This window comes from Platalea leucorodia (genome assembly GCF_965183815.1).
Source record: "Platalea leucorodia genome assembly, chromosome: W".
NCBI classification, from domain to species: domain Eukaryota; kingdom Metazoa; phylum Chordata; class Aves; order Pelecaniformes; family Threskiornithidae; genus Platalea; species Platalea leucorodia.
Window position 1 is genome coordinate 29,643,745 of NC_138859.1, and position 72,089 is coordinate 29,715,833.

Genomic DNA, 72,089 nt, shown 5'->3' on the forward strand with positions numbered 1-72,089 from the left:
TTTATATTTCATGAACCTCAGAAAAGCAGAAAAGCAACTAATTTATAATTTTGTGGCAATGTATCCCTTATAAAAACAAAGGTTATCTTTCCTATTTCTATTCTGTTGTTTTCCATAAGCCACTACAGGCATAATGCTATTTCATCTTTCTTTCTTTAAAAAAAGAAAAGATAACATTTCTCAGTATTGATATGTCTCAGGGTTTTCCCCCATCTTGAAGAGTCAAATGCCTGTGAAGAACTTATGTGCATTTCTACTTCCTCTGTTTAGATTTCTTGTATGTATGTTCATATTGCAGTAAAATCCAAAGTACGTTTCTTGCCAGACCATATCAGGTCTGTCATATAGCAGCAACTTCTTTCTGCCATTTCAAAGATCCCAGTCTGAATTTTTTTGCTTCCTTTCTGTGTTTGTACGTGTGAATACAGAAGTGGTGAGACACTGAGCACGATATCATGTAACTGGGATGATCTGGAGTCTATACTGGAACAAAACACCAATACTTCTCATTGAACAGGCTGATCTCAGTGTCATGTGTTTTATTAGTATTTTTTCTTTCACAAAAAGATTACATGACAACCATATCCTAATAAAACCATTTTACTGAGGGGAAAGCAATCAAGCAACAAAATTCAGACTCACATCCAACCTTGGGCCCATTGCCGAATTTGCATATATGCTTAAGAGAGAGAGTGTGTGTGTGTATGTGCGCATGTGTCTGTAGGAAATAAAGATCTAGTCTTGCATGATTCCAGTCAAAGTTTCAATCCTGGCAAGTGCAGAGGAAGTTGTGGAAGGTACTTGCATCCTCTTCCCTGTATCTGCCAGGTCTAAATTCTGTAACCAGGTTGTTAAATTCTGATGCCAGCAACGGAGAGTCCTATTTCCAAAGATTTCTGATGGTGCAGAACTCCTCTTTGTTTGGGGTGACAGTTTCTTAGCAACAGCTATTAGTGAGAAGCTGCAGACCCAATCAAATGGCGAACTTGGACAATCTCTTTTGTACACGTCTTGAAGAAAAATCCCTTGCTCGACAATACAAAACATATTGACAATTATACACTAGCCCCGAATATAACTTTTCCCTGCAGTTCTACAGGCGGGTTAGTAGTCAGCCTGCACGTGTGGAAAAATCAGTTTCATAAGAGATATATCTTCATGTGTCATGATCTGGTGTATGTCCTTTCAGGACAAGAGGAAGCGGCCTCAAGCTGCACCAGGGGAAGTTTAGGTTGGATATTAGGAAAAACTTCTTCACCGAAAGGGTAGTCAGGCACTGGTACAGGCTGCCCAGGGAAGTGGTTGAGTCTCCATCCCTGGAGGTATTTAGAAGACGGGTAGACGTGGTGCTCGAGGACATGGTTTAGTGGTGGACTTGGCAGTGTTAGGTTAACGGTTGGACTCGATGATCTTAAGGGTCTTCTCCAACCTTAACGATTCTATGATTCTATAATTCTATAGTGGCCTTTTATGTCTTTTTAGCTTACAGCAAATTTAAAGCTATAACTTTTAATTCCTGCTGATATTAGCAGTAAAATAACTAAACAATTAAACAAATTTCTCTCTCTCTCTCTTTCTTCGTTGACTGACTATAATAATCTTCCAGGAATGACCTTGAGAGATTGGACATTCTTCTTGGTTTAAGAGCCATTAGCAATACTTTTTTCAGAAAGCAAGCCACTTAGGTAGTTGGCAAAAAAAGTGCTGATAAAAATCTACTCTTGCTAATCTGCTTGCCATCTGAGGGTGAAGAACATCGTATATTAAAAGATTTTCATTGTGTAATAATGTGAACACCAGCAGCAGTAATTATAAAATCAATAATTCATAATAAATATGTCCTCCTTACATAATTACTAAATGATTGCAAAACCAATATTATGCACTAGTTAGAATGGAAAAGGTTGCTGCTAAAGACTTTCTATATTATACATTATTGTTCAACTCTTAAACACCCTTGGTCAAATGAAGCATAGCTGCAGCCTCATCAGAATTAAGCTAAATGCTATTTCAGTTTGATCTCCTTAAAAAGTATTTGATTCATGGAAAAACTAATTACCAGATTAAAATGCAACAAAAAGTGACTTATATACACGGTGTTAAATACCATTTATTGTGAGCTGGGAAACAAAAGGAAAATAGATTCTATCTTGTAAGATGGTAAGGGTTTAGATTTTTTTTATTATTATTTCTTTTCTTTCTTTTCTTTCTTTACTTTCTGGCTGAGTGTTTTGATTCTCCAGGAACCCAAATAAACCTCAAGATCTCATCATTTGTATCTGTCTTCACATTTTTCACAGGCTTTTCTTTTTGCCTCAAATGGCAATTTCTGCAGCTGAGATAACAAGGAAGCTGGGCTTTTTGTGGGTTTCCCATTTTTCAGGGTACTGAAATTCAGCAAGAGAGCCAAATGTTTTATTATTTTAGTTGTATAAATTGCTCCTAGGGCTATCATCAGAAGAGTCTAAAATTAGCATAAACATAAATGCAAAGGAAACAAGCCCAAATGTGAATTCCAAGGCACTTTTGCATGATATAGCTGCCCTACTCATCATAATCCCACCCTAAAGAAATAGCTTCTATGTATACAAAGGCATGGAAGTTCAAAGAACACCACTTGTTATGACAGACATTAGATATGTACATATGCATATACACAATCTCAGAGGATATACACAGGTCACTAGACTACAAATACTGCCTTCCTTCCATTCTCTGAAAAACCACACCTATTTTTCTCCTCTTATTTCTTCATTTTTATGTTCATACTTTTCTGATCCCTGGAGAAAGTTTCATCTGACTAGCTATGGAACTCTACAGTGTCTGTGTCTGAGCTAATCGCTCCAGTTCCCACATAGTAGTAATAATTCAGAAAATGCATTAAGTAAGAAAAATAGGTCCCTTTAGTGCAAAGTCTTATCCTGAATATAATATCTAGGAGATGCCAGATGAAATGAATCCTAAAACTGTGTATTCCTCCTCATAGAGGAGTTTAGGGTGACTAATTTAGATATAGATGTGTGCATTGTAAATGAAACCCACCCCTTGCATCTATTTGGAGGAAGTGTTTTCCACAATGCAGTCATAACTACTTGTATAACATACTTTATTTTCTTTGCCCAGTGCCTCCCAATATGGGTAAGCATTGAATTTGCCAGTGGCTTTTTCATGAACTGTTCCCTTCCGACTCCTCCAAATGGTATTCACCTATCTTCTGCAAAGATCTTTGGTTGCCTTCATTTGGAAACTCATGATAGAAATACCCTTTTGGCAAGCCAGCTCCATCTGCAAATATAAAAAGCTCTCATTGTTTCTGAGCCTAGAATAGATAATTACATACAATGGAGGGCATTAAAAGTGAGTAAAAATAGGACAGTATCCAATAATAAAAAAAAAAAAAATCCTGCTTGAAAACAAGCTACAAAAATACCAGGGAGAAGTCATGCTGCGAGGCTCCTCTCCTCTCCTCTCCTCTCCTCTCCTCTCCTCTCCTCTCCTCTCCTCTCCTCTCCTCTCCTCTCCTCTCCTCTCCTCTCCTCTCCTCTCCTCTCCTTGTCTCTAGCTAGGTTGGGAATGTCTCATGCCAAGAAAATAACAAGGAGATAAGATTAAATAACTAATTTTTACTGGGAAAACAAGAAACTATTTTGACCAGACTGTTTTCACAATAGGACTCTGGTTGACTATTTCAGAGGTTTGGAAAGTCCTAATGATTATCGTAGTTGTCAACCACTCAGCAAGTTTAATATATTTGGGTTTGTACTAGGCTTGTCAGTTAGGGAAGATGTTATCATTCCACTTTGCATTTGGGGCATGGAGATTTGAAAAGATTAAGAAATGTATTCATGCTTGCTAGTACAGATGCCTAAGTTAGTCACTGCGACATAACCGTAGTCCAAGTTCAAGCCAACTCTGTGATTCAGAGTATCTATTATCTGTGTATGTCAGACCCTGGCTCTCTGCATTATCAATCAAGTCAAGTAGTCACAACCAAGTTAACCATCTGAACTGTGCCCAATGTAACTTACATGAGGCCTAATAAGGCATTTGTAGCAAACACAACAATAAATCCAGCTCTCTGGTTTTGCCAGCTTCCATTCTTCAAGGGAATCAAGGTAAAATAAGGGTTAGGATATGTGCTGTGGTTAATTCATGTCTTGTGAGTAATTCTTGTGGGGCTTCAGGTATTAACTGATCACTTATTTCTCTCATGAATTCTTGAAACTTTAAATAATGTAGAGAGTAATGTTTCTTTTAAGAGTTGATCTGACGTGAATCCAATGTTCCAGGGGGAAATTGGGTGCAAGGGATTTAAAATTGAACTTCCCTGGAATCCACAGAAATTATTAATGCCTAAGTCTCAAGGCCATCTGTAACATCAATATAAAAATATGTAGTTCTCGTCTGTTAAGATTGTTACATTACTTCTGTCTCTGGGGTAGTTAGACGATTTCCATACTAAAGATACCTATGATGACTTCTTGTGAATACAATTCAACATTTGTTTATAATAACACTTTTTCTAAGTACTTCACAATATGAACACCTTGGTGTGGTGGGGCAATACTGTAATTTCCTTTTGTCAGAATGGAAAATGTATGTGGGTATGTCTAAGTGTATAGATGAAGAAAAAGCAAGATGGTGTAAGAAGACATAGCTTTTACTGAGTCAAAAGAAGGATCTTCCTTGTCCTGAATCATGTCTGCTCACGGTCAGTGGTAAATTTTTAGGTAGGATTCTGTCTGGGAATTACATTTCCTAGACTGTTAAGCTACATCTGGAGTCATAAATGTTTAAGGTCCTTATCATCAGTTAAGGCTAATTCAACAGCTTCATTCAAGACTTGGGTGGAAGATTTTTTTCAGTCACATTTCTGCATCAAGTTGCACAAAATCTTGTGGAAAGAACATTCAGTGGAATTAGCCAAGAAAAGCCATATTAGATCCCACAGCCAACCATGGGGGGGGGCAGGCTAAAGGCCCCTACAACTTTTCTGGCACAGGTTACATTGTAAAACTGCAATATGAAGGTGAAAGAGTTATATCTGAGTGAAAGCACAGATTGACTAGGTCGGCTTAAGGGAATTTACCTCCTTATTCCATTAGCTCCACTCACTGCAGTGTAGTTTGTCAAGGATTTATGAACATACAGAAGCCTCATCAGAGAAGACTTATGATCTCTGTGCCACATCCATGCGCCACTAAGTCAATGTGCGCATGTGCAGTATGTCTGATATATTCAGAATGTGCCTGATTTATTGTATGTTCTTTCATATTTTTTTCTGGAATTTCTCCATCATTCAGGTCAAGCCTCTATTTGTCCTTACTTATGTGCACTTGAGTATTTTAGAACAATTAGAAGGTATAAGCTCTAAGCAGAAAAGGCTGGGTGAAATTCTGTCCTGTGTGTCACCCAGGAATTAAGATAATGTAATCAAACCTGTCCCTCTGGACAAAAATTATAATATTCTATGTGGAAAAAATATAATTTCTTCCTTTCTTTCTTTTTTCCTTGTATTGATTACATTTAAACAGGAAAGAAATGGCACTTCAACAGCAACTGTGTATTGATATTTGCATCAAAGAGAGTAGACACAAAGAAACCATGCAGTTCATGCTGCAGGATTATAAAATTCAGGGCCATATAATACAGGGGAAAAATATATAGAGAATTGCATTTGATAAGGAATGTCTATAGAAATATGAACACATAAAAACACATACTGTAGTAATATCAACTCCAGAAAGGGAAGATCTATCAAATCTAAAATATTTCCACTTCTCTTAAGTTTATAGGTTTTAAGGCTAGAAAAGTACCTCTATGATCTCTTCATAATGAAGAGTAGAGCAGTGTAACCTCTGCATATCATCAGGTATAGATTTCATGCAGTGATATCTGTCAGCAATCACTCTTCATCTAAGGTGGGTTACACACTAGGTTTACCAGCAAAGCTAGATTTTCTGTTGCCAGCTAGACCAAAGCAATATGCAGCTGGATTTGGATCATAGAATCATAGAATATCCTAAATTGGAAGGGACCCACAAGGATCATTGAGTCCAACTCCTGTCCCTGCATAGGACAACCCCAAAATTCACACCATATGTCTGAGGGCATTGTCCAAATGCTTCTTGAATGGTGTCAGGCTTGGCGCCATGACTACCTCCCTGGGGAGCTTGTTCCAATGCTCCACCACCCTCTGAGTGAAGAACCTTTTCCCAATGTCCAACCTAAACCTCCCCTGGCATATCTTCCTGCCGTTCCCTCGGGTCCTATCATTGGTCATCAGGGAGAAGAGATCAGTGCCTCCCCCTCCTCCTTCCCTCGTGAGGAAGCTGTAGACCATGATGAGGTCTCCCCTCAGTCTCCTCTTCTCCAGGCTGAACAGACCAAGTGACTTCAGCCACTCCTCGTACGGCTACCCCTCTAAACCCTTCACCATCTTCGTGGCTCTCCTCTGGACACTCTAGTAGCTTCATATCCTTTTTGTACTGTGGCGCCCAAAACTGCACACAGTACTCAAGATGAGGCCGCACCAGTGCAGAGTAGAGAGGGACAATCACCTCCCTCAACCGGCTAGCAATACAGTGCTTGATGCACCCCAGGACATGGTTGGCTCATGTTCAACTTGCCGTCGACCAGAACCCCCAGATCCCTCTCCGCGAAGCTGCTCTCCAGCCTCTCGTTCCCCAGTCTGTATGTACATCCAGGGCTGCCATGTCCCAAGTGCAAATCTGGCACTTGCCCTTGTTAAACTTCATACGGTTGGTGATTGCCCAGCTCTCTGATTTGTCCAGATCTCTCTGCAGGGCCTCTCTGCCCTCGAGAGTGTCAATGGCTCCTCCCAATTTTGTGTCATTGGCAAACTTTGATAACAAACCTTCGAGTCCTGCATCCAAGTCATTTATGAAGATATTGAAGAGCACTGGCCCCAAGATGGATCCCTGCGGAACCCCACTAGTGACTGGTCGCCAGTCTGATGTAACCCCATTTACTATAACCCTTTGAGCCCAACCCATCAGCCAATTGCTCACCCATTGCATTATGTGTTTATCCAGCTGTATGCTGGACATTTTGTCCAGGAGGATACTGTGAGAGACAATATCGAAGGCTTTACTGAAGTCCAAAAGGATTACATCGACTGGCTTCCCTTGGTCAACTAGGTGGGTGAAGGGAATGAGACACGGACTCCGCATATGAGTTCAGGTGAAGACAAGCGAAGACCCTTTATTTTTACAATCTATCCCTTTTATAATATGATCTAGTGTTCACGAGCAAGCAAAACCCATTTCATTGGCTACTGTCTTTTGTCCACGCGTCTCTTCAGCGTTACTTATTGGTTCTTCAAGCTGGTGCACGCGAATTCCTCCTTCAGGGATGTATCCAATCTCATCCTTATTTTTCTGCCTCTGAGTTTCACAAACTTGTTTGTAACAAGCCTCAAGGCCACAGCTGCATTCCTGTGAACCTGTTTGTAACAAGCCTCAAGGGCACAGCTGCATCTCGTCAAACACTATCTCACTTATTCCTACAAATCCCCCTTTTTGTTTTTCTATCACAAAAGCTTGTTTAATCATATTCTATAGCATTTTCTATACCCAAGACACTAGACAAGAAACTATCATTATTATAGTGCAAAATATTAGTAACAAGAAAAAACCTATTTTGATTAGAGACATTATCCACCCGCCAATTCCCCAGCTTGTTAGTAAGTGATTCAGCCAACCAAATCCATCACTGACTTGTAATTTGCTAACTTCAAACCTTTGATTGCTTTATGGATTAATTCGGAGTTATCTGATAAGTCATTCCCCATCAGTCTTCTCAGAGTTCAGTGTCTTCTGCTGTTCGTTCTTGTTATCCGATGCAAGAGCCGGTCTTATGCACCTTGCAGGTACCCACTTAGGTCCTACATCTGTTGAGACACAAGCATACCCTCGACCCCAAGTTAGTAGCCAATATGGCCCTTCCCAACACCCAGTATTTAAATTTTTCATCATTACCATCGCCTTCTCCTGTGATATATGTGCCATTCCTGACTCCATAGCTTTAAAATGTTTGACTATGGGTGCGACATCTTCATGTTGAAAAGGCAGCGATAAATGGTTTAGTACATATATAGCTTTTCCTAATCTGTTTTGGGGAGACTCCTGAGCTTCCCCCTCTTTTTGTTTTTGCAATAGAGTTTTTAAGGTTCTATGTGCATGTTCTATAATAGCTTGCCCTGTGGGGGAATGGGGTATCCCTGTCTTATGAGTGATACCCCATGTGTGGAAAAATTTTTGTGTCGCATGGCTGACATATGCAGGGCCGTTATCTGTTTTTATTTCTTTTGGAATACCAAGCGCTGCAAAGGCAGCTCGGAAATGGCTTTGTACATGCCGGCTAGTTTCACCTGTCATTGCAGTGGCCCAGATTGCATGGGAGTAGGTGTCTATGGAAACGTGAACATATCTCTGCTGACCAAAGTCGGGTACATGAGTCACGTCAGTTTGCCAGAGCTGAAGGGAGGAGAGTCCCCTAGGGTTTGTTGCAAACAATGGGCGGGATGGTTGTTGTTGACAGTCTGGACATGTTTGCACAACGAGTTTTGCATCCCCCATAGAGATTGCAAATTGTTTCACAAGAGCTTTGGCAGATTGGTGGAAAAATTGATGCGATAATTGAGCTTGAGAAAGTGTGTTGGGTACTGGGGTATGTAATGCAATGTTCGTTAGGTAGTCGGCTCGTGCATTTCCTGCTGTAAAGAACCCGGGTAAGTTTGTATGGCTTCTAATGTGGATTACACAATGGGGATGTTTTCGTTGTTCTATTAAGAATAATAGCTCCTTAAACTTCAAAAACAAGGCTTCTTTCAGTATATATTTTAGTTGTGCCCTTTCAATGCGTTGCACAATTCCTACAGCATATAGTGAGTCTGATACAATATTTAGTGGAGTTAGAGACCATTCTCTAAAAGCCATGGTAATGGCGTGCAACTCGACTAATTGAGGTGAACCCTCAATTTGTTCTATTTTGTGTTGCCATTGACCTTCTTTTTGCCATGTGATGACTGCTTTTCCTGTTTTCCCTGAGCCATCGGTGAACACCGTTTGACCCTTAACCGGTTGCCACTGGTATAGTGGCGCCTCTTCAATTTTCACATTGTTGTAAAAGGTGAACATTTTATGGGGGGAGGGTGATGAGTATCAATTCTTCCACTAAACCCTGCCAAGGCCCTTTGAAGTTCTAGACTATTTTGTAAGCACCAATCTAAAGTGCACCAATCTAAAGTGTACAGGAAAGACGATGAGATGAGGCTCTTCTCCAGCCATTTCTACAATCCGTTCTCTGCCCTTTTTTATCAAGGCGGCAAACATTTCGATACGAGTATGTCGAGGACTAACCAGAATTGTCTCAACATTGCCGTTCTACCACCATCTTCTGGGTCCGACATCCAGCCCCCGACGAAACCACCACAGCCCATGCAGAGACCAGGACATGAAAGGCGGGACCATGGACTGCACGCACACCTGCGCAGACACCAGGGCGCGAAAGGCAGAGGCCAGAACGAAAGGCGGGGCCATGGACTGCACGCACGCCTGCGCAGAGACCAGGGCGCGAAAAGCAGAAGCGCAAACTGCATGTACGCAGACCTGCTCTGCGCATGTGCATGGCCCTATAAAAGGACCGCGTGCGCCTTTTGAGGTCCTCTTTTTCTCTTCTCGTCCTTCACCATGCACCTCCTTGGAAGCTGCTCCTGCGGACACAGAGGCTGGACCGACTGGACCTTTGATCGACGGGACAACGCCGGACTCGGAGTGGCAGTAGCTAGTTCCCCTACGTGGCTCTTTTCTCACCCACCTGAGCACGCTCTTTCTATTTTTCTCTCTTTTCCTCTCTCTCTTTTTTTCCCTTTTTTTTCCCCCCATCTCCCTACCCGGTCCTCACCCCTTCGTTCGCCAAAATAAAGTCAAAAGGTTGTACGGCATTTGACCTCGTTTGCGTCTTAATCTCGTCCTTGGGATCGTATCGAAACCTCTCCCGACATTGGATCGGGACATTTTAATTGGCGTCACGGACAGGATACCTTGAGACGAGAGTGTCATACAACCTTATGGTGTGCTGAGCGAGTGTGTGTGAACGAGACGTACAAATAAGTACAAAGCGAGTGCGGAGTTCCGATCCGCGGTTCTGCTCTCCCGCGAGGGAAGCAGCCGGAGACGAACGAAGCGCAAGGAAGGAGTGGGTGTTGAGACCTTTGCACTGAAACACGCGTAGTAGTTTGTGATTTGAGCTCCTGAGGGCGTATAGGGGAGACTTGAATTTTATGGTGTGACCCCCTCAGGATGATATCCCCTTTGTAGGCTCTGCTCTGTTTCACACTAGTTTATGGTCTGGCCTCCTGCGGGAGTATAGGGGAAGTTTGGATTGTACGGTGTGACCCCCTCAGGACGATATCCCCTTTGTAGGCTCGTCTCTGTCTTGTAGTAGTGTGCGGACTGGCCTCCTGGGAGCGTATAGGGGAAACTTGGTTTTTCTAAGGTTTGACCCTCCCGGGACGAACTCCCCTTTGTAGGATATGGCCGCCCAAAAGGCAGGCGATTTTTGTGAAGAGACAGAGAAATTATATGAGTTTTTAGAAACGTACTGCTCTCGCCCCTCACCCCCGGGACGAGATTGGGCACGGGACCACTGGTTCCAACTGCAAAGTGTTATGGACCGAATAGCGGTTTTGCATAAAGAAGCTAGAGTGAAGAAGGGGAAAGGGAAGGCTATTGTTTGTGCTGTGTTAGGAGCATGTCTGGCAGCGGCAGTGGAGGACAAGAAACAAGCGCCCTGCCAATCGGAGGCTGTGGCCGCTGCGTTGCAAGCGGCGATAGCACCGCTGCAAGAGCAACTAGTAGAGACCAAACGGGCGCTAGAGGAGGAGAAGCGCCAAAATATGATTTTGAAGGAGGAGCTGAGGGTTCAGCTCCTGAGAGAGGCAGACACCCTCGCTGAGGCGGAGGTAATGTTGGAGGAGAAAGGGGTACGCCAAATCTACCCCCAGAAAGACTTAAAGCAATTAAGGGAGACTGTGGATAACCCCCCCCATATGTGCCCGCTGGTAAAAACAGAATATATATATGAGGACGATAGCGACAACCGTCCCCAAGTTGTAACCAAAGAAATCCCTTTTACCGCCACCGAACTGGCTAAACTCCGAAAGGATTTTGCTAGGACGGCAAGGGAGTCCGAAACCGAATATGTGTGGAGGATATCCCTGTCGGGGGGGGACGGGATCATGCTATCGGAAAAAGAAGCAGAGGGGTATTGGGGCCCCGGCGTCTTCCTCACAACGGGCGATCGCCGGGCCCCATGGTCTCTGACCCAGAGGGCAGCATATTGGGCGGGGGGGCTGAACCCATTAGAGAGGGGGGACCCCCTAGCTATAACTGGTTCGGTTGAGCAACTACTAGAAAACGTACAAAAGGCAGCATGCCTGCAAATGATGTATGACCGGGAACTTAAACCAAATTTAAGCTCTCCGATGTTGTTACCGGTAGACCCCGAGCGGCTGACACCGCTAATAAGAGGACTCCCCGATTCGTTAAAACCTATCGGGATCCAATTACAGGGGAGAATCCAAAATGTGCCTCGCGAAGAGCGAATTGCAGCTGCCCTGGAGGGAACAGTAACACCGGAACAGCGGGGGAGGAAGGTGTGGACCTGGGGGGAGATAGCTCAGGAACTAATAAACTACGGGAGGAAATACGGGCCAGTAGGCAGAACTTACCACAAGGTGGAAACTAGGGCCGTGCGGGCAGCGGAGCCGGCAAATAAACCGCTGGCTTTTTCGGGGACAAGCCCCGACCCAACAAAAAGGGAAAAAACCCTGCTCCGACAAGAATTGTGGCAGAAGGGACTGCAAAAGGGTGTGCCCCGAGACCTAATGGATGGGCTCCCCACCAAAAAATTAGAGCTCCTGGTGCGGAGGTGGTCCGGGCAAGGACCCTCTCCCAAACCAAACGCGCCCTCCGTGCCGGCACTGGATAAGGAGGAGGGGTTCAAGGGGGATGAAAGGGTGGCGGAAAACTAAGACCTCCGCCCCCTCAGGGTGAGGGGGGAGGCGGGGGGTGGATGTTTATTAGACAACTCACCTGCAACAATAAAGGGGACCTCCTCATTACCGTCGCAGTAGGGCCGAGGAAGAGGCCCATGACCTTTTTAATTGATACGGGGGCCCAAATTACAGCAATAAAACAAAGCGAGGCAGAACGGTGCGGCATCTCAACTCCTTCTAAGCGCCTGATAGTATTAAACGCCCTAGGGAAAACCCAATCTGTGCCCATGACCCCGGTAACCTTATGGCTACCAGGAGATGAGAGTCCGGTGAACACCATGGCGGCCACAGGACCCTTTCAAATGAACCTCTTGGGCATAGACGTTTTAAAGGGCAGACAGTGGCGCGACGCCCAGGGAAATTCGTGGTCTTTCGGCGTCCCGCAGATCAGGCGGTTGGCCGAAGCCCCCGGCGTGGGGGTGCGCCTGTTGCAAGCGGCGCCTGCCCTCCCCCCTTCCAAACTGACAAACGTGAAACCCTACCCGCTACCGATAGGAGCAAGAGATGGAATCGTGCCAGTGCTGGAGGACTTAAAGGGGAGGGGGATTATAGTTCCCACCCACTCCCCCTTTAACTCCCCGGTATGGCCTGTCCGAAAACCAAACGGCAAGTGGAGGTTGACAGTAGATTACCGGAGGCTGAATGCCAACACAGGCCCATTAACAGCTGCCGTACCGAACATTGCCGAGCTTATAGCCGCCATTCAAGAGCAATCACACCCTATTATGGCGACTATTGACGTTAAAGACATGTTCTTTATGGTCCCCCTGCAGCCGCAGGACCAGGACCGCTTTGCTTTTACCTGGGCGGGGCAACAGTACACCTTTACACGGCTCCCTCAGGGATACAAGCACTCCCCCACCTTAGCCCACCACGCTCTAGCACAGGAGCTGGAAACAATTCCCATAAGGGCGGGGGTGAAAGTTTACCAATATATAGATGATGTACTCATAGGGGGGAATCAGGCGGAAGAGGTTGGGGAAGTCCAGAAGGACATCATCACCCATCTAGAGAGCATAGGATTGACAATCCCACCTGAGAAAATACAAACCCCTTCAAGTGAGGTGAAATTTTTAGGAATTTGGTGGAAGGGAGGGATGACATGTATCCCACCAGACACCCTTTCCTCCCTCGACCAAATTAAGATACCAGAATCGAAAAAAGACTTACAGCATGCATTAGGGCTGCTTGTGTTCTGGAGAAAGCATATCCCTGATTTCTCAATTATCGCGAGACCCCTATATGATTTACTAAGGAAAAGGGCGCAATGGGAGTGGACCCCGGTCCACGATGAGGCGCTACGGCTGTTGGTGTTCGAGGCAAATGCATACCAAGCCCTGGGGCCTATCCACCCGACAGACCCGGTGCAGATCGAGTGGGGGTTTGCCGCAACCGGGCTATCGATTCATTTGTGGCAACGGGGGCCGGCAGGGCCCATCCGGCCCATTGGCTTTTATTCTCGGAGTTTCAAGGATGCAGAAAAACGGTACACCACGTGGGAAAAGGGGCTGTTTGTAGTCAGCCTGGCTTTACGAGAAGCAGAGCGCACCATTCGCCAGCAACCAATAGTGCTCAGAGGTCCTTTCAAAGTGATTAAACCAGTTTTAACCGGGACACCTCCCCCTGACGGGGTGGCACAAAGAGCTTCGGTGTGGAAATGGTACGTGCAAATAGAACATTATTGTGGTATTTCTGAAGTTTCTGAGGGCGCTGCCAAAAATTTAGTTATCCAAGAGGGAGTGGCCCCAGACCGGGAAGGTGACGTGCCTCCTTCTGCTGTGCAGGTAGCCCCCCCATTTTCAGAACAATTACAGAACGCTTGGTTCACTGATGCCTCTGCTAAACGAGAGGGCAGAACTTGGAAATACCGTGCTGTCGCCCTACAGATAAGGACCGACCAAAAAATAATTACCGAAGGAGAAGGCAGCGCTCAAGTAGGGGAATTAGTGGCCGTGTGGAGCGTCTTTCAACATGAAGCCCAATCTGCCTCTCCAATCTATATCTACACTGACTCCTTTGCTGTCTTTAAGGGGTGTACAGAGTGGCTCCCCTTTTGGGAACAAAGTGGGTGGGAGGTTAACAGAATACCTGTATGGCAAAAGGAAAAGTGGCAAGATATTTTAACCATTGCCAGACAGGGGAACTTTGCGGTAGGATGGGTAGCCTCCCATCAGACGGGAGAAGATCCATCTGGTCATTGGAATAATAGGGTTGATGAGCTGGCCCGCCTCGCCCCCTTGCAAAGTGATCCAGTAGCGGAGGATTGGGAGCGACTCCTGGAATGGTTGCACCTTAAGAGAGGGCACACTGGAGCCCAAGACCTCTACCGAGAGGCTCAGGCCAGAGGCTGGCCGGTTACCCAAGAAAATTGCAAAACTTGCATTTCGGCCTGTGAGCAATGTCGTATCCGCTTAGACAGGCACCCCCTGGAAGACAGTCCCCTACATTTGAGAGAGGGAAAAGGTTTGTGGGAGGCCTGGCAGGTTGATTACATCAGTCCATTCCGTAAATCAGAAGGGAAGTGCTATGTATTAGTGGGTGTCGAAATAGTATCTGGCCTAGCGCAGGCTAAAGCCTGCACTAAAGGCAACAGAGGAGAATACGGTGAAGGCCCTGAAAGAATGGTTTGGGACCTTCCCTAAACCGCAGTTGATTCAATCTGACAATGGTACACACTTCACAGCCAAGACGGTCCAGGAATGGGCGGCTGGGGAGGGGATTTCATGGGTATTCCACACTCCATACTACCCTCAAGCAAATAGGATTGTGGAGAGAACCAACGGCTTGCTGAAGCGCTTCCTGAAACCACACAAACCGGGGTGGGCTGAGCGGGTAGGAGATGCAGTGACTAGCGTCAATAGCCGTTAGGGAACAAACAGATGCCCAAAAATTACGGCATTTTGCCCACTAGCGCCGACAATCACGCCCACCTCACCTGGCCCTGACCACTCCGTTAACCCATCCTGTTTCCCCGGACAACCCGTCTTAGTTGAACTCCCCACCGTGGGAGCAGTACCACTAACATTAGACACCCCGGTGAATAAATACATGTGGAAGGCAAAAGACGTTTGTGGAAAGATCCACAAAATTCATGCTAAATGGATTGTCCCTTCCTTCTGACCCGAGAAGCGAGTTTGCTTCTATTTTTGTTTTCCAGGAGGAAGCAGCTGACCTGGACACGCACCACCCGACGGAGACTAGACAGACGCCGATTGCTGCTTAATCAGGATGCGCGCGTTATTGGTTGCTGTACTAGTTTGGAAATGTACCTATAGCAGTGGCGGAGAGCTAATTCCTTCACCCTCCCCTGACCCGTTTGATCCCTTCAAGGACAATGAATTTGTATTATTAGCCAAAGCTATAAGCCGAGCTTTTAATTTAAGTCATTGCTGGGTTTGTGGGGGACCTCTGGTGCTGTCGAGTTGGCCGTGGACGTCCACACCCCTCACCCCAGCCCAAATTGTGAGTAATTATAGTGAAACCACGAATGACACTTGGGGTGATAGTGGAACATGGCCAGTTCAATTTCCTGCTGTGGGGCAATATTGTTTAAATCGTACTCAAAAGGGAGGGGTCTATGTGGGAGAAAGCAAGTGCCAATGGACACTTACAAACAAGTTGGTAAATGCAGATAGGGGTATCTCCATATGGGCATGGCTTGATAGTGCCGGACGCAGTCGAGGGTTCAAAGGGTACTGGGCAAATAAAAATGAAACGTTAATTTTCCAACAATCTAGGGACCACGCTTACAAGCAAACCTGTGAATGGAAAAGCCTCAAAAAACAAACAAACAAACAAAAAAACAAAAAAAAACCCAACACCAAAACAAAACCAAAAAAATGCATATTCCTACCCATGTCACACTCACTAGTTGTTCTATACTTCTTATAATGGTGAACTACCTCGCGTAAGGGATTTCTCAGGGTTGTTCTATAAAGTTGAACATTGTTAAACTTAGAAAGATTAAGGAAAAAGAGTGTTTACGTTGGACAATGTTCCTGTTTGTTTGCAATTGAACACTCTTGCCATGTCCCATGTCACCTTTTTCCTCTACAGCTCCCCTTTTTCTCTGCTTCTGTCTCCACCTCTGCTCTGTTCTCTCTCTCTCTCTCTCTCTCTCCCCCTTCCCACCTCTCCTATCACTGTGAAGACTGCAATGTCGAGCCACGGGGTGGTGTCGAGGACTAACCAGAATTGTCTCGACATTGCCGTTCTACCACCATCTTCTGGGTCTGACATCCAGCCCCCGACGAAACCACCACAGCCCATGCAGAGACCAGGACATGAAAGGCGGGACCATGGACTGCACGCACACCTGCGCAGACACCAGGGCGCGAAAGGCAGAGGCCAGGACGCGGAAGGCGGGGCCATGGACTGCACGCACGCCTGCGCAGAGACCAGGGCGCGAAAAGCAGAAGCGCAAACTGCATGTACGCAGACCTGCTCTGCGCATGTGCATGGCCCTATAAAAGGACTGCGTGCGCCTTTTGAGGTCCTCTTTTTCTCTTCTCGTCCTTCACCATGCACCTCCTTGGAAGCTGCTCCTGCGGACACAGAGGCTGGACCGACTGGACCTTTGATCGACGGGACAACGCCGGACTCGGAGTGGCAGTAGCTAGTTCCCCTACGTGGCTCTTTTCTCACCCACCTGAGCACGCTCTTTCTATTTTTCTCTCTTTTCCTCTCTCTCTTTTTTTTTCCTTTTTTTTCCCCCATCTCCCTACCCGGTCCTCACCCCTTCGTTCGCCAAAATAAAGTCAAAAGGTTGTACGGCATTTGACCTCGTTTGCGTCTTAATCTCGTCCTTGGGATCGTATCGAAACCTCTCCCGACACTGGATCGGGACAGAGTAGCCAGGGTTTTCGCAGGTTGATGTGGCAAAAACACCCATTCCAACATTATGAGAAGGTCTATTCCTTTGTTCTCCCATTGTCCGATGATTGCTAGAGGCTGTTGTTTTTGGTTGCAGATATATAATGGTATGGGTAAATTTTCAAGTCGTCGGTGACATTGTTGCAGTGAGAGTTTTTCATTTATGCTTCTCAGTGCGTTTTTTGCTTCGGTCGTCCATTGGCGTGGTGTGTTAATATCGGTATCTCCTTTAAGTAGCTCAAATAAGGGTGTTAATGTGTAGTTATCAATACCACACTGCACTCTAATCCAATTTATGTTTCCCAATAGTTTTTGTACATCATTCAAGGTTTTTATGTCTGCTGAAATGATCACATTTTGAGGTTGGATACTTTGTTGTAAGATTTTCCACCCAAGATATTTCCATGGTGCTTCCATTTGAATTTTTTCTGGTGCGATTTGCAGTCCTTTGCTTTGCAATGCATATTTTAAAACAGGTAGTGCTTCACGCACCATGGTGTTCGTGGGGCCTGCTAGTAAAATGTCGTCCATATAGTGATAGATATACATTTCCGGGAATTTTAGTCGTACAGGACGTATGGCTTTAGCCACATATGTTTGACAGATCGTTGGAGAATTCTTCATTCCTTGAGGCAGGACAGTCCAGAGGTATCTATCCATTGGCTCGCCTCGGTTAATTTTTGGTACTGAAAACGCAAAACGCGGTGCATCCGTAGGATGTAGGGGGATAGTAAAGAAGCAGTCTTTTAAGTCTACTATGATTATGTCCCAATTTCGGGGCATCATTGTTGGCGAGGGCAAGCCAGGTTGGAGCGCTCCCATTTCTTCCATAGCTTCGTTTATTTGTCTCAAGTCATGTAGCAGTTGCCATTTTCCACTCTTCTTTTTTATAACAAATACAGGAGAATTCCAGGGGCTAGTTGTAGGAGTGATATGTCCTTGCTGAAGTTGTTCTTTGACCAGTTCTTGAAGGGCAGCGACCTTTTCTTTGGGGAGCGGCCATTGATCTATCCAAATGGGTGTTTCTTTTTTCCAAATAAGTTTCATTGTCGGTTGCTCATCAATGGCTGCTACTGAAAATTTTCAGGGCAATTTAAGGTGAAGCCGCATTGGGACATTACGTCTCGCTCCAACAGGCTCATGGGCAAATTTGTCACATATGGCCGTACAGTAAATGTAGACCCTTCTTGGGTATTGATATTGAGCAGGTGGGTACTTTGAAAGGTTTGAGAAAGGCCGCCGACTCCAATCAAGCCCTCTGTGGGGGTGGCTATTAAATCTTTTGATTGAAGAGACAGAAAATGAGAGATAATAACAGGAATATTATTTTCAGACATATTCAGGTAGTTTAACACATACACGGCTTTACTTTGTCTGTCTGCTGGAGTGGCTCCTGGCATTCCCCCTTTTTGTTTTTGCAGGTTCGATTGTTTGTTGCAAGATTTTCCAGCCCAGATATTTCCAAGGCTCAGTTTTTTGCACTTTTTCAGGGGCTATTTCAAGTCCATATCTGCTTAGAGCTCGTCGTATCTCTTTTTCTTAGTTGTGGGCAATCTCAGGTGGGTAACCTTGTCATAGAAGGAAATCAAGTTAGTCAAGCAGTTCTTTCCCCTCGTGAATCCGTGCTGGCTGGGACCAATGACTGCCTTGTCTTTCAGGTGTTTTTCAATAACTCCCAGAATAATCTTCTCCATGATTTTGCCAGGCACAGAGGTGAGACTGACAGGCCTGTAGTTACCAGGGTCATCCCTGTTGCCCTTCTTGAAGATTGGGACAACGTTTGCCAGCTTCCAGTCAACTGGGACCTCCCCAGATTCCCAAGAGCATTGAAAAATCATTGAGAGAGGTCTCGCTATGACATCAGGCAGCTTTTTAAGTACCCTCGGATGAATCCCATTGGGCCCCATCGACTTATATGGATTCAGCTGGAGCCGCAAATCCCGCACAAGTTCGGGGTTGGTTGGGAGTTTGTCGTTCTCGCAGTCATGGTTCTCCAGCCCAGGGCTCTGGGGGTCCCAGAGCCCATCATCGGTGTTGAAGACCGAGGCAAAGAAAGCATTAAATGTCTCTTCTTTGTCCATGTCCCTGTTTGTGAGGTGACCATGCTCGTCAAGTAATGGGCCAATGTTATTTCTCACCTGCCTTTTGCTATTTACATATTTTAAAAAGCCCTTTTTATTGTCCTTCACAGTACTGGCCAGCTTCAGCTCTAGTTGAGCTTTGGCCACGTGTATTTTCTCCCTACAGTGGTGAACAGCATCTCTGTAGTCCTCCCATGTCGCCTGACCTTGCTTCCACTGCTCATACATTTTCTTTTTTTGCCTTAGTTCTAGAAGAAGATCCCTACTCAGCCAAGCCAGCCTTCTACCTCGCCTGCTTGACTTCTGACATTTTGGAATTGCCTGCTCCTGGGCTCTTAGGAGGTGGTACTTAAAAAGTGACCAGCACTGATGGACCCCAGCACCTTCAAAAGCTTTTTCCCAGGGGACCTTACTAAGTAGTTCCCTGAGCAGCCTGAAGTCAGCTCTCCTCATATCCAGAGTTGAGGTCCTGCTGGCAGTTTTCCTCCTGTTACCATAGATTTTAAATGTGACTGCTTCATGTTCACTGTGGCCAAGGCAGCCACCAATTGCCACTTCACCCACGAGACCCTCTCTGGATGGCAGTGCTTTACAAATATGGGCACTGTAGAAAGCAACTTTGGAAAAAGTGACATAATGGAGAAAGAGGAATATACCCACACACAGATAAAATGATATCTAGTAAAAAGACAAAACTATAAGAGGGTAATAAGGGAGTAAGAATGTGATTTGATAAACAGGTTAAATGCTACATTAACTGATCATGTGTGTTTGTGTAATTATTATTAATGCTGTTATCTGTGTGGTTTAACTATGAAAGAGACACAAGACAGAAATACAAGAGACCCCTACTAGTTTTGTAGCCAGCACAGCTTAGCAAGTGGGAAGTTCAGGCTCTGTGTGAGGTGAATATGGTTTCTCCTCAAGAGGAATGGGAAGACAGGCCAGGAGTCAAACGGTGCGTGACCCTTGATTCCACTTGACGTTAAACAGGAGAGTTGAACTCCCCTGCAGCTTACTGTACCCTGTACTATATCTGTTCCTTTTTTCGTATAGCAGTCCTGAAGGGATTCTAGCAGAGATGGAGCAAATTTTAATTTTGTCTGATCTTCCCAGTACAGCCAGTAGTTTAAAATCTAATTATGAATTAGACTGACCCAGAGCAATGTTTTCAGAAGCATCTAGGCAGCTTAAGAGAAAAAAATCTCAATTTGAAATGCAACATAAGTATATGGGAGCCTAAGTCCCTTAAGATTTCACCTTTGAAAAATGGGACTTAATTTAACTTTGGCCAACTCAGTGCATCTGATTTCACCTTGAAGTTATCTCAGTTCCAGTGTTTGTACTTACTGTAGGAAACATATTTTGAAATGGACCAAAAGACTAATTTTCTTCTGTCTCCTTTTTTCTCTAGTTCTTCTACATTTTATACATTTTAAATATTATGCTAAAAAAAGGGTGAAGTTGTACACAAGTCTTGTCCAGTACATCAGTGATAATTTTTAGTTCTTCACCCTTAATTCACTTTAGCCTTAAGCTCAATTTTTTTTTTGGTTAAGAATGCTCATCTTAATACACTCCTAAGGGCCACCTCCTTGGAGAGCTTTGTTAAATCTAATTTTATTAAAACTTAGGATATGAAAATCTTGTTTGCATAATTATGTACATTAAATATTTCTACCTTTTTCTTTGGAGACCTCATTTGTAATCACTCTATTTTTTTCACCTTTACTTTTCAGACTGTAGTTTGAAACAAATTCTGTAGAATAATAAAGTCTAGATACATTGCAGAACTAGACTTCACTTGTTATGGACTTTGCTGCAGCTTAGTAGGAATTATGACGGATGTTATATCATTTTGCTGTGTGGTGCTGTGAAATGCAGTAAGTGATGACAGTAATGAAAAATAAGTTTGTCAGAAGAGGAAATCTGTATTCGTAGAGAAAAAAAACAAGATGTTGATTCAAAAGGTAGATTTTTTTTTTCCTTTTGAACAAGAACTGAAGTATCATTAGCACAGTTGTGAAGAAGAGGAGCTGTATCACAGATAAACCCATGGGTTTTTAAACCTTTAAGAGATCTTCAAGTACCTGTTTTACTCTCTGTTCAGGAGAATTCTTATACTTGAAATCTAAGGATCATTGGATTCCTGAGGATGAGAAGGTAATATGTAATGACAATTCTTGTTCTCCAGGGTTGGAAAAGATATAAAGGATGCTGTAGAAGTAATTAAACACAACCTACTCATAATCCAGAATCAATAGCATATGATTTATTTTCCTATCATATATCATAAATTAATAATAGATAACATGAGTGGCTGGATCAATCTACCCTAGTTTTAATTTTCTAAAACTTTGGTATCTATTCTAAACCAGTTGTCTACTCTCCCCCATTAGGCACTGGAAGAATAGTCAGCTCCAAAGAAGGCACCTATTTTAGCACTGATATTAGCTTTCCCTGGATGCCTCTCTCATTTTACAACAGAAAAAATTAGATTATTTGAGACAGACCCTTAACATTTTTATTATTAAAGTAAGGTGACATGGATTCCACCTTAAAAAAAAAGATCATAAACAGTACACAATAAATTATATGTATTCATAAAATAGTCAACAGAGATTATGGTTTTATAAAAGACTAGGATCAATTAGGAAAGTTTTTGAAAAAAAAAAAACCAAAATGAAAAAAAACCACAAACCAAAAAAATTCCAGAATCTGTGTTCTACCAACTACATGGTTTACTATTCATAAATGGCTGGCTGTAATCATATGAGTCTTAATTACCAATGACTAATTATTAACTTAACTATTGACCTATTATTATTAACCTATTATTATTATTATTAACTATTGACCTATAGAGCTGATTCAAAGTCTACTTGGAAAATATTTCAGCTGTTAAAAAACTGTTCTGATTTTCTTCCAAATTAAGATCAGACAAATAAATAAAAGAAAACCCTTATAAAATAGTTAAATTAGTTTCTGACACCTTAGAAGATAATATAATACATATGTTAGAGTTGAGTAAAATGAGGGACAGAAAGTGTTTGACAGCTCTATTTGCATAAGGTTATACATCCAAACAATGACTCAAGAAAGATCAAAATCCAAGTGTGGCCCTCAGATCCTTCTTCCATCTACAAAGCACTGTCAAGATCTACTTCATCAGTGTGTTGAGACTTCCTGAGATGTAATATAGTATTGTCACTGAGATAACTACAGACCTCAATTATTCGCTTGCAACTGATCTGGGTCATCAGTTGCTCAGGCACAAATAAAGGATGTATAGGAAGTCTATGCTTTTGTATAGATATTCTGACAGCTGATCATAAGAGTGTTGTTAGCCTCACTGTTCTTTAATCATAAGCAGACCATGTAGAAAGCGAGAAGTCTCTGCGTTCTTCATCTGTGAACAGGATCAACTGGCAAACTGCTAGTTTAGGTTGACTTTCAATGAGGATGCTGTCACCTTTTTCCAAAGGCTGAAGGTTTTGTGTTAGTCTGTTTAATGTATCATTCAATACATTGTAAAGTCAGATTACCCCAAATTTTTGAGTATACAAACCCATAATTTGCTTTAGGCAAAGTTATCTTCTCATCAGTTCCCTACTCCCTCCCTACTGTGATGGGCTCCCAAGTCAGCCCCAACTGACTCTACATTTTCCAGAAAATTGTCATGTCAGAAACAAAGTCTCCTGAACTGCTACTCAGAATTTTCAAGTTTATTATAGTGTGCTCAAAACACATTGGTCATAACCCTGAGCAACCTGCTCTAGCAGGGGTTTGAACCAGGCTTTGAGCCTGGTTAGAAGCATGGTTTTAAACCCTGCTTTGAGCAGGGGTTTGGACCAGGTGATCTCCAGAGATCTCCTGTCCAACCTCAGCTAGGGTGTGATTCTTGGGCAACTGAATACTGCTGCTAAATTCAAAAGCATCTGGAGACTATAGACATTTAAATTTTGGTACTTGTGTGAACTGTGTGTCTAAGCTTCTGTTATAGTCTATGACAATCCAGCTAATATGTTTAACGGAGACTGCAGAGGCACTCATCTACCCACATGTATGTGTCAGGTTTGAAGTGATCTGTGTAGAACTCCCATGGAAGTACTTACAGTTATCTGGTCAAATCTAGGTGACTACAGTTCTGAGCTAAATTCCACATTTCATTTTTTAGAGGGGATCACAGTTTCCATTTTGCCTCATATTAAGCACCCAAAAAATAAGGGCATAAGAATTAAATGGACACTTTTGAAAACCTCTCAATTTCTCCAGAAATTCAAGAGAAGGGAAATGGTGGCTTCTCCGTTTTGAAAACCCTTCAGGCTCATTGATCTTGAGATTTTTTTCATGTTTTTAATCATTAAGGAAGAATCATCATCATGTTATACATGATGTTCTATTTACATGAATTTAATACACGTGAAAAACAGTGACTGAAAAGTTCTGACTACAGGAGTTCTAAGTTGAGTGATTAAAAAAATTCAGAGATGAGCGAACCAGCTTCTCTTCTAAGGCATTTCCATGAAATGTAGAAAAAACACTTTTGTTAGGGAAATAGTAACCTTGTCACTCTGGCCATTCAAAGATAGGTGAAAATGTAACATACCAAGTTGCAATTCACTCCGAGTACATCCCTCTGACAACTTTCCTTTCCATTAAATTAATTTTCTTTGGCCACTGAGATTATGAATATGATTCCCTAGAGTAGGGGTTAGAACTCTTACCTGAGTAAGGTCAGCTTTCCAACTCCATACGTGTTTAATATCTTTTATCCAATTACTGTTTAATTTAAAGTCAGTGGGATTTAGGGTTTTAAATGACTTCAGTACTTCAGAAACTGTCCTTATGAGGAAAGTCCTTTGTCATTTACGTAAAACTAATAGCACTTGTATTCAAGTGTTAAGTTTAGCACTTAAGTGTTAAAACAAGGCTGACAAAAAGAAAGGAAAAAGTTTGGGGCTTGAATTGAGCAACTGTTTCTTTGGTGATGAAGAGATATGATTCTGCTTTAATGTTAAGGGGTGTAAATTCAGATTAGGCTTCATTAAAGGCAGTGAGGATACATCTGGTACCAAATATGTGCCAGTAAAATCCAGTTCAAACCTTTATCTGTGACCTTACTTTCTCTTTAATAGCAAGAATTATTTCTATTTGAAATTATAAGGCAAAAAACTCTTGAAACAATTAACAAATTGATTCAATAGCTTTACAAACAAGAATTATATTAATCTGTTGTTGTTATGCACATTTTGAATTATACACACAGAAAGTGAAATGACAAAGAAAAGAAGCAGGAACTTGGGTTTAGGTGTGAAGCCTTAAATTGGCTGATAAATTTCCTTTGCTTGCTTCAGCATATTTTTATATCTTCTGTTAACTATATATAACAAATGTCCAATATTTGTGTTTCTGCTGAATAATCTTGGAGATTTTTCATAAGTAAACACTCGTAAGATATGTAAGTGGCTGTCATTTTTAGTTCTTTCATTCTCCTGTGGATTGTAAGCAGAGTGTATGTGTGTGAGAGACTGGCTTTTTATATTGACTGAGACAAGTATAACAACCTCCAGTGGCTCAGCTGCCATCACAGTAATTCCACATCTCATGCAACTTGTGAAGAAATTTAACTCTGTGCTTTTGAAGTTTTGATATAATAGAAACAGAATGAAAAGACCATCTGAAAGATCTGGTTAAGGTAATACAATGGGGCATACATTTCAATACAAAGGTTTGCTGTTATCCATCCTTCCCCATTGCTTGAGGGAATTTGTGGCAAATTTGCAGAAGATAAGGTGATGGTTGGTGATGCAATGTAATGGTGCAGATCTGAGACAATGATCAGAAAGATGGGGATCTTTATGGATCATAGTGCACCTGCAAGATTTTCTTCTTTAGTTGACTTAAGGATTTTGAAAACTTTATGGTGCTTCTTTAAAATACAAACACATCGTGCTGAAGAGAAAAACTTTGTATTGCATGGATGTGTTCTGAGATGTTCCTTTTCTCTTTAAGCATGATAGAATCATAGAATCGTTAAGGTTGGAAAAGACCCTTAAGATCATCAAGTCCAACCGTTAAACTAGCACTGCCAAGTCCACCACTAAACCATATCCTCAAGCACCACGTCTACCCACCTTATAAATACCTCCGGGATGGAGACTCAACCACTTCCCTGGGCAGCCTGTTCCAGTGCCTGACTACCCTTTCGGTGAAGAAGCTTTTCCTGATATCCAACCTAAACTTCCCCTGGCACAGCTTGAGGCCGTTTCCTCTCATCCTATCTCTTGTTACTTGGGAGAAGAGACCGACCCCCACCTCGCTACAACCTCCTTTCAGGTAGTTGTACAGATTGATAAGGTCCCCCCTCAGCCTCCTCTTCTCCAGACTAAACAACTCCAGCTCCCTCAGCCGCTCCTCATAAGACTTGTGCTCTAGACCCTTCACCAGCTTCGTTGCCCTTCTTTGGACATGCTCCAGCATCTCAATGTCCTTCTTGCAGTGAGGGGCCCAAAACGGAACACAGTACTCAAGGTGCAGCCTCACCAGTGCTGAGTACAAGGGGACGATCACTTCCCTGGTCCTGCTGGCCACATTGTTCCTGATGAAAACCAGGATGCCATTGGCCCTCTTGGCCACCTGGGCACACTGCTGGCTCATATTCAGGCAGCTGTCAACCAACACCCCCAGGTCCTTTTCCTCCAGGCAGCTCTCCAGCCACTCCTCCCCAAGCCTGTAGCGTTGCATAGGGTTGTTGTGACCCAAGGGCAGGACCTGGCACTTAGCCTTGTTGAATCTCATACAGTTGGCCTCAGCCCATTGATCCAGCCTGTCCAGATCCCTCTGTAGGGCCTTCCTACCCTCCAGCAGATCAACACTACCAGCCAACTTGGTGTCGCCTGCAAACTTACTGAGGGTGCACTCGATCCTCTCATCCAGATCGTGGATAAAGAAAGATATTAAACAGAACTTACCCCAATACTGAGCCCTGGGGAACACCACTTGTGACCAGCCGTTATTTACAAAACAAAACAAACAAGCAAAACTTTGCAGCTAAAAAGCTAATGAGTACCAGTGTGAATCTGTGAAGGATAAAGTTACTTCCCAGCAAAACATCTCACCTGCCTTTTTCTAGACTGCCATGTCTCACATAAGTATGAATAAATCCATGAATCCAATTCTTCACTGCCTTTTATGGTTTGTAATACATCTTCCCTCAGGAAGGCACTTGTCTAAGGCAACAGTTTCATACATTTTGCACTCATTTTGCTCAAATGTGGCTATATGAGCTGTGTGAAATGTGTCTTTCAGTCAAAACTTGGCAAAATGAAAGACATATAGTAAGGGTTTTATCAAAATATACTGGGTAAGAAAGATTGGTCAATAAAGTAAACTTAGAGATCAGAGAAATCTTGAAAAATCAAATCATATTTCTCAGAGATTTCTGTTCTTATTAAGTATATTTATTATGATATTCACTAGACATGCTACCTCACAAGCTTTTAGTCAATTTATCCTTCTCTGCAAGGAACAAGACAAGTACTAATGTCTCAAGGAGTTAATACAGTTTATCATTGGATTTTGCCACTGAACATTTAAGGTCCCAGTTATCAAGAGCTTTCCTCTCTGTTTGTACTCTGACTTATCTGCTTTCCTAAGTAGAGTGGTATTTTACATCCATGTTTTACTGGCATAAAAAGCAATGCAAGGGGCAGCTTAACAGAGCAACAGTTGTGTATGTGTGTCTATATATACACACACATGCATGAAACCTAATCTGTATATCTATGGTTTTACTACTTGTGTATGCTAACATTGACTTGGATTTCTATCAGTACCAGTAGGACCTTTCTCGACTTCTCATCAATGTTCCTTAAGAATAATACAGGAAGGCTGTTTCCAATCATGGAAATAACTCACCAGTTTATACTCACTCACTCCTTAGCTGATACTGCCAGTTATGGTGTGAGCATACATCCAGTAGAAAGTGGACCCAGACTATTGATTCATCTAGGTTAACAGACTCTGAGTAGAGTTTTCCCTTTGAACACATGGAGTCATATGGCAGACACAAAGACCTGTAAGGTCAAGAAAGTATCTCTGCAGATTTAGCTGTCATTAAGGGTTATAAATGTGATCATGATGTTGTGTGGCTAAAACTAGGTCTCTCTCTTTTAAGCATTTTAATACTTATCCTTTGGTATCTAAACAAGATATATCTTTTCATGCAACTTTTCTTTATTGGGTATGAAAATGCTAACACCACTTTATTACAGCTGGAGATTCAGGGTTTGGGCACAGTGCTGACTTACCACAGGATGCAAAACTAAGTATGTTTTCAGCCATCTTACTTAAATATCAAATAAAAAGCTTAAGCATGTAACTCAAGCTTCTGAACAGAACACATAGTATTTAGGCACTTCTCTTATTGGATTGATGATTAACTTTTCAGATCCTTTGGATACCAGCATGCAAAAAAGTACTGCAGGATAAACTAGAATGCAAACATACAGCGTATATGTTAATTTATAGGCACTGTTGGAATTTATACTGTGCCTGCACAGTAAGTGCAAGGTGGTTTATCCCTGCCTCTACTGAGTGCCCTAACTTTCCTGTTACAGTGTTCCTTTTGTCTCTTTTTCTCTACACCTCTGTGTTCACCCTCCCCCAATTCAGATTATTAAATACTATAGCTTCAGCAGATAGAGTGAAAATCATTGTTCTCTGTCTATTGCCTCCAGCTGGAATGGCATGTGTCCTGTTGTTTGGTACATGCTTGATGGCATGTGTCATGTTGGTACATGCTTGATGGAGAAATGTTTGAGCCCCATTAATGTGTGGAATTGAACACGTCTCCCACATCTTTGCAAAATGCTCAAGCTACTAAGATGTTAATTTAAAGAAAAGATGACAACCATTAATCTGCTTGAAAAGAGAGGTGGAAACCACTGCAGCTCATAGATATCCCTATTACTATAAATGCTTATTAGGTCTTTTTAAGATTGTCTTCTAGAATTAGATCCCCCAGGAGACTTGAGCAGAAGAAAGCCTAGTTGCTGCATTGTAATCAGTATTATGTATGAGTTAGGCTGCTCATCCCTGCCAAACCTTAATACAGTTATAGGTACCTGGGGAACTTTAAACTAAAGAAGTCAGGTGGCAAAGGATTTTAAGCTCCTCGGACATTAGGGGTCAGCTAAGGATGACAGTTTAAGTGCTTACTGTACATTTTGTGTAAGTCCTAGATTAGATACTCAAGTCCTTATATCCCATTGGGTCCTGAGTCTTTGATGCATTGCACTAAGTTGAGGCATTTAGCTGACATGCTTAGTCACTTAAGTTCCTGATAGAGAGAGAGTCAGGCCACCTGTAATCTGAATCACTCTTCTGAGTTCTCCATCTTTGTCAATTGACTGCAGGAGAAACCCAGGGAGAACAAGTTTTCAGATGTAGGTGTTCTTTAGGTATGACTTAAATACTTAAAGTTAGGTGAAATGTGCCAAGGCATCAGTAACTTAGTGCTGAAAGTCACAGAGGAACTTTGTGATGAACAGGAATTCGAAGTTAGCTCATGGAGTTCAAAACTCAGTGTTTTAACCTACCCCCGCACACACACCCCCTTTGTTAGTATCTCCCTGTCTCAATTTAAGTGCTTTCATGGCTGTGCTTATACAGTAGGAATATTTGGAGTCTTCATTAAAGTAAAACTGGCACAACTCTTGAATGAAAATTAGGACAGTGTGTGAATGAAGAGCAACAAAACCTATTCCACACACATGCAAAATTGTTGCTCAGAGTACAGTTTTTGTCACTTGATATGAGTTGTCAGTGCAGTGGAAAAAGATTTTCTTTCATTTAAAAGTTACGAAGTGTTGCTATCTATTTGACCTGAAAGTCAGCCGGTGCTGCCAGACCTCTGCATTTGTAGCAGTAGCATTTCAGTGTGTGCAGTTTACTGAAGTCTAGGCTGGCATTTTACATTATTAAGACTATATAAAAAGCTTTAGCAAATTTCCAAGACCCCATTTCCTCCCACTTTAAACATTACCTGGGCTTATATCACCGCTAATGTGAAACACTTGCTCACAGCAGCAAGTGGCAATTCTGGGTACATCAAACCCCAGGTGAGGAGTAATTATGATTCAATGTCAAGATTAATGTTGTCATAACTTTAAAATATGGCTGACATGACAAAGCCCCCCTGCTGTTTGAGGATAGCCCAGACACAAATACGTTAGAACAACTCTAGTATTTCCCTTAGCACCCTTAGTGCCAGGCAAATCTCTAGCTGTTTCTCAAATAATGATGAAAAAAAGACTGGAAAAAGGAAGAAGAAAGATAAGGACTGATGAGATGAAAATAAAATAGAATGACCTATTCCATGCACAAACTGCTATGTGGGGGCAGGGGGAGAGGAGCGTTGCAAGATAAAATAAATAACTTGAGTTTAGTTTTGAAAGCGCCCATAGTTAGAAATGTTTGGGACTTCAATGGGAAATAAATTCCAAAGAGTTCTGCAAGCTCTTTGATGAATGTGTGGAATTGTCTCCTTGTCTTCTCATTACCACTTTAAAAAAAAAAAAAAGGAAGAAGAAAAAAATAGAAGATCTGACAATTCAAGCGATTGTCTTCAGCTTCTGTTGTTTTCCATTAGCAACAGGAAAATACTCTTTTAGTGAAACACAAAAGCTGGTTTCCAAAGCTACTGCTGAGTTCTGTAGCATGCCAGGACCTGATTCACTTGTTCTAAGAACAGCTCAGAAAGGTGGTTAGAGACAGTTTTCAGTACTTCATTTGTCCCAATTATCTGTTCCTGTCTATTAGAGTGAATGAAACATCACAGCATTGTTTATCACAGGCTTTATATTTGCTAATAACACTGTTTATTACTCTGAACATGCTGTATGTAGTCAATGTGGGTTCTGTTATTCTTTCCTATTAATCCCCACAAGCTTTCAGACCCATTTCTTTCTTCTTTCACAATAAAACTGCACACTTCTGAATCAATGAAGCTTCCTCCCACGGTTTTTCATTTGAAACTTGCCTACGATCATTTAGATTAAGGTTTCTGGCCTTATTTCAGAGCTATCCTTATTTATAATCCAAGCAAATCAAAATACTGGACTTCATCCATCAAGATATTTTGAAACTGGATGTTAATTCAATGAATGATAATTATCATTGTCTGAAAAGTTCAACACTTACACTTACGTGAACAGTTCCTGTCAGTCTGATTCTCTCTTTGGTCACTTGACTCCATTGTAATTCCATCAATTTCAGGAAAATACATAAGAAAGTGGAGGAGAAATTGGTGCAGATCGAGCTCAATAGTCCCATGGGAGTCTAAGCAGGCTTTCCTAAATGTAGAAGCAGAACTAATGGAGTCAAAGTTTACCAGAATGGGTTCTCACTAAATTAAGATCTAATATTATGGATAATTGGGCATAATTCATGACAACAACATGCAGAGCCGTCTTGCTATAGTACTTTTAGGTTTTTACAGACTTCACAGCATGGACATCTGAATATGACTGTTCTGCAAAAATCATTGGACATAGCACCATCCTAGTAGTGTAGTAAAAGATGCTGACAGCTGAGGGCTGTGCTGCAATGAGCTCTCTCACACAGCAGATTAATCCGAATATCATAATGTGATAATCTATCTCCTTTTTACGTAATCTGATGAGCAGTTACTTAATCATGGGGACATTTATAGTATATCTCAAGATCGTTTTAGGAATTTACTGAGATGAATGAGGCTATTTTCTCCTAAAATGGAAATTAGAGGGAAAAATGTGTAAAGCAATCTGTTCAGAACAAAAGGTTGGGTTTGTGCAGGATGGGGGATGTGGTTTTTGTTGTTGTTGTTGTTGTTTTTTAATGTGGAAAAATTTCATTTCCATATAGTCAAATACTTTTGTTTCATCTGGTTAAATAATTTTATTTCTACTTTCTAATGTTGATGTATTTAGTTTCCTCTGCTTAGATTATCTTTATATGTATACCCACATAGTAATTATAATTACACACCTACTGTTATCAAATAAAATCTATATCATGTGGGATTAGCATTAATGTTTTAACAGAAACAAAAAAATCAACATTAGAAATACATATTTATTTGTTTCCCTTTATTAAAATATTTTTCCTTTAGGAAAATTGAATGTTTCAACAGTATTAGAATGAAATGGAAAAGTGAAAATGACTTGCTTTAACATCCTCTGAGTAAATATTTCATCAAATTTCAATCCATTCCAAAGAAAAGCTTCAATATAAAAAAAAATGGACATTTTAATGCAAAACTGGTTTAGTACAGACTTTAAAGCTTTTCATAGTTGCAAATATGTTCTGTAAGTGGACAATATTTTGGTGATATTTTTCTGAGCATTATGCATCTATCAGTCAGATTTTTAATGTTTCATTAACAATGACAAATCATAGAATCATAGAATTGTTTAGGTTGGAAAAGACCTTTAAGATCATCACATCCAACCGTTAACCTAGCACTGCCAAGTCCACCACTAAACCATGTCCTCAAGCACCACGTCTACCTGCCTTTTAAATACCTCCAGGGATGGGGACTCAACCACTTCCCTGGGCAGCCTGTTCCAGTGCCTGAATACCCTTTCAGTGAAGAAGTCCTATCCATAGACCCTTCACCAGCTTCGTTGCCCTTTTTTGGACACGCTCCAGCACCTCAGTGTCTTTCTTGTCTTGAGGGACCCAAAACTGAACACAGTATTCGAGGCGGATATACTTTCTTTGTGAGTTCGGATGTAAAAACAGTTACGTAATGTCTACAGAAATGTCAGACATCTAACATAACTGGGCTCTAGTCCATGACTAGGAGTCCCACAAACTATTGGACTATGAATAATAGAGACCAAAGTGACAAATGCACCCTTTACACTCTAGAACTGTCGAGTTAGCTATCTCAGTGTGTTTTACAGCTGCATGCCAATCTGGGCCATTATAGTAAAAGATCACACCACATGCTTCTCTAAGAACTGACTTGGTTTGCTAGACCAGTTGACAGTTATATCACCATTACTCTCTGAACAGAAAGAAGTCTGGAGAGCAAAAGACAAAGATTATGTCTACATTAAAATAAGATGTAGCAAATACATGCTGCCTTTATTCTAATTAGTGACTTTGCAGCAGCACAGACTTCAGACAAGGCTGTACACGCCAATCAAGTCCCCTTGGCCTTGATATCAGTATTAAGATTGATAGTTCTTGCTGAAGTCTGTCACAACATCTTCATTGGCATTACTACCCATCCTAGAGACACTGAAGGTATCAAGTATTTCTAGTCTCATGGAACAATTTGGGTTGGAATAAACCTCAGTAGGCCGTCCCAACCCCTGTCAATAGCAGGGCTTATTCCGATGTTAGATGGGGTTGCGTGGGGCTTGTACTTCATAGTCACATCCCCAGATGCAGAAGCAAAACAGAGCAATGATGTATTAAAACTGATACAGTCACTAGCAATCATTTGCTTTGTTGTTCTTTCTAATCCTGCATTTCCCTGTACTCCTTTGGAGATGTGCTTCTCTCATAGTCTGACAATATACTTCTCTCATAGCTTGAGAATGTGTCTGGCCAAAGGGGGAAAAAAGTTAACACCATTATGTGAAATGGTTGGATATCTCTACAAATTTTTAGCTATTGCTCCCGTTTTTCCCGCTTCCTGAATATCATTTGCTTGTCACACTTTCTAAAGTGATGCTGGTGGTCTTCCATGCCATGTTTAGTTCTCTGAAGGGAGATATTCTCTCTGCTGGAGATATTCAGCACATTTGCTATTGTCTCAAGGCATTTAATTTACTGTTTATTTAAGAACAGTTTAAAGAAGATCATGCATGTTACATGAGCAATAGCATTAGAAATGTTTCCCATTCTTCCACAGCCATTTTTAGCTTTATCACATGGATGACTTGAATGCATATATACATGTATCTTCCCATAAAATAAAAAGATGTTTGTACCCATCCTTACAAATAGAAAGCTAAGGATTGACAGGAAAAAAAAAGAACACCCCCCAAACCCCCTTTTTGTGTGTGTGTGTGTGACTTGTCACATTCTTCCTTTCCTGTTCCTCTATGTTATCTCTCTTCAGTTGCAAGGGGGAAAAAAAACAAAACCAAAACAACCCTCCCTTCTATTTCTTAAACTTGAACAGCATCATTAAAGCAAACCCTGAGCTACCATTTTATTATCGTTCTGGCAATAGTCAACAATGAAAGGTCAAAGGCAAAATTCAGGAAAAGAGGATGTGTTCTTTTTTTATACCCCACCAAAATGTCCTTGAATTATTTTTTTGCTACCTGGTCAATGATGATAAAGTACACCAACACAGAAAATACTTTTATCTGAGGAAATACCACAGACTAGGCATTTTCTGCTGAATAAAATCTTGTCATAGGTTTTTACGCTCACTGTTAGAGACAAACCTGAGCAGTACATATTGTTTTTGTTTCTGCATTACATCTGTGATCTAATCCAGCTGACTACCCCAGTCCTGAAGACTGGGAATTCTCACTAGCCAAGATGTAGGATCATGGGAATGTGGTAGGCTGAGTTGAGCCTTCTGAAGGCTCTGTGCCATGTTCTGTAGACTTTGAGTTTGACTACACATGAATTTAGGGATTACAGTTCCTGTTTGCCCTACAGACATGTATGACCCTCAACAAAATACCTTTCTCTGTGCATCAAACCTTATCTCCAAAAAGACAGGAATCAATTCCTATCTCCTTTCACCTCTTTGAGGCAGAGCCTTATTTTTTTTTCATCTAACACGTTGGTAAACAAGACCTCAATCTTAGTGGACATCTAGGAGCTCCTATCTTATCTCTGCTAATGATACAATTCTTAACACATGTAGCGGGAGCAGCTTTGGCAAATATTTAAAGAGAAACACTTTATGGTAGGGACCCAAAAGAAATAAGCAGCACTAGACAATGTTTTTTCCTATTAAATATGCCAAGGTATGTAAACAGATTTGACTGGAGGTGTTTGTAGCACATACACTCAGTGCTCTGGGCTGATACTTTTCAGGGGCTAAATTCTACTCTCAGTGCAGCCCAGACAAGTTTACAGGCTTTGTATCTTAATTAAATCTTTCTAATATTCAGAGCAATTTTTTAGCTCCCACTTTACAATTGTTCATTCGCTAACATGTACTGTATACATGCCTTCAGATCCCAGAATCACATTATGGATAAAGAATGGTTTGGAACTTTAAAACTCAATTTAACTATGATTTAAAGTATTTATTTATTTATTTCTAAATAAAACATTGGCTGATACTTTACTGTAAATAACCTAGCCATTCAATTCAGAAGCCCTACTGAAAATAAAACAATCTTTATTACAAAGCTTATTTAGGAAGTTACAATGAAATACTGAGTGGTTTTTACTTTTACTAATGTAACTGCATATATCTGCATGGTAATTCTCAAAAATGCTAAGTTCTATTGCCCATTTGTAAGTTGATACAGTTACATAGTTCAAACAGATGTTAAATTAGTTTATAAAAACACCTAGGAACTACTGTAGCAGCAGATTGCTTGTAATAGGCAAGATTATAAAATTCAGATTATAACAAAATGCAATAGCTTTATGTGCTGACACAAATTAAAAAATATATATACCATGGACAAGGTGCAAAATGAATCAAATTAAGATAATGCCAAAATAAATGGACTCAATATTATGTTAATATTAAAGAACTTTACTAGCACTGTGATCCTGCCAAGGAATTTTAATGTGTCCTCTATCTCTACTGGTGATATTGCCTGCAAAGTATTAGTTTGAAGGTCTTACTAATATTCTCTAAATACAAAAATATTTGCAGCATATTCAAAAGTAAATCTATAGAATCATAGAATCATAGAATTGTTTAGGTTGGAAAAGACCCTTAAGATCATTGAGTCAAACCGTTAACCTAGCACTGCCAAGTCCACCACTAAACCATGTCCCTCAGCACCACGTCTACCTGCCTTTTAAGTACCTCCAGGGATGGAGACTCAACCACTTCCCTGGGCAGCCTGTTCCAATGCTTGACCACCCTTTCAGTGAAGAAGTTTTTCCTAATATCCAACCTAAACTTCCCCTGGCGCAGCTTGAGGCCATTTCCTCTAGTCCTGTCCCTTGTTACTAGGGAGAAGAGACCAACCCCCACCTCGCTACAACCTCCTTTCAGGTAGTTGTAGAGAGCGATAAGGTCTCTCTCTATACAATGGAAAGATGGTGTGTCTACTGTCACAAGTATAGGAACAAAGCCTGAATTCACATTGTTCATGTAAAAAATTTCCAAATAAGGGGCTATTTTATTCAATAAAGCAGAGGAATTACATTATAATAGATACACTGACATAACCCTAACTGCAACAGCACAAATGTCAGTTCTGTAATGAGGCAGAATTCTCTGCTGCTTTGCTAATCTCTAGAGATATGATTCTACAACTAAACAAAATAAAATAAAATTAAAATAAAAACCTAGAAAATATTCAAGAAACAGGCTGGTGGTGTTCTTCTTTTTTTCCTTCCTAAAGGACATGTTGCCAATCCAAATTAGGTTAAATAAGATTTGAAATTAGTTCAGTCTCCATTAACAGCCTAGTAGAAAGAGATATGCATGGGGAGAAATGTGATTAACTCGCTGAAAAGTATTACAAATTACAAAAGAAGAATGGACCATTGGACAAGCACTGGGTGTGTTTGGCTGAAATCAGTTTGGTTATTGTGCAAGGGAAAATTTTGGAGGGGAGCAGAGGAAAATGAGGTTTATTCTTAGCAATTTTAAAATATACATAGAGTTGATTCTAAAGCAGCTTTTTAATTCTGCTTTGCAGAAGTGCTTATTGCAGCTCCTACAAAAGGACTAGCCCTGTTGATTTTATGAGTCTTTTATACATTGTGACTAGCATTATAATGACTGACGGAACACGGTGAGTAAAAAAATAAAGTTCCCTTTCCCCCTTGGTCCCCTACCTCTCTCTCCACCAGATCAATATGCTTGAAGAAAATGTCACAGACTCCACTAAAGGTAATAAGTTTACATCACCATTACATTTTCTATTCAATGAAGTGAGTCTGTTTGGTCCATTTCTGTTGGAAAATTCACCTGTTTGAAAAGATTCATTTTCTTCAATCCAGTAGAACATAACAGCAGAGCAGTGATGCCTGCAGTGTATATATATTTATATACCTGTGGTTCATGTGCTCTCCTTCTACTACATCAGGAGGGGGGAGTGGAGAAACAGGGAGAAAAAGAAAGAAGGGGTAGAAAGGAAGATTTAGCCAACTCTAATTAAAATGTAGTCCTGAAAAGTAAAAAAAACCTGAGCTGCTCTGTGTTCCTAGTGCTGTCCTGAAGCAGTGGCATTTGTTTGGAAAGACAGGGTGTGATCTTAAGAGACAGTGTACCAGGTTCAGGCCTGGTACTCTGAAGTCAGAATAGTGAATCATTTACATAGAATTTAAATGGTGAGGGCTAGACTTTTTTTTTTTTAAGGGCAAGAAAAAGATACTTGGATTTTTATTTTCAAAATCGTGAGAAATTGCCAAATCAGACTCTCTAGCCTCTTGCACAACACAATTGCTCCTGTTTTTAACCCTTTTGTATATGTTTAGCATCTTTCCCAAGAAAGTTTACACTCCTGATGTGGAGACATCCACGACAGAGAATCTAGAACTCCTTGTGCAGCTTGTTCAGTCTTTCTCACTGCTGAAAATGTCTGCTTTACTGCTTGAATTTGTATGACTCCCAGCACTTTTTATGGCTTTCTCTGCTAAATGAAAGCGCACTTTACTAGCTAATATTTTTCCTGTCAAGATATGTGTAAATTGCAATGACATTACCCCAATCTCTCTCTCTTTTTTCTTTTCTTTTTTTTTTTTCTTTTTCATATGCTAAACTTATCTGAATGGTTATAAACTTAGAATTATTCTTTAATTTGGTCAGGGTACAGGCATGCCCTTTAACTCTAGAGCTTTAGCATACAGACATCTCCACCAAGACAACTCTTCGGAGTATGAGACATTAGATATCTTCATAGTAATAGAGAGACACAATCAAATAAACAATATAAGGCATGTTTCATCTCTTTAGTCTGTTTTCTAAATCAGAAAGAAAATAATTTCTCCTCAAAATGTCTCCTTCTCTCCATGAACTAAAAAGAGAGCCAAGGGCATTAGCTCAGATGGACACATATGTACTGCAGAAAAGTCAAAGCCAGTGTAGATGGGTAATGGCTGCTGGTAGAAATGGTCAATGTGAGTTTCCTTTCACTATATTTTTCTTTTTTCTGCAAAGACAAAAATATGGCCTTTTATTATTTTGTCAAAGTCTTTTTTGTCAAGAACACGGAACTCCACAAACTTAAGCTTCATTGCCAAAATATCGGTATTTTGTAGTGATTCTTGAGAAAAAGACTTTTATTTACAGGGTATGATTGGTTCCTCTAGAATGGAATATTTTACCCCATGAGTTCAACCTCACCCCTCATCTCCACAAGGCTTCTTTAGGCATCTTTTGGCCAGGGGACAATCTGCTAAAAAACATAGACACACAACCACAGTCCGGCATTTGTAGATATTTAAGACTCAGTCACTGGCTGCCTCTATGGTAACAGCCTATTCTTGCAGTTGGCCTTCTCATGTTTAAAAGAGATCTGGGGTCCCCCTTTTAAGGCAAAAACATACTCTGTATATCCAAAGTTCATCTCCAAGAATTATTCTTCTTACAGACATCTTCTAGTGTTGCACAAGTAGTGGTAATAACAACTGGATAAAAGAAAAGATGAAATGTAGTTTTTCAATACTTTCATTATTCAATGGCATTGTTTAATTGGCAAAATACACAGATAATTCAGGGGTAAACACAGTCCTTTCAATGTATCAGATTAATCAAACCCAAACATTTCTGTCTTTCTGTGAAATAGTTAATGTTTGGAGCAGGGAAGATAATGCAAATGAAAACTGTTATGCAGAGTTAGTCTAACAATATGCAATTTAAAACTGTAGCAACTGGTTTTTAGTCAGTTTCTTGCAATCTGCAAGACTGTGGTTGTGTGTCTATGTTTTTTAGCAGATTGTCCACTGGCCAAAAGATACCCAAAGCAGCCTTGTGGAGATGAGGGGTGAGGTTGAACTCACAGGGTAAAATATTACAGATGGAGGCTCCTATACTTCAGTGTCTTTCATGTCAGTGAAGAAGTCATTGATGAGCTCAGTTCATTTGCCCACGGGTAGGTGTCTGCCATTGCTAGGAGCACCCCAGGTACCAAGAGCTGACCAAGAAGTTGACAGATGACCAGTGAGTGCTGTGACAGCTACAACACAGGAACTGTGATTTCCTGGAGTGGCAGCTGGGGACAAACAGAACACCCCATCACATCTGAATTAGTACAAAACATATGCCTGCGCACGGCTGAATCAAGCCTGGTATAGTCAATAAGTGCTGGAGAGCTATTCTGTTTGGCAAACGTATATGAACTTTAGGATATACTGAATAGTTCTCAAGGGCATGATTTACATGGCTAAACATGGATATCTGTTGTCATTTTAGACACCCCAGTGGATCTTGCCTTGCTTCTAGCTGGCTTTCTAGAAGATTATAGATCTACTGCATCATGTTGGACAGGAAGCTCAATATGAGTGAACAGTGTGCTGCTGTGGCCAAGAAGGCCAATAGGATGCTGGGTTGCATCAACAAGGGCATCACCAGCAGAGATAAAGAAGTCATTATCCCACTCTACTCGGCGCTTGTCAGGCCACACCTGGAATACTGTGTACAGTTCTGGTCCCCGTTATACAAAAAAGATGTGGACAGGCTGGAGGGGGTCCAGAGAAGGGCCACCAAGTTGATCAAGGGTCTGGGAAGCCTGCCATATGAGGATAGGCTGAGAGAGCTGGGCTTGTTCAGCCTTGAGAAAAGGAGGCTTAGAGGTGATCTCATCACCATGTACCAGTACTTAAAGGGCAGCTACGAAGAAGATGGAGACTCCCTTTTTACAAGGAGTCACATGGTGAGGACAAGGGGTAACGGGTACAAGTTACTCCCAGGGAGATTCCGACTGGACACGAGAGGTAAATTTTTCACAATGAGAACAGTCAATCATTGGAATAATCTCCCCAGGGAAGTGGTTGACTCTGCTACGCTGAACACGTTTAAGACTCAGCTGGACATGGTGCTGGGCCATCTCATCTAGATTGTGCTCTTGCCTAGAAAGGTTGGACCAGATGATCCTTGAGGTCCCTTCCAACCTGGTATTCTATGATTCTATGATGTTTTTCAGCATCATATGCTTGTCTTCTTTGACATCAGCCCCCATTTTGAGAATCTTGGATGAAGAAGTATCCTAACAATTCAGCATTGTAAATGGTATTCAGACTTTACAGTTGCTGCAGTTGAACAACTGCAGTTGCTTCAGCTTAGCTTTACATTAAAGGAATAATTTAGACTAAGTGAAGACATATTAACAGTCTGTACTTTCAATTAAAAAAAAAAAAAAGGAAAAATTCCACTGCAAACATTTTCAGTTTTAGTGCAAATGTAATTAGTTTGATTTACTATAGCTATAGGCCAGCAACTCCACCTAAGCTTCCAATGAATTACTAATAAGGAAAGGCGGAGAGCCAGAGGCAGCCGGGGGAGTAAAGAAGTGTGTGGGACCAGCTCTGACACCCTTACTCAAACACAGCAGTACCCTTGGGTAAGATTTTCATAAAAAGGACTCAGAGGGTTTTGGCATTTGCATTTCTTTTTTCTCCTTATTTGAGTGCTTAAAACTCCTTAAGACTCTTTAAAAAAACCTGTGCTTTATTCCAGATAAAGTCTGTATAGGATACTCCCAGAATAATGCTCAGTGATGTTAAAAATAACAGAAGTATTGTGCTTTGGGAGAAAGAAGAGGGAATACAAAAGTGCACCACCAGAAATGCTATTAACTGGCAAATGTTAATATAAAAACATATAATTATACCCCTTCACATTCTCCCTTTCCTAATAGAAACAACACTGATCCAACCTATAGTCCTGCAGTCCTTACCATGTAAAATATCCCTGTTTCACAGACAAAAAGAGCAGAAGGCACTATTTCAGAAGTCTTTTCAGGTTTTCTTCCTCTTATTTAGCCTTAATTAAATCTTTTCTACTACTGCAGGACAACAATAGCTATCTCATAGTTAACCAGTAATGAATAACTGCTACTGGTTAATGAGTAATCATTACCTCAACTGAAGCCAATGGGAGCCTGGGGTTTCCTAAAGCAGGCCCCCTTCCTATTTGCATGCTGCAGAGTAACATCCCTCTCAATTTGGCCCAGAGACTTCACTTGCTGCCTACTTTATCAGCTGTATAAATGCCTCTGTGATAGTATGGGGTATTTGATAAGACTGTGTCACATAGCACTCAAACTCCATAATCATCTCTGAGCCACAGGAGCTTAAAAACAGAGTGTGAAGTCATCTTTCAAGTTTGCATGCACAAGTAAGCAAAGATAGTAATTAAACTTCAATTGGTATTTTATTTTTAATTCAGCTGCAAAGAGCAGAATCTCACCTTCAAATTTAATTAACAGCCTTCCCCTCAGCCCCCTCCCACATACACAGCCAGCCATCTATCAACAGGGAGCTAAATTCTCCTTTCTCACAACCCCACTGAAATTACGGTGGAGAATTTGGTCCAGCAGTTTACAGAGTGCTGATGAGAGCCCTGTCATAAAAGGAAGCACATATAACTTTAAGCTGAGACTCCCTCCTACTGTTAAGAAATAACAGAGGATTTTTTTTTCTTATTAAGGATCAGTGTGCCCTGCCTCACACCAAATGAATCTTTCTTATCCACTGATTTTGGCCTTCATTCTGTCCCTGTTTAGAGCATTGCAAAGCAAAATAACAATAAAAAAAAGCCTTTCAGATCTTACTACTCAAAGGTGCTGTATCTGCGTTTTTTCTCCTTGAGACTGGCCTAGAATATTACAGGCAGATTCTCATAGACAAGATTGCCAAGTACATGTCAAAGATGATTAGTGGGAAAGAATGGAAAACTTCCTCTATTGACACCATGGGATGGGGCTGAGAAGGAGGAGTGCAGTAAAGCTGAAAAAAAAGTCAGGAGCTATGGATCTTCCTTTGACCCACCTCCTTTTCTGTGTGGAGTTCAGACCTGTTCTTTAGGCTGTTGAAGACTTCTAAAAAGAAGGGTTAAGACTTTTTGTCAAACGCAGGTGTCAGAAGATATGGTCAGCTTTGCCTCAGAAATGGGATAAGAATCTCCGTAAGTGTTCTCAATGTAAATGATGGTGGAACAGGGGAAATAATGGTTATCAATGGGAAGGCAGTGATATGACATGCCTTAGCCATCTGCTTTCTGTTCTGCTGTTCCTTCTGCAATATTGGCACATGGCACTTACAGATTGCCTGTTGTGATGCAAATGGCCAACCCGCTCCCCAAATTACCTTTTCTCCCCTCCAGTATTTGGAATCAGTGTTCACTGTGCTCCCTTCTTGAACCTCACTATTGAGGAGATACTGGGAAGTTCTTGTGTTTCAGAGAGTAACTGAATGCTAGCAGAGTATATATCCATAGGATTTTCCAAGGAGATATGAGAAAGCACTGCCTAACATTTAAATTAGTCAGTTTAAATTATCCAGGTTTGAAAGATCAACTATGTAGTCATGTTCAGCACAGATGTATATTCAAGCTGTATAAGTCTGCAAATAGGTGCTTATTGGGATTCTGGTGAAGAACTGGTTATGTCTGGACTACTGCAAGTCCAAGCTCTCCTTTGCCTGCAAAATGTTATGCAAGCAAACACAAAAAGCTTGAGGAAGATATGAGCTTTAAAGGAAATTATATGGCAGCTGTTCATTGCAGGGTTTCAGGTACCATCTTCCTGAATTCTTATAACTATCCATTGTCTAGAAGCAAGCTGCTGAAAAAAATAGGCCAATGGTCTGGTCCACTCTGCTAATCCTTGCTTTTGGATACACCAATTACAGTGAGTTCAGACTAGCAGCAAATTAATTAGAGGAAGAAAGCTATTAACTTGTGCTGCAAAATTAGGTGAGTTAAGCTCCCTCTCACACACACCCACAAATAGGTACAGCTTTGCTCATTGATTACTGAGGAAGGGACCTGATATTATTACCTATATATTCAGTGTATGTTTTAAACTCCAGGGAGGGACTGAATCACTTTTTGTTTCCTGAAGGCATTACTAAAACTAATATAAAAAAATGAGAGAATTGAATGCTGCAGTAGCATGGCACAGAACTTATAGACTAAATCCTCCAAAATATTATGCCTACATCAATCCTAGGAAGCAAACCTCACAACCTACAAGCTGGGCCTAACTGAAATTGTTGGCGTTGCCCTGACTGCAGTGTATTTTCCAACTATTTAACTTTCATCACACACAGAGGATCAGGATGGCTTGCTCTTGTTCACCTTCCTCCTGTTAAGAGTTCTGTTACATTCCAGACTGCCCAAATCTGCTGAAGTCATGAGAGAGCCCCTCCAGAATGGCAGAAGCATTTTTTGTCCTTTTTTGTAAAACAGGCTGTCGCTTGCACTCCTCGCACAGGAAATGGGAGGCTGGAGAGATGGCATCAACCACCCAGACTGAAAGAATTCTGGTGACAGACCTGCTCACTGTCTAAACCACTGAGTAAAGATTAAATGGGAAGGGGCTGTTCCCAATATTTTCTTTTAATGGATGAGGTCCATTAGGAATCAGTCTTCAGAAGAAGACTGATCAGATTGGATCCCAGCAGTAATTACTACCTAACTTATTGTATTGGTATCCTATGTAATCAATAGAGAGAAACAGGCGTTTTAAAAAGCATATGCTAGTGTAGGTTATTTTAGATATCTCCAGCTCACAGCATCTCAAAAAAAGCACCACTAAACCATATCCTCAAGCACCACGTCTACCCGCCTTATAAAGGACTTCCTCCTTGAATAACGTCCAGCCTTCCTGGACTCCTTTGCCCTTCAGGACTGCCTCCCAAGGGACTCTCTCAACCAGGCTCCTAAACAATCCAAAGTCTGCCTTCCTAAAGTTCAGGGTAGCAGTTTTGCTGATCCCCTTACTTACTCCTCCAAGAATCGAAAACTCTATCGTGTCATGGTCGCTGTGACCAAGACAGCCTCCGACCACCACATCACCCACCAGGCCTTCTCTGTTTGTAAACAGCAGGTCCAGCAGGGCACCTTCCCTGGTTGACTCGCTTACCAGCTGTGTCAGGAAGTTATCTTCCACACACTCCAGGAACCTCCGAGACTGTTTCCTCTCTGCTGTGTTGTATTTCCAGCAGATATCTGGTAAGTTGAAGTCTCCCACGGGAACAAGGGCTAGGGATTGTGAGACTTCAGCCAACCGCTTGTAGAATGCTTCATCTGTTTCCTCATCCTGGTTGGGTGGTCTATACCAGACTCCCACCAGGATATCTGCCTTGTTGGCCTTCCCCCTGATCTTTACCCATAAGCACTCGACCTTATCATTACCATTGCTGAGCTATAGACAATCAAAACACTCTCTAACGTACAAGGCTACCCCACCACCTCTCCTTCCTTGCCTATCCCTTCTAAAGAGCTTGTAGCCGTCCATTGCAGCACTCCAGTTATGTGAGTCATCCCACCATGTTTCCATGATGGCAACCACATCATAGTTTTCCTGCTGTGCAATGGCTTCCAGCTCCTCCTGCTTATTGCCCATGCTGTGTGCATTGGTGTAAATGCACTTCAGTTGGGCTATAGATCTCTTCTGCAACACAGGCATGCCAGCCCTAGGCTCATCCCTAGCAAGCCTGGTTTTATCCCCTTCCCCCTTCGCATCTAGTTTAAAGCTCTCTCAACTAGGCCTGCTAACTCCTGGGCCAGGATCCTTTTCCCCTTTTGTGACAGGTGAACCCCATCTGTCTCCAGCAGGCCTGGTGCCATGTAAACTGCCCCATGATTGAAAAACCCAAAATTCCACCGCTGGCACCAGCCTCTGAGCCTCGTGTTAGTGAGATGGGTCTTCCTGTTCCTTTCCGTATTCCTCCCTGCTACTGAAGGGATGGAGGAAAACACTACCTGCGTTCCCAATCCTTCAAGTAATTGCCCTAGTTCTCTAAAATCCCTTTTGATCGTCTTTGTACCTCTATCAGCTACCTCATTGCTGCCAACCTGAACAACCAATAGTGGATAATAATTGGATGGTTGTACCAGCCTAGGGAGCTTCCTAGTAATGTCTCTGACCCGGGCCCCAGGGAGGCAGTCGGCACATTGGGCCCTCTGTTCCCCTTAGAAGAGAGTCACCTATGACAATTACCCTTCTTTTTTTCTTACCAGTGGCCATTGTAATGTGTGGGGCTGACTGGCTCACCCTAGTCACCTCCCTGGATGGATCTTTGTCCGCATCTTCATCCTCCTGGCCCTCAAGTTCCAGAGCCTCATACCTATTGTATAAGGGCACCTGGAGGGGCGAGGTCGGCCGGGAGAGGATTCAACTGCTGTGCCAAGCAGGGATCTGTTTCCATCCCCCTCCTTCTCTTAGGTCCCCTCCTTCTGCCTGGTGGCAAGAGGGTAGGGGAGCCTCTCCTTCTCTTGATGTTTCCATCTGGCACACTCATCTCAGGGATGGTAGGGAGTGGCTCCACCAGTCTATCTCTCTCTTGCAGTCCCTGATACTCCTCAGTCTTGCTACTTCTTCTTTCAGCTCTGCCACCATGCTGAGCAGATCATCCACCTGCTCGCACCTCATGCAGGTGTTGTCTTGGCTGCCCTCCATCACCAGAGCAAGGCTCTGGCACTCCCTGCAGCCAAAGACCTGGGTGGCTGCATGTTTTAGTGGGAGCTCCGTCTGCGTTGCCACATCCCTTCTGGTGATGGCTCTTGCCCAAGTGGGAACCATGGCTAAGTCTCTTCCGGGAGGGCGTAGACCACAAGGAGAGCTCGCCAGCTGCCTGCTCGCTCTGCCTGCACCAACTGCCACGCCGTGCCCTTTCTGATGTGCCACACCCTGTTTGCCAGTCCTGTGCTCCCCAGGGGCCCTTTTAAATCTCCGGCAGTTGCCCCAGCAACACCCAAGCCCCGTCTGCGAGAGCAGCTGGTTTTTCTTTGGCGTGAGGGCCCCACCAGGCTCTTTATTGGGTTCCCCGGCACAGGAAACCCCCTTTTCCACCCCAATCTAGCGCCCAGTTGCAGGACTTACCATTGCTGCCGCCACGTGCCTTACCGACTGAGTGCTGCTTCTGGGATCTCCGCGTTTAAATCTCCCGCGGTTGCGGGAGTTCTGGTGAAGCTACACTTTTTCAGCAGATATAAGGTCTAGGAATACCTTGCAGTCACATAGCTATTTGAAGCATAAATTAGCTTTAAATCAACAAACTTCAGAACTGACTGCAATAGTGCTCACAGCAACTGAAACTTAAATGTGGACTGTTTTTCCATGTATGTATTCAGATACAAAGTAGACTTAAGAGCTTACACTGGTTTGGTGCTGGGATACTCGCACAGCTTGCAGCATCTGAGCTAATATCTCTGATATGTCTGTAAAAAGCATCAGTCATTTCATAGATTTCAGCAACTGGTAGAGTCTGACTTGAGCATTTGGGGAAATGGGAAATGTAAAACTGGCATGAGATATTCAGGCATCCTCCAGTCACCTGAGGATGGGCATGAGATATTCAGGCATCCTCCAGTCACCTGAGGATGGGTGGAAATGTTTAGGGAAACAATCCCTAGGATCTTTTAGGACTACAGCATGGATCACATAGTGGTCTCCTACAGTGGCTGTTTATTCAGCTAAAAACAGGGTAAATAAAGTTTCTTCCTTCTTCCTCCTTTTTTTTTCCCTTTTTTTTTTTTCTTTTTTTTAATGCTGTACCTCATTATTTCAAGTGGAAACTTGAGACTGATCCTCCAGCTTCTTCCTAACCAGTCAGATTAGAATACCTGTGGTCAGTTTAAAGCCTTGTTAACTTCTTTGTGTGTATGTGTGTGCATGCATTTCTTGGACAAAAGACCCTCCTATTTTCCTTGCATGTATATTAATGAAAGGAATGACAGTTATTGCAGGAGCTGTTGCATTTTCTTTTTAAGTTAATCGAATGGGTGACATTACCAACATTTTCTAGACTCTGAATTGTTTTACTTTTCAGATATCCTTTTGTTTTTTCCCCTTGTTTATTTTTTAAACAGATGATGAATGCCTGCTCCTGCAGTAGCAGAGTTCATGTTGCTCTGTACAGCTGGAGGAAGTGACCTGTGGCCTTTCTCCAACAACAAATTTCTCTCTTCATCTGGAAAGACCTTTTTCTTTTGGCATGACAAATGCAGTTGTGTACCACCACATTTTCCACCTTTTTTTTTTCTTCCCCAAATGGAACATTCTAAAGAGTGCATTACAGATAGCTGCATGATGCTGAACTGATTTATGCAGAAATGTAGTGGGGATGCTGTAGCTTTTATTTGGTCTAGGAGTAGGTTTTCAGACTATGTTTTCAAATGGATAAGAATCAGTGCATTAATCTTTGCCAGCATTACCTCCATCTCTCTTCTCTCACTCCCTTCTCATGGCTCTTTCTTATTTACTTATTTGTTTTCTTCTTTCCTCAGGGCTGGTGGAGAGTTTCCCAGCCATGGGGAATGGAGGGTTTGCAAACCAAAGCATGGGAAGGCTTGCAAGCTGACTTCTCTGTTGAGCTACAGCATGATCCTAAGTCTTTCCTTCAGCTGAATCCCTTTGACTTCAAAGGGACTCAGTCAGGCCCATAGTGTTAGAGGACTCCAATTAGACCTAATTACAGCAGCATGTTTTTTCTAAACATGAATATATGCCTGCAAGCCAAAGGACTGTGAAAAGGATTTCATAAAGGCCACTCAGTAGCCACTATTAGGTTATATAATTAGTTTCTCTGATTTCTAGAAATGCTTTCAAAAAATAATATTACATATACTAAAGCAAACTAGTGGTAACAGTTAATATTTGGCCTTTATATATAGCTTTTAATTCTGGTAATGAAGGAATTCCTACAGACCAGAAGCCCTGTTAGCTCTCATGAGGAAAAACAAGGTACCAGATATAATGCAGTGTGATACATGTTTTGGAAAAAATACATGGTGTCCAATGTCACCTCTTTTCCTTAAAACCAACAAAAAAATTTCCCTTTGGTGCCAGCAGACCCAGCTGTATTCAGATACAAACCAGCATTAAAAAAATCTGCTTCCTGTGTTTGAGCCAGATCCTGGTTTGCAGTAAGTATTTGTGGTGCTTCGCAGGCAGAGTGAAAGTAACTCAATTCAACCTAAAGCTAACACTATAAACACTAGCCATGCCAAGCTGACGTATATCTGTCTATCTGTCCAAACCTTACTCCCACCATAAGGAGAACAGGCAAGAAAGGTGTCAACCATGTTCAAGCAACCTCTGTCAGTGCTGTGACTCAGAGAGCTCTGCCAGGGCACCTAAAGAGAGTTCTCACCAAGCTTCAGTTTGTGCTGGAAATGGCTGAGGCTCTGCTACTTACCAATACAGAGAGGATCGGCAGAAAGTGTATTTCTTCTTTCATTTTTTCCTACTGACCTTCTTGCAAGGTTTAAGGTTTGCCTTGTTCAAGAGGATTGCAGTTTGCAGTCTTATAGCTACAAACTCATATTTGTGTAAGAGCAGATTTGATCCAAAGACCTTATATTCCCTCACCAATTTCATGAGCCATTGCATTTCCCCATCTGTAGTGATTTTAAAAAAATACATTATATTACAGGATATGCAAAACATTAGCTATGAAAATGGTTGAATCTGAGGTTTTATGGTTTATCACAGAAAAAAGTCACATCAGCTAACCCAATATGCAGGATGTCCATTTATGGAAATTACTGCTAAACCTCCATGTAGCTATGCCTAATTATTATTTTTTAATTATTTATGGGGTTCTTTTTCCAGCTCTTATACCACCTACTTAACACCTGAGGCTTTTTGCACCAACAAAATGAACTGCCTTTAGTACCTCAAAGAAATTATGATTGCTAATGTACTCCTGTTCTGTATGTGTTAATATACTCTATTACAAGAATGATGAGCCAGGTACTGAATGAAGTTCAGAAGCCAAGGGCAGAAATTCCTTGGCACATCATTTTCTAGGCACCAAATAAAGGGAGAGATGTAAGAAGAGTTTCAACATGGTTTGTTTTCACTTTTATTTGACTGTGGGACCAAATGGGACACTTCTAATGAGGACTCATCATCTTGGCAAGTGGAGTTCAAATAGAAAATATGAGCAGGAAAATTTGTACCCAGATGTGACTCTTATTCTGCATAATACTGTAAATGTCAGTCCTGTCTGCTATGCTATTGTAGATTGCCATTAGCTAAAGTTGCTTAGTACATTGGAATCACCTCAATAATTTTTATGGCCATGACATCCTATTCTAGTTACAAGACCAGCTTCCTTCTGAGATCATGTGATTTCTTTGGTGATTAAATATATATTAAGACAATTATTGGAAAAATCTCCTTGCATTAGGTGGGAGAAAAGAATGAATAGTCTTGCTGTGAAGAATGAGGTGAGAGTAGACCTTAAGTTTAATAAATCTAAGGAGTATGTGTGATCCTTAGACATATATTTATGGTATGCCAAATTTATGGTAGCCCATTAATGCAGTCTGTATATCAGAGAAGGCTCTATGCTTAATCTAATAATAACCATTGCCTTAGAAATGGCCCACTCTCTGAATTTGTAGATTAATTTATTTTAGATCCAGACACTATGCACTATCACCAGCCAAGATTATGGTCTTCACTACAATGGATTTTTTTCAGAAATATCCTACTTTGTAAAGAACTTTGCAAGATGCTTTTCTTTCCCGTTCTACAATAAGAAAAGAGAGTACCTGGGAAATTATCCAGCCATCTAAAGAAAGTTTCAGGACTTCGTTGTTTCAGCCAGGAAAAACAAAGAAAAAAAAGGAAAAAAAAAAAGAAAAAAGGAATTAAAAAAGAAAAAAGGAAAAGCTAAGCAGAGTACATTTTTTAGTCTGCTGATAAGATGATGAGACGAACTATTAGTCTTTAGACCAATTTATATATAAGCAGCAGTATTTTTGTTGACTTTGCTAATTTCCTAATTATAAATGATAAGAAAACTAGGTCCACTACTTTTGCCAGATTAACACTTTAAACAAGAAGGAGTTACAATGGATAAGACCTAGTGGTAAATAATAAAATTTTAGTATACCAAGTTCCTTGATAGAGTAAGGAAGCTCCGTGTTTCACAGATATGGAACAGAGCTGAAGCAAAACCTTTTCATATCTGTGAAAGACAAAAACATCTTCGCTGGTGCTGGAATAGCTCCCAGGAGGCTATGGTCTCTGAAGACGGGATGGGCTGATCTGAAAAACTAATGCCAGTGTGTTCTGTTGTTGCCTGGAGGACCAAAACACAGGGATCCAAATAGGTCAACAAGTGCTTGAGTTAGCTCCTATGAAATAGTACGTGCCTAATATTGCAGTTGTCTAGCCATGAATTTCAAGGAGGGCTTTACTCAGCCTTGCTGAGTTGAAATGCAAGGCTGATTGGGCCAGCAATCTCATTTGAGGTTTATGCACAGCAGATCTAGCCTTTTGTGATGAAGTAGGACCTTTTGATTAAATTCAGTCAGTTTCAGACAGCTGTTTTTGCAGGAGAACATGCCCTCAGTATTAAAGTTAAAAACTCTTATAGAGTGAGGGCATTATCTTGTACTATAATGATCTGCGTAGAGTGGGGTTCTCATCATAAAGATACCATTCCTGAAACAGCATAGCATATAAATGACCGAGAATCAGAATTTTCATTCATCGTATTCATATCTGTTCTTGTGTTGAAGCAACCAGTCAAACTATGAAAATGCTTTGTAACGTATCAGATGATTGTCAATTTGTTCAAAATTGACCAGAATCCACTTGAGTCAAGGTAATTTCTGATGAGATTTTCAGAATGGATGTCTCATGTAACTATGGTTCAGGTTATCTATCTGGAGTAAAACTCCCATGATTGGAACTACAGGATAAAAATGTATCATGGGATGTAAAATTCAGCAGAAGATGCCAACTCATCTGAACCAAGATTGTCATGAACTTTACAACTGCTTCCAGGGCAGCTGAGATTAATACTTTCTGACTTTGAACTGACATGAAATTAATCACTTCATCTTTGTTTAGAGAAGCAGGAAAATTCAAATCAGCATGACCCAAAGACTTGTCTATGAACATTTTTTTATTATTATTTTCCATAAATCATGCTTATTAATACAAAAATGTTTTGCTAGAGAAATTCCAAGTTGAACTTCAGAAGCATGTTTTTATATTTTAAATTATTATTATAATTATTATCTACATTTTTCATTCTCATTTGTGGTTAAATATAATAAAAATAGTATTATTCATACCAAATTTTGACCTTTTTCTTTTCTATATAACCCAAATTTGCATTGACTTACTTAAATGATATTGCACATCTCCTTAATTAAATTGATGCAGAATGAATAAACAGCATCAAGGACTGAATTTTATTGTGAAAAGACCATGCCATGGCACCTAGTGTCAAATCCCCTGTAATAATATGTGCAATAGAAGTGTTTACCAACTGTCAATCACAAACAGGAATCACTCTGTTGCCTTTCCAATATCTTCTAACAAATTTATATATTTTTAAATAGGGATGAAGAATAATATTTTCTCTCTTCTAATGCAATTATATTCCAAAGCTGAACATTATGGTATAATGAACAATGCAAAGGATAATGACCAAGAAATCTGATCTTTTCTGCTTCTGAACACTGGACTCAGCAGCCCACTCATTTCAAGTCAAATCACTCTTTCACTCTTTGCTGCTTCTTTTATCTGTTTTTTTTTTAATGTGGATTGTTGTTGTTGTTTTTTTCCTTCCCCAAAATTTTCTTTAGCCAAGGCTGCAGTGGTATGTTTATTTTCTTTGTTTGACATATACAATGTCAAGCAAAATAAGACTATTTAAAGGTAGAATTAACCTATTTTCCCCCATAATCTTAATAGCATAAATGTAGGAAGAATTCATATTGTGCTCCAAACTTCCTGCAATAAGTGGTGACTGAGCCTAAATGCACAATATCCAACCTCTGAAATTTTGCAAGATATTACAGTACTTAGACATCATGGGTATGTCTCTGTAGAATTGGCCCTTAAAACAGTTCCCTAACCTATATAACAATACTAATAATAAAGCTTTCAGTAGATATCAACCTCCTGCTAAGTGCACTCTCTCTGTTTGAAAATCTTGCTAATTCAAGACCGTTAAAATAGATTCTCTTAAAGACTCCATTCTGTCAAACACCAAAACCAGAGATATACAGAGAAAGGGATTTAATTATCACTGTTCTATATCTCGAATGTGAGTTTTTTCTGAGTAATAATTGCCTAAGTTTGTCTTCAAAAGGCATTTTAATAGTGCTAATACTAGTAAATATTGTTCATTTTGGTACTGATGTGCCATTTTAATAGTTCTCACAGTTTCTAAAAGTCATTTCTTATTGTTTTACTGTAGAAAGAATCTTACTTTAATTATGTCATAATTGTTTGTAAGCCATAGAATCTTAATTAATGCCAATGGCTTAAAGGCACACACTGAGCACAGACTTAATGTTTGTATTTGTTTTCCAGGCTCTTCCTTCTGTAACAAAAGCCCCAGCACGAGTTCCTATGAGCTGCCTGTTTCCCCTGGTCCTTTCTCTTTGTTGCTGGTTTTTATATTAATATTTTGTAGTCTTCTCCCTCTTCCTGCTTCCCTGCTTCTGTCATACTTATTTGTAGGTTCTTCCTTCTCTTTTTAACCTCATTTCAATAGATGATTATCAATAGATTTCTAGACACAGCACCAATATGGGCTTCAAAACTACAAGTAAGTAGGAACTACAATAAAACCATAGAGTCTGAAATTATGTTTCCCTAAATATCTGTTTTTCCATGCTGGGAAAGCTTAGTCACTTGCGTCAAGCTTCCATTAAAGAAACAGATAAATAGAAGAAAGCTAAATAACTTTTCATTTTGCAGTATATCTAGTATTGGAAGACCTCAAGGAATTCTTATGATTAATACAAATATCCTGGTCTCAGCTTTGATGTATGAGCAAAAATATGAAAAGATATTGCAGAAAAAAAGCTTCCAAAGTTTCTGCTGGAAGATAAATAATCCAGCTTCTCCGGTTGAATCAAAGGCAGAGGCAGACAATGGCTATAGCAGATTCCCACCTGGATTTACTTACAAATTATTTTCATCACAGTAGTAGCTCAAGGTCTTAAATCCAGGGTCTCATGTTCTAAGTGCTGTTTAAACACAGAAATTATTCTGTTAGAACACAAAGCTGAGAAAGACAATGTTACCATTTTACGGGACATGATGAAATGATACATAAAGAGATGAAAGAACTAAATTTTCAAAGGCACTCACACATACAAGTGAAAATAACTCTTATTTGCTTTTTTTTTCTTAAAATGTCACAGCAAGTTACATACCTGAATGGTCTATGTGTCATTATTTTCCACCCTAATCTCCAGCCATATCAAAATAAGTATCATAGAATCATAGAATCGTTAAGGTTGGAAAAGACCCTTAAGATCATTGAGTCCAAAACTAATATAATGTCAGACAAAATTCTCATTACATTTGCTAGCTGGTTTCTGGTTTTTGATTTTGGGTTTTTTTTTTGGTTGTTTTTATGGTTTTATTGTTTTTTTTTTTCCCTGGAGTATATTTCTAAGCTTTTACTTAAAAATAATGTGCTGGCACTTTTTCTTTCCTCATGGGAACATATTTCAGCAAAAAATTTACAATATATAAAATTGTGTTTGTTCTTTTTTAATGTAATAAGAAATGTGGGATCTAATTAAATGGCATAAACCCCAAGAAACTCTTTTTCTTTCTTTTTTTTTTTCTCTCAGAGCTGATTTATTAGGTACAGTATAGAAGTTGTTTCCTCTTGAAGTTTCCAAATCACGAGTCATACAGTACATTGCTTGAAAGCAGATTGTGTCAAAATTAGTGAGAAACCTGTGTTTGGAGCTAAGGCAGTATGATATATATTGTCCCTTACTCTGGAGAGCCTGAAAACCATACTGATCATCCATGGTCAAACTTGGCCATCTTTGTGTAGTGTGTAGGTAAAATAGAAATCCCACTGTGCATCTAGCTGAATCTTCCACTGTTCACATTTATTTCTAATTCTGATGACACTAAGATTTTATGGCAGAATTGGGAATTAATACAGTTCTGTCATATCCCAGATCAGTGATTAAGCTTCAAATGAAACTTCTTTATGCTCTAAAGACTTTCATTTTATCTGTTTTGGTGCCTGTAGATGCAAAGGGATGGCTGTTATTAGGCCTTAAGTAATTTAGTCTGGGAAGAGTCCTCAAAATCACAACGCATTATGTTTCGTCCACTTACCCCTGTGTAAACTTATGTTTGTCTTTCACATGTGTGCAAACATATAACCACTCTTGATGGAAAAGGGAGAATGCACTACTCTACTGTTGTTGTAGATGCTCCATTAACTAATGCATTTCAAAATGCTTTACCATTGGTAGCAAATTCATGAATATCCTACACTGGTAAGCACTGTGTTTTACAGTCTAAGAAGGACTGAGTATTCCCTAGTGATGGAATAAAAGAAAGTGTTAATGATATGAATGATTCATCAAGAAATTTAGAAGAATTTGAAATTGACAATTATTTTCCAAGGAATTGAAGCATTCATCTTCTGTGAAGAAGCAGGGAGAAAGAGAGAGATTGGAACAAAGCCTGCAAAGGGAAGGTCTTAAAATTTTTATAAAAAATCCCTTTAAAAATATTTTGATTGAAATATGTCTTATTTAATGCACAATTACAAAAATAATAATCCAACATGAAAAACCACTTCAGAAGAAAATGTGACATATGACTATGTCAAAATGCGATTCATGATACTGGAAGAATCCGAACTGACAGGATAAATTTAAGAAAATTAGTGTTGGCAAAACTTAAAAAAGGGCTGAAACAGCTCAACGGCTTGCAATAGGCACTTGGTACTAAGCAGGATCAAGCCTTTATCACGTGGCCTATCCATGCAGCAGTAGTGTCTGTATCTTAGGATTTTTATTACCCTCCTTGCCCCTAAGTGGCCGCAAATGTCTAGTTTAGACTAGTAATTGAAAATACCAATAATCTAAAAAGGTACAAGTTTCTGCTGCCAAAAATCTTTTTTCATAGCAGGAAAGACATATAACAAAAACAGAGGTGACAGGAGGTAGAGGAAATTCTTTGATAACAGCTGGGGTTTGAACTCTGCAATGTGTATGATGTCACTTAGGATTGGCATAAAGTCCAACACTTTATGATCTATCACCCAAGAAACTTGTAAATGGATGTCAGTAACATACAATGACAGAAGACCAAGTGTTAGAGAGAAATTTTGTTTGTTTGTTTGTTTCCACAAGAAAATAGTATAGTTTTAGTTCTGTATTCAAATAAATGGAATTTTAGACAGAAGTAGTTTCTTTCCTATACTTAATTTTTTTGAAGAGAGTTGCTTGCTTTTCTGCCTTCCTCTGTCTTCAGGTACTTAAACTCACCAAAGGCAGAAATTGCTGAATGAAATTTCACAGCCTGGATTATAAATAGAAAAGAGGAGAGAATATTCAAGTCTGTCATTCTCTAAACTGCCAGTAGAGACTCTGGGAAGTCAGAAGTCTTCCTGCAAAGAGACCCCCCCCAGGAGCAGGGTATCTTGCACCACCCTTTAAGCCCTGGGCACCAGCCACTAATGAAGGCAAGACACTGGGCTGGATGAACCAGCACAGATCCAGCATGGCAGCTCCTAAACCATCATTTGCTAGTAAAACTTTAAGACACCATTGCAGCTGGAGACCTGGCAAGTTCTCCTCCTTTACAGCAAAAACAATGTCACATTTGACAGATGCTGATTGATAGCTGAGATCCTGCAACACTGACGTTAAATGTAAGGCATCCTGAAAGGACAAATAGCAGGAGGTATCCTCCCTTCAAGGAGAGCAAATATTTTGAGATGCAGATGGTTTTACTCAGGCAGACTATGCATCCTTTTGATAATACTGTACCTTATCATATAATGAAGCAACTCTCTATTGCCAATGATGTAAGCTATCTGAGAGCAAATAGAGAAATAATATCTTTTCCAGGACCTCAGAGTCTTAGAAATAAATGGGATTTTTAACTTCTAGTTTAATACAGATGCCTTTCCAATACAATATTAAGACCTTTCATGAAAACTTATGTCTTTTAAATACAAATAAACAATATCTTTGTGAAAATACTTAATTTGTAAAAGAAGGAAAATGTTTGTGACAAACATTTTTTAACTATTTAATTACAACAGTCTTTTGGGTTTTCCTTTTTTTTTTTAATATGAGATGGGTTTTTATGTGGTACATGTTGAAATAGGTAATATAAACCAGCTATGATGTGTACTTGCCATTCCTTGTGTTAGTACAAGAAAAAAAGAAAAGAAAGAAAAGAAAAAAAAGAAAAAAAAGAACAAGACATATTAAATGATGCCTGTATGCATGTGGGTGGAACTGTGATAGGATGAAATTAGGTACAGAAAAGTATCTAGAATTAAATACAGAAAAGTGTAACTGTGTACTGGACAGCATGTAAATCACTTGTGTGGGAAAAAAAGTGTTTTCATTCAATCTTCTAGATATTTTGGGATCAATCATGGGACTGGCAGTAATTATTTCAACTTGAGCGTGAAAAAGTTTGACATGTCCAGTGCCTATCAAATGCCTTTTGATGTATGGACCATCTTCACAAAAAGCCCACTCCTTCCAATGAAGTTTTTGCATTACTGGCCAACTTTATGGACACCTATTTCATAGGTGCCGTGAGCTTCCCTGTGGCAAACACCTTGAAAATTTTCAGTAAGGATCTGAGAACAATGTGCTTGTCAAAGCACTGAAAAATATTTTCAGGAATATTTCTTCAATGTCATACAGTGGCAAAGGGATGGACATATTTTCCTCTTCTAGTTTATATTAGCTGTAACATTTATTGGAAAAAAAAAGATAATATTTTTGAGAAATGGGATCTGGGTCATATTCTCAACTGGCATAAATTGCTGCAGCTCTACTGATCTGTCCTATTACTTGCAATTCTGTTCAGGGGGAGGGAATCTCATGTTTTTCTGGTTTCACCATATATCCTTCCATTTCACCTTTCATTCTCCAGGGCAGTGATTATCAGATGTTGAAGACAACATGTAATTTGGGAAACAGTGACATTTTGCCTCAGGCAAATTCACAAATGTTTGCAGTTTTGCTGCAGGGCAGAGGTAGAATGTAATAATATGTGCCACAAAAATAGTTCTTTTCACAGTCAAACTAGAGAGCTTTTTAGGCCAAGATTAAATTTGTCAATATTTGTGAAGAAATTAGTCCTCATGTACGGGCAGTTGCAAAGTGAGAATCACTATTTTGTTAATGTAAGGATACGCATCAGGATGAGATTGCTCTGCCTACATGTAGACATCTCCATCTGAGCTACTCACCCAAACTTTAAAATCCGTTTTGGCCACTCTCAGGACTCTATTCAAGAATTGTGGCTATAACTGTTAAGACCCGGTCTGATTGTCAGGCTCGGGGAAGGTTTGTAATGATCCCAAGGGCGAAATTAAGACACAAACGAGGTCATATGCCGCCAATCAGATGTTTTATTGGGTAAATATAAAAGAGTAAAGCGATAGGAAAGGCAGGAAATATTAGGAGGAAATTAAGCAAGCATCCAGAGAGAGAGAAGCAAAGGATAGTCACCACCATGGATCCAGCGGTGTCCCGTTGGTCCTGTCTTCAGTTTTTTCGGTGGTGGATGGCCACACTCAGGTTTCGTTGTGCCGTCTTTTATCTGGTGTTGGAGAGGGAGTTTGCCCTCTCGTTTCCGTTTGGTTACCCAGGGCAACATCACGTACCCAACACATGCACATCTACTGGTGGGGCAAGCGGCCTGACCAGATACCAGTTGGTGTCCTATTCTTGGTGGTGCCTGATAAGCCAAAGAATGACCTGCTGCTTCAGCAAGTTTGCACAGGCTTCCTTGCAAGAAGGTGCTACCTGATAAGCCAAAGAATGGCCTTGCTGCTTCAGCAAGTTTGCAAAAGTTTCCTTGCCAGATGGTGGTACTTGATAAGCCAAAGAGTGGTCTGCCCTCGGGTCTTGTCAGACAAAAGAGTGGTCTACTGTCCGGTCTTATCAGATAAACACACAAGCAAGCTTTGAGACAATTGTTCTTAACACTTCAGTCTCTTACACCACCCCCTGGCTCAAAGATTGCTGTCTTGACTCGCAGATCTCTGCCTTCATGGCCCATGGTGGTGATAGAGGGAGAGGATAGTAAGGTAAGAAGAGAGCATTTGTTTACACAATTTTTACAACTAAAGGTTTTGGTTGGTACACTGCACAGATATACTTAACACTGTCTGGTGATGGGGCAGCAACAAATTGCATGTTAGTCACAACACGTTGAATTAATTGAACAAAACATGGAATGACACATGGTAAAAATATTAGCATTGCTAATCCACACAACATATAGAACAAGATACGCTTAACCCAAGGGGTACCTGGAAGCCATGAAAAGGGATCAAATTCCCAACCTTTCCAGGTCTGAACAGGAACATGGGCTAATTTTCTTATTCCAGAGGTTATTTGTTTAACAACTTGACCGTTATCGTCAATTTTTAAACAGCAATTAGAATCATTTAATTTACCACAAACACCTCCTTCTTCAGCTAGCAGGTAGTCGAGAACCATGCGATGTTGCAAAATTGCCATTCGCATTTGTGTGGTTTGATCTGCCAATAGGTCCAAGGCACGAGAGGTTTCATTGGTAATAATTTCTAAAATGGCTTGTAGTCGAATAATGCGATTTAAATTATAAACAGGTTCTCGAGCACCGCTAATCACTTCATTGGGGTTCCAGGTGGCAGGCCCATAGTGTTGGATAATTCGTTCTGGGGGCCACTCATCCTTTCCCCACGATTGGCTACTACCACCTGCTATAGCGGTATTAATAGACTGTTTGCTTCGTGTAAGATCATCATACAACTTAACACCCAAATTATTGTCATCATTCTTGGGAAGCAGAAAGAACAGGGGACGAATTATTCCAACATAACATATTCCAGACCACTTTGCTGGTAACACTTTGTATGCATGGTGACCACACACCCAGTAGTGACCCTTTAAGGCTCGATGGCCATTAGCAAAAGGTCTTTTCCATTCTTTTGCTGATTTGCCAGCATGTAATAGAAAAGTTTGGAATGTGTTTTCTCCAAAATACAAGTATTCCTAGCACATGCTGCAATTCCTTCTTTGACTCGGGCATTTTTATCTGATCTAGTGTGGAGAGGGTATCCTGAGGAATACATGTCATTCCTCCTTTCCACCAAATCCCTAGAAATTTAACTTTATTTGCAGGAGTCTGAATTTTCTCAGGCGGGATCTTTAACCCTAGGCTTTCTAAATGAGTGATAATGTTATCCTGTGTTGTCTGGACCTTTTCTGTTTGACTCCCTGCAATTAGCATATCATCGATGTACTGATAAACTTTAACCCCTTCCTGTGATGGGATTAGTTCTAATTCTCGTGCTAAAGCGTGGTGGGCTAAGGTGGGGGAATGTTTATATCCTTGAGGGAGCCCTGTAAAAGTAAACTGTTGCCCCTCCCAGGTAAAAGCAAAACGATCTTGGTCCTGCGGTTGCAGAGGGACCATAAAGAACATATCTTTAACATCAATAGTTGCCATAATAGGATGTGCTTGTTCTTGAATAGTGGCTATGAGTTCGGCAATGTTTGGTACAGCAGCTGTTAATGGGCCCGTGTTTGCATTGAGCCTTCGGTAATCGACTGCTAGTCTCCACTTCCCATTTGGTTTTCGGACTGGCCATACAGGAGAATTAAAGGGAGAGTGAGCAGAAACTACAACCCCCTGTTCCTTTAATTCCTCCAGTACTGGGGAAATCCCCTCTCGTGCCCCCAGGGGCAAGGGATAGGGTTTAACATTTGTTAATCTTGAAGGGGGAAGTAAAGGTGCAGCTTGTAAGAGCCATATATTTATCAGTGGCACACCAAAAGACCAGCTTCCCCCTTTATTGTCTGTCCACACTTTACCCTTCAGGACATCAAGCCCTAAAAGATTAAGCGGGAGCGGCCCCACAACCATTTCCACTGGAGTGGCTGTCTCCTCCCCTGGTAGCTGTAAATTGACCGTAGCCAGTGCCTGTGCTTGAACATTACCAAACGCATCATCTGCCACAAACAAACGTCGCTTAGACAATGATATACCTCCACGCGCTGCATCTTCTGTCTTGATGGCTGAAATTTGAGCACCAGTATCCACTAAAAATGTAATGGGTACTGGTCTAAATCCTACAAGGCAGGAGATTAATAAATCACCTCGATGACCTATAGTGAGCTGTCTAATATACACCCACCCTTCGCACCCCCGCTCACTACAAAGGGGCGAAGGAATTAGTTTCCCGTCAACTTTTGCGGGGCAGTCGAGTCAGTCAAATTAATTAGGGGTGGGGAGTGCACTAGGAACCGGACTCTCAAACATTTTTACTTTGGCTGCTGGCTTTTCCGGCCACTCTAAAACTAATTTTTCAAGCCTATCAGTTGGTAACCCGTCCATAAGATCTCGAGGAACACCTTTCTGACACCCTATAAGCTAACACGCTTGTTTGAGATGTGTCTTCCGCCAGAAAGTTTAACGAAGGACACTCTTTTTTCATTTTCAAGATGTGAGGGAGGCTTTATTTCAGTACGTCTTAAACCCTTCAGGTCTGATTTTGGGGACGGGGTGCTAACTGGGCCGTATTTTCGCCTGTAATTGATTAATTCTTGCGCAACCTCACCCCAAGTCCATACTTTAAAATTTTGGTTCCTGCGATCAGAAGTCGCCAGTCCAGCTAGTGCGGTTGAGACCTTTTCGCCCTGGGGCATTGCGTTAATTGTACTTTGTAATTGTATGCCCAGAGGTTTTAAAGATTCAGGGAGGCCCCTTATCAGGGGGGGTCATTCGTTCAGGGTCCACCGGCATCATCATCGGGGACTCCTGTTTGAGCTTAAGCTCACGATCATACATCATTTGCAAACATGCCGCTTTCTGTATATTTTCTACCAATTGATCAATTGATCCCGTGATAGCAAGAGGGTCTCCTCGTTCCAAGGGACTGAGGCCTCCAGCCCAGTAAGCCGCCCTTTGGGTTAGGGACCAGGGAGCGCGGTGATCACCGGTAGTTAAAAACACTCGGGGCCCCCAATATCCTTCAGCCTCCTTTTCACTTAGTAGTACCTGGTCCCCACCCGACAACGGCACCCTCCATACATATTCTGTTTCTGATTCTTTAGAGGTGCGGCCAAACTCCTTTTTTAATTTAGCCAGTTCCATAGCGGTATACGGCACCTCTTTGGTAGTAATTTGAGGGGAGTCGTCTTGGTCATTGTCATACGTGAATTCAGTTTTAACCAAAGGTTGGAGAGAGTAAGGAGGCATCTCTAATTTGTCTAATCTTAATTTCATCTCTCCCAGCTCCTCGCAGGGGTATATAATTTCCCCCTTGGGGGGCGAATGGCTGTCACCAGTCTCGCCCTTGAGGAGTTGCTCTTTAAGAGCAGATTGCAGATAGTCTGCCTGGGCTCTCTCCTGCTCTAATTGCTCTTTTAAGTTTTCAATTTGTCCTTGCAAAGATTGGACAAGGGCTTGTAAGCACTGTATGGTCTGAGACTCGGCACTACGCTGCCGGTCTCTTGCTTCCACAGCTACAACTAAACTGGCACCCAAAATGGTGCATATAATTGATTTTCCTTTTCCAGCCCGAAGTTTAGCGTCCTTTTGCAGGGCGCTGATTCGGTCGGTAATACTCTGCAGATTATACCAATTATCTCATGCCCAATCAATACCTTATACTGAAGGGCGTGCATTATGTTTTTCCAAAAAGTTCTACAGCACCTCCCTGTCCACAGGGATAGTGTTATCATCACCCATTTTCTACAACAGCACACTTCAAGCAGGTTTAGTATTCAACAAGTGAGGGTGGTTTTCTCAGGGAGGCAACACGTAAGTGTTAATTTTCACAAAGGTTTCACCCTCTACTTCCCTGAGAGGTACGCACATAAGACAAGCAAGTTCAAAGGTAAGACAAACAAGAGGTGCGGCACTTTCACTCCAAGGGATCCTGTCCGTGACGCCAATAAAATGTTAAGTCCCGGTCTGATTGTCAGGCTCGGGGAAGGTTTGTAATGATCCCAAGGGCGAAATTAAGACACAAACGAGGTCATATGCCGCCAATCAGACGTTTTATTGGGTAAATATAAGAGAGTAAAGTGATAGGAAAGGCAGGAAATATTAGGAGGAAATTAAGCAAGCATCCAGAGAGAGAGAAGCAAAGGATAGTCACCACCATGGATCCAGCGGCGTCCCGTTGGTCCTGTCTTCAGTTTTTCAGTGGTGGATGGCCACACTCAGGTTTCGTTGTGCCGTCTTTTATCTGGTGTTGGAGAGGGAGTTTGCCCTCTCGTTTCCGTTTGGTAACACATGCACTTCTACTGGTGGGGCAAGCGGCCTGACCCGATACCAGTTGGTGTCCTATTCTTGGTGGTGCCCGATAAGCCAAAGAATGGCCTGCTGCTTCAGCAAGTTTGCAAAAGTTTCCTTGCCAGATGGTGGTACTCGATAAGCCAAAGAGTGGTCTGCCCTCGGGTCTTGTCAGACAAAAGAGTGGTCTACTGTCCGGTCTTATCAGATAAACACACAAGCAAGCTTTGAGACAATTGTTCTTAACACTTCAGTCTCTTACAATAACATACAGAAGTTATCTATCTGGCTAGTGACATGAAGGGAAAAAAAAAAATTAGTGCCTGAATTGCCACAGTTTCTGCTCATAATGGGTGACTAAATGCAGTACAGTGCTCTGTTTTAAAACTGTCAGTAACTCATGGTCCTATTTTTTTATATTTACTTTAATGAGAATAACTCACAACATCAGTTTGTCATCACGTCCATCTCATTGCTCTCATTTACACACAGGGCTGTAAAACTTTACCTCTTCGGATTGCTTTAAAAACATAAATAAAAATAAAATCTAATTTACATTTTTGTTCAAACTGGTTTTCTTGACAGACAGCTGCCCACAGCTCAGTGGTTGCTCTGTTCAGTGTACTTTAATTTTGAGCTTTCAAGTTTTTCTGCAGCCCATTCAGAAGTAAATTCTCAGGGAAAATTGAGCTTTGTCATGGATGGATTAGTACTATAATAGTTGGTCACATATCTTGCATGAAACCTTTCAAAAGCAAGGCAAATTAGAAGGAAATTAAATTCATTTCATACTTCTTCAAGCATGCTAAAAGACTTTCTCTCCAAGTAATCTGTGAAGTACCACTAGTTTATTGGAGGTTCACATAACTACCATTACATTATACCTTGTCACAATCTCATATACTGGGTGACTGCTTTTTCTGAACTGATGGTACCTGCAAAGTGTGCTCCACAGGCATTGAGGAGAGAATACTGTTTCTTAGATCAAAATGTATAGGTCCTAGGAATGGCATAAATAAAAGTACTTGAAGCAAATTGGGACATTATGGGTCGTAGATCAATGAAATCTGAAAGGGAGATATATTGAGGAGACATGGCATTTGCTATGTGATGAACTGATAAACTGAAAGAGAAAAGGGGGAAGAGAGAGGAGAGGAAAGAGCAAGACAGAGAAAGCATAAAAAAGTTTTTTCTAGACAGCTAACGTACAGAAGCTACAGCCATTTCCCCTTGCGGAGAGAGAAGAGGCTATATTGCTTTTAGTAATCCATTCGGTTTCTTTGGCATTTGCAATGAAGGCAGCACTTCATCCCTTTAGCACATCTGTGTGTGTCTCTGAGAGTGTATAAATGTGTATTTTATTTCTTCTTAGGGTAAGATAAACAAATATCTGCATTATTTTGGATAGTTTTTTGATTCAGCCTTTTTGATGAAAACTATTTGCAGGCAAGAGGAAAAAAAATACCTGTAGAGATCTTGTTCATGCATTGACGGTGTCACAGAAAATTGTAAGTAGAAGCACAGTGTTTGTTTCAGTGCTGATGCAGGTAGAAAAAGAATAGGTGCGAGTCATGATTCAGGCCCTGGTTCAGGGAAGCAATTAAACATATGATTAAGGCTTCTGGAATACAAAAATCTACTTGAAGGCTCTGATAAATCAGGAGTCAATAGTGCTCCCTGACTCTGCAAATTTACTAACCACAATTTTTTTGCTATGATTTAAGTGGGAGAGGGTGATTATTTTAAAATACCTTTATTATAGCTAGTAATTGTGATTTAATTGCTAAGAAATTTATTTTTCTGATTGTCAGATTATTGCAACGCTAACTCAAACTCAGTGCACTGGCAGAAAAGTGTTGAAAATATGGTTAATTTATATATTTTCATTTTAAAGCCCTTTTATTTGGAAAAAGGACTATTCTCAAACACACCAAAAAAGGGTTTGAAGTCCCAAAATAAAATCCGGGGACACTTTAAATGTTTTGGTTTATTTGATTTTTTTTTTCTCAAAATTTCTGTTTTAGTCAACCAAAAACTTTATCACTCCCCCCCCCATGAATATTAAGAAAAATAGAGTTTTGTGAATAATTGAATTTAGTGACTTGCAGTCAGTCCTTGCCTTAACAAACCCAGCAGAAGTGCTTTGTCTGATTACAGAATTATCCCAATAAGTGCTAAGGCTACTCTAGGAAAGAAGCATTTAGAGATGAGACTTTAAAGTATGCTGAAGAAGGCATGAAACTAAATACTTTCCGCAGTACAAATACTGAAAAAATGTTTGATTTTTATTAATTCAACCTTAATTTACTTAATAAGGCTAATTTTCCCAATCTGTCTACTATTGAGACAATTCATGTCCATGTTAAACTTGTATACAGTCAACTGGGAGAGAAGAAGGAGGGAAAGAGCTGCAGTTGGAGCAGGTGTAGTTTTGCAGAGAGGAGTGGTTTCTGGTTTGGGGGATGGATTTTTTTTGTTTGTTTTTATAAGATCACAAAGGCATGCTGACCTTTTACATATTGGCTTACTCATAATTCAATAAATGAGAATAGCTTTTGAAGAAACACATCCTCAAAAAATAACAGATCTAGAAAAATAAGAACAAAGAACTGCAACAAGGTTTACAGTTTAATTTTAAAGACATAGAATGGATTTCAGTTGGACACTTGTGTGCTTTAAAGGCGAGAATCATGTCTCAAGTTCAGCTAAATAGCCTGAAACAGATCTAGTGAATGAGGGAGAGGCAGACAGAGAGCACAATTTGTCTCATCCTAAGACAAGTTTCTGAGAAGGGATGAATTGCCTTCTGGAGTCTTGATATCCCTCCATGGACTAAAGTAGAAACCTATTTTGGTAGGTTAGACTACACAGCTAAATTTTAGATGTCTGAAGCTAGGCAAGATGAATATCTCCAAATGCACTTTGATAGACTGTTCCAAAAGACAGCTATTACCTGAAAAAAATCTTTTAACTTCTGCTAACAGTGTGATTGCACAGTGAACCTAACCACTGAGTGCAAGATTTGTTTGACATTGGAGATGATACAAACCAGAAGCATCCAATAAGGCTTTAGAATGGCCAAAAACTTAACTGGTATAACTATTCACAGTCCTAAAACACATAACTGAGCCATCTACATCACTAAAGTTTATGCCCCAAAATCATGCAAATGTCCAATACTGGTGACAGCATAGTTTGAAGAAAGAAAGATTGGTGTGGAAAAAAAAACCAGAAGGCCTTTTGGTGGCATTTCTGCAGGGGCAGTGCATATTCCATCATTAAAACAAGTTAGAAATATACCTCAGTAAACCTGAAGCCATCTGTAATGCAGGGGTATAAGGTCAGTGAGATATGCTGGACTAGGACCATGTAGCAAATTATAAAGTGAGCAATGTTAAAATCAATATGATATTTGACTGTCAGCCAATGCAATTTGTTCAAAATATAGGTTAAATGCACTCCTGCCGTTTCCTCCTTTTTAAGGAACTTGGCAGCCTCATTCTGTTATCAAGTGCAAAGCCCTCTCTGAGATCTGACTGGGATAGAAACAAACGCAACTTTTTGAAATCTTCCATAAATGCAGAGTGATATAGGGGCTATGACAGGCATGAAATCAGACTGAAACTTTTTATCTGCTGTATATCAGGTTAGCAGTGAGATGAGACAACCTTTGCTAGATTTCCCAAAGAGGAAAACAAAATATATGAGTATTTTGCACACATACCACGCTCTTCATCTTTCATCTTAAAGAACTGTATAAACATCAAAGTAATTAATTATTAGTGCATTATCATTGTTGAGGTGGCATACAGGACAGGAATTAGGGCTCTGCTTTACTGAGCTTTGTACCAACAACTCACAAAAAAGGACTGTTTCTACTCAGTGCAATGCCAATGCCATGGTAGAATGGCAATTGCTGGGCCAAATGATTATGCAGTTACACAGATGTAAATCTGAGGCAGTTTTACTGAAGTCAATGGTACTAGGATAAGATAAAATTGGTGATAGGATGAGAGAGCGCCATACAATTTACAGGTGCACAAAATCTACATTTGAACAATGTCAAAGTATCAGCATTTTGCTTAACCATATTTCTTCCTCAAAGAATAATGCAAGACATGTCAGAAATTTCTATTGCTTTCTTTTATGTGGATAGCTAAAGAAAAATATAATTTGTACTTGTGCAAATGCACAAGTATTTTCGAAAAAGATAGCTTTTTATGGGAATGCTACTGTGTGTTAATTCTGTTTTTTGCAGTTAGTCTGCTCTCTCCTTCTCAAATCAAATGAAATATTTTCCAGTGATGTGCTGTAAATAAATGCATCTTTCAAAAATAGGATTTAACTTATTTATACAGTTGAATTTATTTAGGCTACAGGATAAATATTCATTCAGATAAAATACTTATTACAAGATGCATAAAGGCTGAAAGACGGGTTTGATACATTATCAGCTGACAAGTAAACAACAGGGCACACGGGTATAATACTCGAACTACAGAACAGATAATTTCTTCCATAGTCTTGACTGTTTATTAAGGTAATAATATTCTTCACATCTCTCTGAGCATTCTACCTGAAGCACACTATCAACTCTCTTTAATTAGAATTGGGACCTTTTGGTTATTATGATGTACTTTCAAAGAAAATGCAATAAAAACAAAACCATCACTTTTGTCATTATCTTATAGAATTTCTGGTATTTATTGAAACTCAATTTTTGTCATTTAGTTTTATCTTCTACAAAGGAAAAAAATTGTGGGCTAATTTTTTACTTGGTTCCTGCCCAAAACTTATGGCTCGTTGGATATTTTGTTTCTTGGTTAAGAAAACAAAACAGAATCAACCAAAAAAAAACCCAAAAAAACAACCCCAAAACCTGTCCCTCCAAAAAAAACCCCAAAAAACCCACCCAAAACTCTTATATCCCCTTTTACTAACTGATTTTTTTGAGAAAGAATAAAGTTGATCTCTCTGTATTTGCTTGGCTCTCTGGATATGAGCATTTTCTGCAGAAATGTCTGTTTGATTTTTTTTAAAAGTTACAACAAAATATTTTTTCAAGTTTACTAAGAATCACTCTGAAGTATCCATGGAAAGAAAGTGCTGACTGACCATGAGGTCCAGCCAACTGATCCAATGCACCTCATATTCAGACATATTCATGCACCAGCGCCACTCACCATTTAGATAAGCACTGCATCACCCAGTAAGTGTGACTTAGTCATGGCCTGCTCCTCTTCTAATTCAGTGAGCAGAAATAGGCACATCCAGAGGGCAAGTTTCGGATTCTGTGATGGGTGTCTTGAATTGTTCAGAAGAATCACCCTTTAGAGGTGATTACAGGGAGCTTAGCTAAGTTTTGGGACTCTACTACCTAGTTGGCTGATGTTAGAATAGATTAATTTCACAATTAATTTGTGGAAAAAAAATTCCCCTTAACTAACTCAGCAAACCATAAGGCTGTAAAGATCTAGAAGTTGCAAAGGGTAGACATGCATTTCCTCCTTCTTTCCATTTCTTTACCTCCCACATTTTACCTCTAATATACCTCATTTTGGTGTGCTGGACCGTGTCTTCTTCTAAAAAGAAAAACTTCTAAAAAAACCTGTGGTCTTTAAAGCACTGTTGCTTAGATCAAATAGAAAGGACATCATTGGTGCTGAATTCCCCACATGAAATCCCAGCTGATCTTTGTGATGAAACACACACACTTATCACAGATCATTTTCATTTTCTCTTACATCTGGCTTGTATTACAGCTTCTTCAGTACAAACTGTACTTATCCAGTGGCTCTTTCTTGACACAGAATTTCAAGCTCTTCTTTTCTGCCTAGAGGTGGTTGCTTAGTAGTGAAACCATGCTCTCTGAGATTCAGACTACTACTTTTTAAAAATCAATTCATATTAAAAAATCCCTATATATATTTTCCATTAAAAGTAATTTTAAACACTTGGATAAAATAAATTCAAGTAGGATATGTTGTTACAGTTTAGCATTTTCCCCTTTTCCCCCCACAAAATAATATGCACTTTGATGGCTTGTCTTTTTCAAAAACAATAACATTGGAGAAATGTAGGAATTTGATTTTGTAATGTACAATGTCAGCTTCCAATTTTACCTTTTATGTCTTCATTATATCTTTAATATCTTTACATTGTTCCACACTTTCTCTGACTTTATAAAATATCATACCATAATATGTCTGAATTTAACATGGAAGGTATTTATTTTATTTTTAAAATCATTAAAGGCAGTTACTGCTTACTATTGATTGAAGCATCTGATTAGAGCTACCTGGGAATTCTCTGATGAAATAGGATTTTGATGTAAAATCCCAATTCATCAAAGTTGAAATGTTTCATTTAATAGTCAGTTTCCACTAATGAACACCAAAACACATTCAAGTTTCTGTTGGATGAGATACTGCTTTTCTTAACATTTTTTTCCAAAGGGCTTTTAACAACCTACTTTATTTTGTTTTAGCAACCCATAGTCTGTGTTTCTAAGGAGTTTGTGTCATGTACTGACCATTGAGTCAGTAGGGATTTCAGGTTTCCAGGGTCCCTATCTTCAGGTATATTAGATTATATATATCAGACTGGTATGCAAGATACCTTGGCTTTCAAAGACCACTGATCTAATGCGTCCTTGCTATATGGCCTGCCCAAAGTTGTGGTATACAAGCTTTCAAGTTTCAAAGTTCATTTCTCCTATTGAATTAGGAGCTGATCTAAATCTCTTCAAGCTAACAGACAGCTGCAGGTGCTAAATACTCTGGCAGGGCTGGAGGGACCTTGGAATCCTTGAGATACTTGTTTTGAACAGACTTCCCAAAGTTTCCAAATTTCACACTGTGAGTCTTGGAAGCTTCAGACATTCAGAAATATATTGAGAAATTTAGACAACAACTTTTATAAATAAATAACAAAAAAGAAACTAATTATCTACATGATTTCAAAAAATAATGACTACCATTTCAAATATGGTATGGTATGGCATATGGTAAACTAAATAAGTAAGTTATTCAGTAACAAGAACAAAAGTATGTATATTGACATTTCCCATAGGGGAAAACATCTAGTTGCCACCCACTGATAATATCTACCCTGGAAACAACAAATAGCTTTAAGAAGGAGACTGTATGATATATGCAACAAAGACCTCATTCCATCACAGAACCATAGGCTGAACTAATAGGAAAATTACTTTTATTTTCTTATACAAATAAAAATATTTTTTTCATAGCCATATAATCTAAAGAAAGAGTGAGAATGCTGCAGACAATTGTAAGATACCTACAGTATTCTTGATTTTATAAATGATGCTACATACATGCTCCCTAAGAGTCTTCTTCAGATGGCAGCTAAATTTCTTGGTAATCACTCAGTCAACTTCTAGTGTATTTTTCTGAGATCATATATACTTGGATGTTCTGCATTTCAATTCAAAAAGACTTTAACTGGTTCCTTGAGAGATCAAAAAATTCAGAGAATCATCTAGTTTATTTATCTCTAATAATGAAAATTACCTGTCCCCATCACCCAGTAACCCAGTAATTTCTCAGATGTTGTAAAGAGGAATTTGATCATTAATATAGCACTCCTACATGGTGACATCCCATCTTGTTTCAGAAGGAATTAAGTTGAATCTCACAAAGTCCTATATAAAAACAGTGGTTATATTTGGGCACATACCATTTTCAGAAATGTGTATGTTGCAGTGTGGATCTCCTTTTGCTCATTTACAATCCAACACTAATCCAGGACATAGCACTTACCTTTGATATTCGGAAGAGTAGTTCCCTAATGTCTCTTAAATCAAGACTCATTTTTCCTTCTCCTTCGGTTTTCTGTTTGCCAAGCTGTTCAGTGAGTGGTCATATCTGGAGAACACCTGAAGAAGAACACTCTTGCTGATATTCTTTGCATAAAATATTGAGTCAGAAAATGGAGTCAGGGAATGAATGGGTGGTGGTATGGACATGTGTGAAGTAAGAAAGTTTGTTTCAAATAATTGCAGTGTTTCTGAGAATAAAAAGAGGAATCAATCCTTTCAGGTAGTAAGACTAATCCCCAAAAGATCAACATTTATAACAACATACTAAGGCACTTGTTTCTATTTTCATTAATTACCACCTCTTTAGGCTAGGATCTTTAGGTTTCTTCTTCCATTGTGTTTGCTTGCCAGAGGTGGAAAAAAATCACTTGTGTGTCTCTTGTGATTAAAGCCTCACTTAAGGACTGAGGCTTCAGAAACTCTTGAGGTTTTCAGATGTTTTTACATTCTGCAGTCTGTCTGCATGGAGTTCCTTGAAAAGTAGCAGCAGTTAGGGGAAAGAAAGAAAGAAAGAAAGAAAGAAAGAAAGAAAGAAAGAAAGAAAGAAAGAAAGAAAGAAAGAAAGAAAGAAAGAAAGAAAGAAAGAAAGAAAGAAAGAAAGAAAGAAAGAAAGAAAGAAAGAAAGAAAGAAAGAAAGAAAGAAAGAAAGAAAAGGTGAGGGAGAGAAAGGGGGAAAAAAGCAATAATAAGATAACTAAGGAAGAATTTATTTTACACAGTTATCTTCTCAGAATACATAATATAGTGTACAATGCTCCTAACTCAGAGAGAAGTTAAAGTACACTTTAAAAAACAACTCACAGCAAAATATGTTCCCTGTGGGCCCCCACCAATTTTTCTCCACTAACTCAACTTCTTAAGGTCTTCGGCCAGTTCAGCTTTTAAACAATCTGGTTCATTATGTTTTGCAAATAGTCCCTTGTTTAGACAGCTCTTTCTCTTTTTTTGCACTTTCATAAGCGGCCAATGGCATCCTGGCTTGTATCAGGAATAGTGTGGCCAGCAGGACCAGGGAGGTGATAGTGCCCCTGTACTGGGCACTGGTGAGGCCGCACCTCGAGTACTGTGTTCCGTTTTGGGCCCCTCACTACAAGAAGGACATGGAGGTGCTGGAGCGTGTCCAAAGAAGGGCAACGAAGCTGGTGAAGGGTCTAGAGCACAAGTCTTATGAGGAGCAGCTGGGGGAGCTGTGGTTGTTTAGCCTGGAGAAGAGGAGGCTGAGGGGAGACCTTATTGCTCTCTACAACTACCTGAAAGGAGGTTGTAGCGAGGTGGGGGTCAGTCTCTTCTCCCAAGTCACAAGCAATAGGACTAGAGGAAATGGCCTCAAGCTGTGCCAGGGGAAGTTTAGGTTGGATATTAGGAAAAACTTCTTCACCGAAAGGGTAGTCAGGCATTGGAACAGGCTGCCCAGGGAAGTGGTTGAGTCTCCATCCCTGGAGGTATTTAAAAGACGCGTAGATGTGGTGCTGAGGGACATGGTTTAGTGGTGGACTTGGCAGTGTTAGGTTAACGGTTGGACTCAATGATCTTAGAGGTCTTTTCCAACCTTAACGATTCTATGATTCTAAGTATAAATACTTCTTATCCATGTTCTTTGGCTATGAATTATAAACCAACAGACACTATGAATTTAGACATAAATTTAGTGAACAATCTCTGATGTAACATATCAGTTAAGCCCTGATGAGCCTATTGAAATCAGTGGGAAGATTCACATTCAGTAAGTCTCTTCAGTGAGAATCGGATCAAGACCTTAGCAATGTTTAAAGCATTCACTGAGTTTAAGTTCCAGATGCAATATTGTATCCACAATATTTATGGCAGTAAACCAGACAGGCAGAGCTGAGTTAGGACCAAAATGAGCTATTGGTGCATTCATCTGATCATAGAAGTAATAAGAGAATGGAACAAAGAGAGTAGCAGAAAGATTCAGTCATTGTATGCAGTTTCTTATATCAGCTAGTCAAACCTGACCACATGGGGTTTTGGTTTGTTTGTGTGAGATTTTTTTGTGGGTTGTTTTTTTGGTTTAGTGGGGTTTTTTATCCTTAAAATCAAACAAAACAAAACAAAACTTTTTAACAGTAACACAAAGATATGTTCTGATAAAGGCCACACTAATAATTTCCTTAAAAAAATTAAGTCAATATTTCTACCGCACTTAGGGTAGACTTCATCACACCTAATGCTATTTTCAAAAAGTAATGTGTTCTGTCAAAACTGGTTGTTTCCTCTAGCCCATAGTTAGGGGTAGGCACTTCCACATATCCCTAACTCATTGTCCCCTGAAGATATTTTCTCTGCTCTCTGACTAGGATAGCTAGATGCTAACCTTTTAGATAGCCAAAGGTATTTACACTGATGGAAAAGTGTCTGGTCAATAATTTGCTTTACTAGATATTTATTTGCCCAATTTACTCATAAAGTGTATTTCAGTATTTGTCTAACACTTAAATAGCTAAAGGAAATACATCACTACAGAAGACAGACAGGAACTAAAATGAGATATGTTATTAGCTGAATTTTCAAAACAATTGAAATGAGCCAGAGATGCTGTTACAGAAGCAGTGTCTTGGTGGAAGAAACTTCTCTTACTA